This window comes from Petromyzon marinus, chromosome 33 (genome assembly GCF_048934315.1).
Source record: "Petromyzon marinus isolate PM22_M1 ecotype Great Lakes invasive population chromosome 33, UKy_Petmar_22M1.pri1.0, whole genome shotgun sequence".
Classification (NCBI taxonomy): Eukaryota; Metazoa; Chordata; class Hyperoartia; order Petromyzontiformes; family Petromyzontidae; genus Petromyzon; species Petromyzon marinus.
In genome coordinates, this window is record NC_133699.1 from 7,946,318 (window position 1) to 8,018,406 (window position 72,089).

Sequence of the window (72,089 nt, forward strand, 5' to 3'; positions counted from 1 at the left end):
GCCTCCAATGGGCCGTGGCTCTTGACCATATTTGTGTCACATGGACCATGAGAAAAGCCACCCAAGCGGGAGGTAAACACGCTACTCACAAAGCTCCGTGTACATGATTCAAATCCTTTTTCTGCACACTGCCCTCTGCTGGTAGCTCACCTGAAGTGACACAACTTGGACTTTAAAAACGTAAAAATACACCACATTTAATGGCCACGTGACAAATAATGCTAATTACGCAGGAAAGTCACATTCAGTCTCGAGATTACTTGTCAGGAGGGTTCTGGTGCGTTGGGACGTTTTGCAAATCGCATGAAGTTTGGCTTCACGTGAAAGGAATACTGGGAGAAAACAACGCGTAACACGAGGATAACGTGTGGGTTTTTTCTGTATCTGCACAGGCATCTCCTTGCATCCTCGGGAGTCGAGCCGATTTAGGACTGGAAAAATCGGCGTGATCCACCAACCCCTTTCCCTAAAAAAAAATCAAAGCGTATGATCGCGTGTGTGTGTGTGCCATGATGATAATCGGCGGCGATTCCGCGTCCGCTCCACGTTGCAGAGGATTTACGTTTCGATTCCTGCGGACGTCCCGATAATTATACACCTCTGGAGTATCAACTACAATAGATTAGAATGCATTTTTAAACACGCAGTCTGCTTCGCATCCAAGATCCCCGTGGCGTCATTCGCAAGCATTAAGCCATTGTGCGTGCCGACGTTTTTCTCCAAATTTGTGACGTAAAAAAAGTACCCGCGATTGGAATCATGGCAATCATCACCCCCACAGACTGCAAAAACGTGGTAGGACTGGCCTGAAAAAAATTGATTATTGGGTAAACAAGCGTTATGGAAAAACATAATTTCGAGGATGAGTATGATGAACTGTTAGGGATGACCTATTGATGGCGAGGTTCAATCGTCAATGCAGCTGATGAAGAATACGAGTCCAATCCCATCAGATCAGGGAGCTAAGCAGGGTTCAATCTGGATAGGGCTTGTATGGGCGACCACTACTACGCACAAACAGGTGCTATAGGCTGCTGCGGGGCTACGTAAACAATCGTTCTGTACTTCAATGCATCCACGTATATGCTGCCCACCTTTTACTGGTAGGAACGAAGTTGTAACTGAGTGTACCAGCCTGCAATAGATTAATGCGTCCGTCCGTTCCCTTTCATAAGAAGTGAAATCTCGTGCTGTTGGGTGTCACAATACTTCAACGAAGTCAAATCTCGTGCTGTTGGGTGTCAAATCAGCAAAAGACAGCGCAGAGACTTGATATGTCTTATTGCACCCAACATTTGGAAGTCACATTATCTCACTTGCGAACTTCGCTTTTGGGGCTGTGGCAAATTCACTGACGCCTTTCTCAGTCCCGAATTCCACAGTGCAAGCCCTTCCCACATTCATCCTGCCAGCAGCTTGCGGAACACCCGTCATCCGCGCTGACAGGGCGAAATATTCCTACAAGAGTCCGTGAGAGCTTGAAGAGACCCGAGCTGTCATCTATTAAATGTGACGGGTTCATTATTTTGTATTGTGTGCACAAATCCAGATATTATTATCAAACAAAATAATATCAAACCCAAATGTTAAGGGGTATTAATTTCAAGGGCAAATTTGAGCCTCTTCATGCCATTGTATCTTAATTTATTTCAATTAAAATGTATTTCAATAAAAAAAAATTACGTCTATAGCAAACGCAATTCAATTGATGTCAAAAGTACGCTCAATTCAATTCAGTGCATTTTAGTGAATAAAATAGGATAAAATAGACGACTCCTTTGTTCATTTCATTCCAAAAGGCATACGAAGTACAGACTACCAGAAATAGCTCACGATTTGGCTATTCTATTCTTATTGACTCATGATGTATTTTCACAAACCATAAAACCTCAAACTGGAGAATTTACCCTAAGTCAAACAGTGTTGTCTGACAGTGTTGTACGCACTCTTACTCGGCCCACAATTATATTTTGAAGGTGGTTACCACGTGAGTTATCAGCCATTTTCGGTGCAATTCATTTCTCTAGGTAGTTTCAATGACAGGCAGTTTTCTGTGGTGTCCTGTTGGCCAGTGGAATAATTGTGGTGGTGATGATGTGTGCTATGTGTAGGTCACCAGAGTAGAATGCTATCCCAGTGGACATCGAGTACTCTCAATCTTCAAACTGGGTGGCATCAAGGACACAAAGAGAGCTCCCAAGTGCTCGGACTACACAAAGAAGGACACTCAAGGAAGAAAGAAGACGAGCCGGAGACACACTGCATACACACACACGCGCACCTTAGCAGACACATTGGAGACTTAGAGATTTAGACTGATATCAGATGCTCCCTCCTTACAGGCAATCCCCGGGTTACGGAAGCGTTAGGTTCCCGAGGAAAATCCGCAACCTGAATTTTCCGTATGTCGGAAACTCAACAATTTCCCCCAAATCTAGGTAAAATCCCATAGCCGGAAATAGTTGTGCCTCCCGTACTGTTTTCTTTAATTACTATAGTTTCATTCCTATAATCCCGGGACTGCCTGTAGTTAGTTTTCAATCCTAACCCGCCTAGTGAGCGATAATGGTCTAGGTTTCTCAGAAGGAAATTAATAAACATCTGATATGATGGGATAACTTTCACAAACATTTGTTTAGATTATTGATTATTTTGCTGTAATAAATTTCTATAAGATAAACCAGTTTATTAAGCTATTATTTGTTGCCAGGTTGCTTCTGAATGAGAGGCTCATAGCTCAGTAGGCTTTACCTGGTAGGATAAAAAATAGTTTAGTATTAATTGTATATATTTGCTATACTTTTCACTGTATTCTGCCCGGCGGAAGAAATAAAAACAAAAATACATAGATTCCGACGCGTTGGATGCACAACCAACACCGGTAAATCAAACCAAAACCACACAACCACCCCATAGATGGCAGGGTCTCACACCGCCCTGTTACCGTTCCACCCCACAGGTGGCAATAGGGCGAAGACCGAAAGTCTAACACCCACCTACAAACACCACTTAACATTCCGGACGTCTCCCTACGTCCCAGGTCAAGAAGTCGCACTTCAGGGTCGACCCATGTACTGGCTCAAGGAAGTCACTCTTCAAGGTCGAGCCAGTATGCTGCACCCAAAGGTACAACCGTTGGATGTTGTACAACATCCCGGGTCAAGGAAGTCATGCTTCCAGGTTGACCCATGTACTGGGCAAAGAAGTCGCACTTCAGCGTTGCCTCAGTATCTACATTTTTTGCAAAAAATGTTAAATCGACGTGACAAAAAAAATGCCTGCTCTTGCCCAGAAATGGTTCACACAAATACCCATGCACGTACAAAATGGCGGCCGCATGCACGAGCCGCATCCCCTGCGGTTTACCACGCTCACAAAATGGCGGCACCACGCTCACAAAATGGCGGCCCCACGCGCGTTTTCCGCGCTCGCACAACTCAGAAGCCCTCCCTTGAAGGCCAACCCAGACATCTCATGCCACTCGGTAGCACCCCCCGCCTTTCCGACGCGCACCTGTCGGCCGTATCGGGGGAATTATAACCCAGTCTCTCTCCAAGACTCGCATCGCAGCATGTAGCTGTTCCGACCGAGCTGAGAAGACACAAGAACACCTCTCTCCAGGACTCGCATTGCAGCAATCAGCTGTCCCAACCGGGTTGAGAGGACACACCAACCCCTCTCTCCAAGCCTCGCATTGCAGCATTTAGCTGTACCAACCGAGCTGAGAGAGCAACTCACCACCAGCTCCCTGAGCCTCTGGCTCACTGTCTCAGACGCGCCTCGGAGTGTCTCGCTCTCCGGGCCGCCAGGTCAAGCCATCAGCCACACCATGACGGGACCACACTCGTGTGTCAACACGCAACAATGACAGGGGCATTCTGGTCAGGATCTTTGGCCCAGATTAGCCACAGCCAGCAGCACAATCCAAATCACTGGCACCATATGTCATCATCACAATTTAACGATCCGTACCAAGGATCACAACAATGTACGTCACAACCCGTATCAGTGCAGAGAGACAGTCTATGCAGTACATACAGTCCACACATCGCGATCTCGAGAAAAATCCCATAAATCAACACTTCGTTAACAAATGTGGCACAAGCTATATATTAACAATCACGAACAAAGCTCCATACAAAGCATACATTGTTAACACTCACAAGCAAAGTTTCGCAGTCACACATTGACGACATTCACGAGCGAAGCTCCATACTGTATACCCAAAAACAATCGCGACTCCGCAAATGCAATCAAATAAAGTGTCAACAAATAATTAACCCGGCAATTCACTGGATCTTAACGGAGCCCGAGACCCCCCACATAGCAGAATTAATCATTAACCGGCTCCTTAAGATAACAATCCCGACGCCGTACTTAACGCTGTTACAAAGCAGACACACGCACGGGCGCCGCGTCAATCTGACACGCACCCAACCCAACTAACACGCTTCGCAACCCAGCGAGTAAAAAAAAACCACATAATCGCAACCCGGCGCACGCAAGATGGGTGAAGTGTGTTTTTAGGGCCGGGTGCATTGTGTCACGACTCGCCTGAGAGGCCGTGAGGAACGGAGGCTGCACTGTGGAACTTGAAGACTCTTGGATGGTGAGCACAGGATGCCACCAAGACGGCCCAAGATCTCCCTCCACAGGCGTTGAGAATGGCGGGAGCGGCGTTTTGGCGGGAACCGCGTCCCGACCGCCCGCCAAGATGGCGGCCGCGCGTGCACTATGCGCGCGCGAATTTCCCGCCCAGGCACCCGCAGCAGCAGCAGCGGCGGCGGCGGCGTCCTCTCTCCTCCAGCTCCGTCGCTCTCTCTCTCGATGGCGGCGAAGCAGCGACGTGATGTGCGTGCTGCTGCCCCGCCTGCAGCGCCATCTCCCTCCTTCACCGAGGCTGCAGAACCCCGGGGCTGCCCCGAAGATGATCGTCTCGCCTCCTCGTCGTGTGAAAGCGAGCAGGTAAGTTGTAGTAATCGTGCACATATTATACCGACTAGGATAATTAGGTGCACACACGACTCCTTGGGAGGCAACGCTGATTTATTAGAACGGTAAGTAATATAACACTGCACATAAGGTGGTGACCACCAACCTACTCTAGCTAACACATACTTCTCAAATACTCTAGCGTGACCCAGCGAGGTGGGCTACTGCCAGGTCCGCTGACTGGAGGCTTGACTCTTCTTGGCGTCTTCACGATGCATCTTCGTTCTTGATACGGGCAGCCTCGAACCTCGTGAGGAGGCTGGTTATATAGGCCTCGGCGTGCCCGGGCCCCGCCCCGGCCACACCTCCCTTCGAGAACCCTCTCGAAGCCCCCCTGCTGTCCACGTGCCCTCCAAGGTGCCCCCTAGGCCCCCGGCCCACAATGGGGTCCAGTCACGTGTCCAGCCGGGGTCACAGAGTGCCACGGCCTCACACCACCATCGTGGCCTCCCGAGGCCAGCACTGGTCCTGACGTCATTCCCGCCTCCAGCCGGGATGACGTCATGCGTGTGTGTAGACCCGCGTGGTCATGACGCTCCCCCGCATAGTGACGTCACGCTTGTGCGTGTGTACACAGTAGTGATGCTACCATCACTACATATTCGTAATAACCATTGTCTAAAACTATAAACTCGACAGGCCAAGCAGGATCATGCGTCTCTTGTAAAACATAAAAAATGTAAAGGCTGAGTAGCAAGGACTGTGCATTTTCCTGTTACTGTTAACATTTAACATTTGTGGTTTTGCAGAGAGAAAATGAAGTTTAAAGAGAGGGAAGAAGCCTGGTACAAGATATAAATTCTCGCCAAATCGAATCCTCAGGTATAATTTGTTGGAAGAGTTAAAGTGTTTATTTATTTATACATTGAGTTTCATTTGGCTTTTTACTAGGCCTGATTACCGAAGGAAACCTCATGGAGTCTCATGACTTGTTTTCAGGAGGGTCTAACCAACTTTTCCCCGCTAGGAAGTGAAGATTGCTACGTATAATCCCAGTGAGAAATCTTTTGGTAAATGTAATCATTTGACCCCTTTGAATGCCGGCACACATTCTTGCGAATAATGTCAAGGATTCTTTTTACATCCACTCTGAAGTCGATGGCACTTATTTTTATGGTTGATGCACACCGCAGTAATAACGAGGGCGGCCGACGGATTCGAACCGTGAACCTCTGTAACGAGTGGCGAATGTGCTTCCCGCTGGGTCATGTGTTACGATTTCCTGGTTTTATGATTCTGTCTCTGCGAAGCATTGTTGCTACCTTGTTCAATCATCCACAGACACGATGTATCCACTGCTGAATTAAGGCCTTTCCAAGCCATGGCTATATCTCATTGTCTTGCAAAGCAGCAAACCATGGTATAACTGTAGACACCATCAAAGAAGCGGGACCAGATATTGGAGCAAAATTATAAAACCTATGTATATGTTAGATTTTAAATTGAAAATTAATGAATATCATTTACCATTGTGCTTGGCCTTTGTAGACTGAAAGAAGTACTTGACGCAATGAAAATTGATACTCATTTAAGTTCTCGAATCAAGGCCTACATTAAATATAACATGTTTGGAAATAAAAACAATGTACAAAATATTAACAACCTACACTGATATTTTGATGAAGGAAGTAACAAAATTCATAGTGGAAGGTGAGTCAAACAAGGCTATTCACAAATCCACTCACACATTTTCTGAAAATTAGATTTGATAAATTGTAGAAAAAATAGCCATCTCAGATTCCCTAATGACATTGTCATTATAACAACCAAAAGAAAAGTAATACAGGAAATTATTGAAGAAATACCAAAGAAGGCTGCAAAGTGGGGCGAAAGATAAATGAACAAAACAAAAGCCATGAAAAAAGTTCACTGAACAAGAGGAAATAATCATTGAATCAAAGTCGCTGTTTAAACTGGATCAATCTTTTATTTAAACTGGAGAAATATTAGAGGGAGACATCTGGGAAATCTAAGTGTGTATCAAGGGCAATTATTGAAAGTGAAAAGGGATCAAAATAATGAACTAGAGATGAGTGTCTACAAAACAATTATATTCTGTGCATATTGCCTGGCATAACACTTGGATCACAAAGAACATGGAAAAGAATGTGCAAAATCCGTGCACTTTTCTGCGAGATTGGTTTGTGTATGATGACAGTGAAACTGATTTTTTATTCTCAAAGCTGGAATTTAGCCAAATTAAGTGTTACATTAAATGTTATTTGGGTGCGTTCAATGGGTGACTGAGCTGAGACCATCAACTCATTCCACTCCAAAACCCAATTTAAATCTGGGTGGTTGCTTGGATTCAAATCCAGGATTTCGGCAGTTCTGGTTCCATGCTCTCACTTCTCAGCCACCTCGCTCCCCTGAATTTAAATGTGTTATTGTTGGGTGTTTTTTCTGCAATGGTGTTTCTACGGCGTGAGCGAGCGAGTTAATAATTAATTATGCACTTTGGGCAAGCACGAGGGCAGGTGCGGTGGGGGGGGTCCTGCCGAACACAGATGTCAACCTTAGCCCGTTGTGATCCGGCGCAGGACCTGAACGGTGCGGTTGTGTCCATGGAGACTGGTACCCCATCCTCGGAAGACATCATGCTGCTCAAGAAGAGACCGAGGCGGTGCAGGTGCAGGTGTGCAGCGTTCTGGCAAAAAGCCCCCTTATGGGCGCACTGTCCGGCACAGTCGGTCCTAAAGGGCCATGCATGACCAGCCCGCTTCCGCACGCTTTGTAGTCGCGTTTTGTGCTTCCGCAAGCGGTGCAGTGGTTAATGTGTCATTTTTGTACATCTGTGCCTTTGACTCGGGCAGGGAAATGAAAGCCAGCCCCCTCCCCCCTACCTCCCATGTTTATAAACGATTAATTTAACAAATGCTTGTATGTGTGTGTAGTGCCTTGGATTCACTCGGACGACAATCGCCTTTCTTCCACCGTCACTTTTATTTCCATCGTTCCGCACACACACACTATATATCATTACACACACACACTATATATCATTACACACACACTATATATATCATTACACACACTATATATCATTACACACACACACCCACTATATATCATTACACACACACTATATATATCATTACACACACACTATATATATCATTACACACACAATATATCATTACACACACACTATATATATCATTACACACACACTATATATATCATTACACACACACTATATATATCATTACACACACACACTATATATCATTACACACACACACTATATATCATTACACACACACTATATATATCATTACACACACACTATATATCATTACACACACACACTATATATCATTACACACACTATATATATCATTACACACACTATATATATCATTACACACACAAACACACTATATATCATTACACACACACTTTATATCATTACACACACACACTTTACATCATTACACACACACACTTTATATCATTACACACACACACTATATATCATTACACACACACACTTTATATCATTACACACACACTATATATCATTACACACACACACTATATATCATTACACACACACAATATATCATTACACACACACACTATATATCATTACACACACACACTATATATCATCACACACACACTTTATATCATTAGACACACACACACTATATATCATTACACACATACACTATATATCATTACACACACACTTTATATCATTACACACACACTATATATCATTACACACACTATATATCATTACACACACACACTATAATTTCACACACACTATATATAATTTCACACACACACTATATATCATTACACACACACACTATATATCATTGCACACACACACACACTATAAGTTCACACACACTATATATAATTACACACACACACTATAATTTCACACACACACTATAATTTCATACACACACACTATATATCATTACACACACACACTATAATTTCACACACACACACTATATATAATTTCACACACACACACTGTACAATTTCACACACACACACTATATATATCATTACACACACACTATATATATCATTACACACACACACTTTATATCATTACACACACACACTATATATCATTACACACACACACTATATATCATTACACACACACACTATATATAATTACACACACACACTTTATATCATTACACACACACACTATATATCATTACACACACACACTTTATATCATTACACACACACACTTTATATCATTACACACACACACTTTATATCATTAGACACACACACTATATATCATTACACACACACACTATATATCATTACACACATACACTATATATCATTACACACACACACTATATATCATTACACACACACACTATAATTTCACACACACACACACTATATATAATTTCACACACACACTATATATAATTTCACACACACACACTATATATCATTACACACACACACTATATATCATTGCACACACACACACACTATAATTTCACATACACACACACTATATATAATTTCACACACACACACTATATATAATTACACACACACACTATAATTTCACACACACACACTATATATCATTACACACACACACTATAATTTCACACACACACTATACAATTTCACACACACACTATATATAATTTCACACACACACTATATATATCATTACACACACACACTATCATTACACACACACACTATAAATATCATTACACACACACACTATATATAATTTCACACACACACTATATATAATTTCACACACACACTATATATAATTTCACACACACACACTATATATATCATTACACACACTATATATATCATTACACACACACACTATATATCATTACACACACACACTATATATAATTTCACACACACACTATATATATCATTACACACACACACTATATATCATTACACACACACTATATATATCATTACACACAAACACACACTATATAATTACACACACACACACTATATATCATTACACACACACTATATCATTACACACACTATATATATCATTACACACACACACTATATATAATTTCACACACACTATATATAATTTCACACACACACACTATAATTTATCCTCTCCGCGCTCCGCCAACTCGAACACTCGAATTCCCCTCAGCACCGTCCGCTCATACTCCTTGTCTCCCCACACAGTCTCTTCTTCACTCCCCGCACACACAGTGGTTCTCTCTCTATCTCCCTCACACACATTGACTCGTCTATCTCTTCACACGCAGTGACTTATCTATCTCCGTGCGACGAGCCCAGCGCAGCTAGACTCAACCCTCTCCGGAGACGACTCACAGTATCGCCTTTCTACAGCGTTCAGCGCAGCAGAGTGGAAGGAATCGTAAGTAGAGGAGAGGTAAGTTTGGGCTATTGAATAGAGGGTAGAAAACGGAGCTATATGCAGGATAAGCTGAATCTGGACTCCTCGAGGAATAGGTTTGGAGGGCCTGCTGACTCGCACAGACACTAGTAGTTAGCGGGATACTCGCGCGGAATAAAACCACCAATAGGATAAAGCTGTACTCTTTGGTTCTATTGGGTAAAGTCACGTAGGTAAAAAAATAAAACAACAAAAATCACGATGTTTCGGCCACAACACAAGTGGCCTTCATCAGGTGAAGGGGACCGTACTGTCACGAGGACAGCGTTGGAGTGAAGACAGTCCAGCCCAGGTCGCGTCCTTTTAAGCTGTGTGGGAGGAAACCAAACGCTTTGACAAAGGAATTAGCATAAAATGACCGTAAAGCACAAGAGGACCGGCACGGAGGGGGGGAGGGGGTGTGAAGTGGAACGTAGAGGACCGGCACGGGGGGGGGGAGTTTACAAATGTAGGTGTGAAGTGAAATAAGCTTCTGTGAAAGTTTGGTATATCACTATTTGGATAAATACCATTGAAAATTAGTTTATTGTTTGGTATGATTTACAACATCTTTCCAATGTTTCGATTTAAAGCTTTCGTGACTGCAATGATTCATCTTCTTTGGTTCTTTCGGTAAAGTCACGTAGAATGAGAATAAAATAATAAATTGATGAAATAAAATAACGCAATAATATTCTCACAAAGAGAGAGAATATTATTATATTATTGTGTTATTTTATTTTATCAATTTATTATTTTATTCTCATTCTACGTGACTTTACCGAAAGAACCAAAGAAGATCTTTCCAATGGTTGCTTAATTTGAAACCATCTTCTCGGGTGAAATTGTGGGTGTTTTTAAATCTGAATTGCCTCGTGGATAAATCTCTGATGAAAACCCGTGGGTTTACAAAGGACCTTGGCATTGGAGAAAACTATATCGTGATCACCAACAGCATTGTAACAGTGGTTAGCTACGGCAGAATAATTCGTTCTGCCGTATTTCAAATCTGATTTGTGCTCGCGAATTCGGTCAGAGACATGTCGTGTCGTCTCCCCGATATAGCAATCACCACAAGTGCAGCTCAATTTGTAAACCCCGGGGTACTGTAAGTCAGGAATGACATCATTCACGGATGGGATCAGATCACGAAATTTGCGTACTGTATTGAACCGGACCAGGAACTTGTGTTTGTTTAGAATTTTGGAGATCTTTTTAGTAACGCCTGCTATATTCATTCGCTCGCTTGTCTGCTTCCACACATTTGCTTGGCCTGAGAAAAAGCAATTTCGCTGTGATATACGTATAAACAGTATATATATATTTTTTGCACTTGCTATCGCGATGTTGTGTTGTAATATACCGCTCACTTTACAAGGTCGCACATTTCTGGTGGCACTCATTCGGGCTTGTGTGTTCCATGTTATAAACTAACCAAGGATAAGAGTGGCCACTCATGTGTGAAATTGTCGCCAGCGCTGCCGTACTTAAACCAGATGCTGCAGATGCCGTTCACGAAAATAAAACAAATATACTAGTTTGAAACTTCATTGCAGGCCCCAAATCTGCAGTTCATCGTTGTACTGTACATATATTGTACCCTGGTGTGCTTTTAATTGAGTACATGAACGTACGTGACATTATAAGACGCTTTCCGATTTTGTACAGATCGTCATTACATTTACAGAATAAACTTACATAAAAAAAACTCGCGTATTATTGTATACCTACTATGGCCATCTGCTCACGTGGCATTTATAAGGTCTACCTTGCAGTAATGTAATTAAATATCTACCATGTATATTAATGCCACCTGTGACAATCACCCGGAATGTACCCGATCTCGGAAGCCAAGCAGACTTGAGCTGGATAGTGATAAATAGGTGGTCATACCAGCTTGTTAAAGGCTTTGGGGCTACATGCAGCAATATCCACTGTTCTACTGCACTTTTATGATCCCCACGTTTGGTCCCTGCCTTCAAACCACACTGATCGGAATGGTGCAGTATGGTCAGATAATCATACCAGTGTGCAGAAGCCCTGGTAAAAATCGATTATTGAATGCAACCGGTGAGGGTGCCGATGATTGCCTAGAGCAGTGTTCTTCATTGCAAGTCCCGCGGGCCACTGGTGGCCCCTGATGGCCTTTAGTGTGGCCCCTAACGGGCAGCCCCCGACAATACAAATTTGAAAAATGTTCATCGTGCTGGAAAATCACAATAATTTTAAATACGTGGCGACCATCACACTGATGTGTTATTGGCGAAAGTAGCCCCCCCCCCCCCCCCCACCTCTGGAAATTAGAGAAAAACACTGGCCTAGAGCATGAAGATTGGGTCTGGGACGTGACCTCCTTCCTCCACCAGCTCGTGTTCCACGGCCGCCTCGATCTGCTCGCACACCCACTCGGTCCACGGATCATCCACGGGCGCTCCCTGCGGGAAGGTCATTCCACTTTGTAATTGCAGTAATAATATTTAAATTACCGATGATGGAGATCAATTAAGGAGTTACAGCCAAAGAAGAGGAACATGCCAAAAGAGAACTTCCATCGCGCAGATGGAGCGATTACATCGGCTCGTGCGCACGTGGCTCTATGCGTTGTTACATTGAGCATCGCTCGCGGTCCTGCAACGGCTTGGGGAGGCCCTAATCAAGTCGTAAATTGATCATGGCTACTGATGCTCCTGCGTGGATAGCATTCATACAAAATGGTAGATAGGTTGATGGACTCAAGTGTGTGTTTTTTTATTAGTATGGTCGAGAGACGCAAGATGGAATTTTGTCAGTAAGGTTCGCCTCCAATGGGCCGTGGCTCTAGACCATATTTGTGTCACATGGACCATGAGAAAAGCCACCCAAGCGGGAGGTAAAACACGCTACTCACAAAGCTCCGTGTACATGATTCAAATCCTTTTTCTGCACACTGCCCTCTGCTGGTAGCTCACCTGAAGTGACACAACTTGGACTTTAAAAACGTAAAAATACACCACATTTAATGGCCACGTGACGAATAATGCTAATTACGCAGGAAAGTCACATTCAGTCTCGAGATTACTTGTCAGGAGGGTTCTGGTGCGTTGGGACGTTTTGCAAATCGCATGAAGTTTGGCTTCACGTGAAAGGAATACTGGGAGAAAACAACGCGTAACACGAGGATAACGTGTGGGGTTTTTTCTGTATCTGCACAGGCATCTCCTTGCATCCTCGGGAGTCGAGCCGATTTAGGACTGGAAAAATCGGCGTGATCCACCAACCCCTTTCCCTAAAAAAAAATCAAACCGTATGATCGCGCGTGTGTGTGTGCCATGATGATAATCGGCGGCGATTCCGCATCCGCTCCACGTTGCAGAGGATTTACGTTTCGATTCCTGCGGACGTCCCGATAATTATACACCTCTGGAGTATCAACTACAATAGATTAGAATGCATTTTTAAACACGCAGTCTGCTTCGCATCCAAGATCCCCGTGGCATCATTCGCAAGCATGAAGCCATTGTGCGTGCCGACGTTTTTCTCCAAATTTGTGACGTAAAAAAAGTACCCGCGATTGGAATCATGGCAATCATCACCCCCACAGACTGCAAAAACGTGGTAGGACTAGCCTGAAGAAAATTGATTATTGGGTAAACAAGCATTATGGAAAAACATAATTTCGAGGATGAGTATGATGAACTGTTAGGGATGACCTATTGATGGCGAGGTTCAATCGTCAATGCAGCTGATGAAGAATACGAGTCCAATCCCATCAGATCAGGGAGCTAAGCAGGGTTCAATCTGGATAGGGCTTGTATGGGCGACCACTACTACGCACAAACAGGTGCTATAGGCTGCTGCGGGGCTACATAAACAATCGTTCTGTACTTCAATGCATCCACGTATATGCTGCCCACCTTTTACTGGTAGGAACGAAGTTGTAAACTGAGTGTACCAGCCTGCAATAGATTAATGCGTCCGTCCGTCCGTTCCCTTTCATAAAAAGTGAAATCTCGTGCTGTTGGTTGTCACAATACTTCAACGAAGTCAAATCTCGTGCTGTTGGGTGTCAAATCAGCAAAAGACAGCGCAGAGACTTGATATGTCTTATTGCACCCAACATTTGGAAGTCACATTATCTCATTTGCGAACTTCGCTTTTGGGGCTGTGGCAAATTCACTGACGCCTTTCTCAGTCCCGAATTCCACAGTGCATGCCCTTCCCACATTCATCCTGCCAGCAGCTTGCGGAACACCCGTCATCCGCGCTTACAGGGCGAAATATTCCTACAATCGTCCGTGAGAGCTTGAAGAGACCCGAGCTGTCATCTATTAAATGTGACGGGTTCATTATTTTGTATTGTGTGCACAAATGCAGATATTATTATCAAACAAAATAATATCAAACCCAAATGTTAAGGGGTATTAATTTCAAGGGCAAATTTGAGCCTCTTCATGCCATTGTATCTTAAAATTTATTTCAATTAAAATGTATTTAAATTTAAAAAAAATTACGTCTATAGCAAACGCAATTCAATTGATGTCAAAAGTAAGCGCAATTCAATTCAGTGCATTTTAGTGAATAAAATAGGATAAAATGGACGACTCCTTTGTTCATTTCATTCCAAAAGGCATACGAAGTACATACTACCAGAAATAGCTCACGATTTGGCTATTCTATTCTTATTGACTCAAATTTTGTTTATTTTCCTGGTGACAAATAAATCTACATGGAACCGAGCCAAATTTTCTTGGAGTAAATAGACAGCTTTGGTACATTTTCAGCTAATAACATTGAATAAAATGGACGCCCCCTTGAACATTTAGTGAATAAAATTGGATAAAATGGACGACCACTTTGTGCATTTTATTGCAAAAGGCAGAGGAAATATCCCGTGTTGTATATTTTACAAATGGATTTTTTCTGTATACTTAGTTCCTTTCACAACAATGTGCTCACATTTTCTTAGTTTTTTCGGTAAAGTCACGTTGAAGAGAAACAAAATAATAATCGCCGTTTAAAAATAAATTTATGCGAACCAACACACCTGAAGACGACCGTTTGAGTTATGGTCGAAACGTCGTGATAATTTTTTATTGTTTTATATATATTTTATTATTTTGTTGTTTCTCTTCAACGTGACTGTACCGAAAAAACTAAGAATATGAATTACTGCAGTCACGAAAGCTTTAAATCAAAATTTAATGTGCTCACACTTGTGGATTCGGCACTGAGTTTTTTTCGGTACAAGACATGAACACCATGAGCAACAACGACTTCGAAGACACCGACGGATTTTTGGATGCCACCGCTGAAAAGCTGCTTGCTGAAACAGAGGCCGCATTTGTTGCTGGAACCCTTTACAAAATCGGAGACAAAATCGCAGATGCCATCGACCCAAAGCCAATCCCAGCAGGCGCCGCAACTGCGCCAACGCCATCCAACATGCAACCACCACCTCAATCGTAGTTTAGTGATCCAAGATAGTATTTCATAGTGGAATAATGAACTATCGAAGACTCTCGAAGCCTTGTCTCTCAGTTTTGTCATGACATATTCAACACAAATTTACAAGTATAAGGCCATAAGCCGGTCATGTTTTGATTTCGAGCAGAAATGCTAATAATCCGAAGTCTAAAGCCCCATACTACCGTATACCGGGAAACAAATCCTCATTTTTTTTAAATGCAATTGTTGTCATTTTTCGGCCCAGCCTTAACAATTTTATGATACATTGCTCCAAAATGAGCAGATTTCAGTCAATAAGGATTTCACCATTCCATTCCTCTATAGAGGTTAATTTGTCCGAAGAACCCTCAACGATTGAGGGCAAAAAAGTGGGAAGACGCTCTCAATTTGCACAATTTTACGTAACAATGTCATAAAATTGCGCAAAATTCCAATGTTCCTACCAGCCCACCCTGCAAGGACCTGTTAACCCGCACTGACCAGTGCGGTGAAGTATGGTCAAACAACCCCCACGCCCCGCGCGGCGCCGAGAGGCGCTCATCCAGTCGTGTGTGGCGTGTCTATCAAAAGATTCGATTCATTTTCTCACCGCTCCCGGCGATTTCTTGCTCCGCCTCCTCGCCAAGCCTCGGGGTCTCTGCGGAGGAGAGCTCCAATAAACTGCTGCTCTCCCCCGGTTCCTCGCCGCCTGCCGGCCCGACCGACTCGGCGGCGCGAGCTCTTGGGTCACGGGCCCGCGGGCACGGCCTTTGAAATCCCCACGAGAGGCCCCTCTCCCGTGCCCGAGATCCGCCTTCGTCTCCTCCGTCCCCGTTGGTCGTGTTGCGCTGCTGCGCGACGCGATGGTGGAGCCGTGCCCAGAGGTGCACTCGGCCTCGGGTGCTTTGGAGAAGGATCGAGCTGGCGCGTCGGCGGGTGGCGAGTTGCGCGTTTCGACGGAAGAGACGCTGAAGTCGTCGTTGAAAAAAATGTCAGGGTCATTGTTGACGTTGTCGCACTCGCCGGAATGAAGGCTATTGTCGCTGAGCTCGTCATCACCAACACCACCATCATCGTCGTCACGAACTTCACCACTGCGATTTCTTTCAAACTCTGCAACATTCATGATTTTGTCGGCAAAATCAATGTCCTCACCACCACCGTCAGCATCATGACCACGAACATTGACACCATCTTCTTCATCACCACCGCCCACTTCTGCCATCATCATCACCGTCACCATCGCATATTCCTTGGAACTTGACCGGCCGCACGACACGTCTCCCGAATCCGTCTTCTTCCAAAGGGGCCCCCTTGGCTCGTTCCCCCGGCGGAGGAGACTGCAGCGAGCCGCCAAGAGCCAAACTGACACCTCCCTCCACCACGGGAGCCCCTTTCAAGGCGCCCCACTCTGTTGCGTGCCCGTGCACTCGAGTCGCAAAGCTGTGGTCCGCCGTCAAATCCCCTTGTTCCAGGCTCTCAACCACGGGCGACAGAGGCTTTGGAGAGTCCACCCAGAATCGAACCGCCCTGGGAAACGCGCCGTAGCGAGAGTTCTACAAACACCGGGCCATGGCGTTGTTGTTGTTGTTGCTCGCGGAAAGTAATTTAAAAGTTCGTGAATTAAATCACAAAAAAAGACAGGCCTCTTTCGCACGGACTTAAGTCAATGCTTGTGAATCCAAAATGTAATGTAATACGCATGAACGGTCGTGATTAAGCTATACTCCTGAAGTATGGGGCATATAATAGTCTGTGCTAATAACAAGTTTTGTTTTTTATCTTGTTTTTGAATCCCGAAACATTTTTGATCGGAGATTGAATTGGGTTAGCTATGTTGTATATGCCCCCCTTTCCATCTTAATATTAACACGTAATTTTCCAATACATATAGATACATATTTTTATTGTTTCTTTTAATTTTAATAATGAATAAAAACACCAAACCAGGCCTCAGCATGGCATGTGGAGGTCATATTTACCTTGACCCACTAACACGATTTTGACGTTCAGAGCCCTCCCAGGGTCAGAGGGAGCAGATAGAGAGCAGAGCGCAGCGGATTGCAAAGGGGCTGACGTAAACACAAAGCCAGGGTCACTGGGAGGTTGCGTTAGCCTAGATCTAGTTAAGTCAACAAAGCTAATTGGTTCTGCATTACTATTAAAGTAACTTAAAGTCGGAATTTAACGACAGGGTAGGCTAAAGTTATTGATCTTCACACCCACTTCAATTGAACCCTGCCACAAGCTACGTCAATGTAACCATCACCCGTCTATTAATTTAATATGAAATGTATTTACATATTTTAATAATTTCTATGCGACTTGACCCGAAGCCTATAACAATCAGGTTTTCCTAAGTCAACATAAATGCTCTAGACTCCACCCATACGCAAATAATAAGCAGGGTTAAAGTAAGAGTAGAGAGGAAAAGAAATGCAAGCGCACAGCAAAACTGCAACGTAAGCAAACGGCGATGTTAAACCCAGGGTCGGAGAGAAAGGGAAATCCCGGCCGTCTTTGTATCCCTGCAGCGCGGGGTAGGAGTGTGTATACGCTTGGGGAAACACGAGTCAAACACCACAACGAGAAGCTGACTCAGACCTTGGATTAATACAGAATCATAACTATGGAACTCAGATGAAATGAAATGTTAACTTAAAACTTTTTAACCATTTCTTTGTGCGTCGGTGAAAGTCGGAGGGAATATCGCCCCTCCCTCCAGGTTGTGCACCCAGACAGAGAGGCGCCTTCGAGACAATTTATAACATTTGATTGTTTTACTTGTGGGTGTTATGGTAGGAGTATGACAACGGAATATACCGTGGGTGATGCACAAGGACACACACTGACACACGTACAAACACACACACGGACACAGATACATACGGACAAATCCTGACACAGCAAAAATCGAAAGAAACCCCGCCTTGTGGGCAGGATCCGAGTGAAGGGATTTTTGGGCATAAAAAGAGAATCCTGAGCATTGAAACCTCAGTTCGACCCGGGGGGGGGGGGGTCGGCTCACCAGAGTTCGACCAGTGGGTCGACTCTCGGGAGACAGTTCGACTCGGAGGAGCAACTCACCAGAGTTCGACCGGGGGGGGGGGGGGGGGGTCGACTCTCGGGAGACAGTTCGACTCGGAGGAGCAACTCGGAAGAGTTCGACCAGGGGGGTCGGAACTCGGGAAGTTCGACTCTGAGGTCGGAACGCGGGGAGTTCGACCAGTGGGTCGGCTCAGGAGCAGTTCCAATCGGGAACGAGAGCAACAGGTCGCCAGCCGGCGAGCTGCAGAGCAGGGGGCGGCGAGCAGAAGCCAAAGTGGCCCCGTCGCTACCCACTGACGTTGGCAAGACTCGCAGGGTAGTGAGGCGTCACCTAGTGTGATTTCCAAGAGCTGAAAGACAGAGTATTGCTGATTCTACATTGAGTCCAGCTGCAGAGCGACCGACGCACCAAGCAAAAGCTTCTGCAAACCAGAGCAAGAGCACGTGCGACTTGAGTCATCCAGCAGTGGAGAAAAACCTGTTTTCAGCAAACCAGCAACGAGCACGTTCGAGTTCTCCACCCAGAGAGAGGGAGCGTGCCGATGCAGCTCATCCAACAGCGGAGAGAAACTGCTTCAGCGAACCAGCACGAGCGTGATCGCGCAGCTCATCCAGCAGTGGACAGAGGTGTCCACTGAGCGGAACTGAGAGCGATCAAGCAACTCTCCCCCGTGGACAGAGGCTGGCTGCTGTGTGGAGGAGGGCGGCGATTCGTATGATGCACTCCTACACACCTCACCGCTCTAAAGGGAGCGAGGCTACTTCTCCTACAAGCGATGCCAACTTCAGCGTATGGCAACGCAAAGAATTAATTCCAAACACTGACTATTCAAAACAATTCATATCACTCAAACATACACAGGTCCTTAACCAGAAGCGAACACTCAAGTCCGTGAACCATCTGGCTGTGGAAGCATCGTTCGTGTGATAACAGTCCGTCATTTATAAGTATATTCATAATTTCCCTCTTCAATATTTTGTTTTGGACTGTACTTCTAATCGCATAAGTTACCAACCGATCCATCAATACGAATTAGCCTTGGCACCTTCGCCACGGAGCTACGCTCCCGGGGAGGAATCGTGCTAAACCGATTTTCTGATCATACAATCTTATTCACGAATTAATTAATTAATCTCCCGTGAGATAACACGTTCCGCCGCATACCCTCACACTAAGCCATTTCGGTAATCTTATATTCTGTCCGGTGGATCTGTTGTTACATTTATGCCTTTGGAAATAATAACTGTTTGATTGTCTTTTTATATGAATACCGTTGCATGTTAATCAATCGCCTGTGATAATGTGCTGACCATTTCAAGCATAATGATCGTTCATATTATAATGTATAAGCTTTTGTGTAGCATAGCATTTGCATGTTCTGACTCTCTCACTAACAGCAATCGCTTTATGCGGGGTCCATGTGTTATCAAAGTGAAATCGTACAGTCGTTGATGATACTGTCTTGATACCGTGTGGATACCGTGTTGAAGTTCCGAGATTGAGAGTCACATACATATTATAGTTAAGGTTTAATTAGAAAATAAATTGATTAATACAGAAGTGGTCGTGTGATTCTTTCCTGAAGTTTTTGCATAAGATCTGTATCCTGCGACGAGATATGAACTCGGGAACCTAAACTATAAACACACCAATCCACACTCATTAAACTAAAGCAAACGATGTGAACATGGGACCTAAAATATGAACACTCGGGGAGTGTTAAAGCGAGAATCATTGTATTATGCTGATCAATAATACGAAGTTAGACAACGAGGCCGAATTGACACTAGGGTAACTGCACACGATTGATTGCGTTATCCTGATTGATAACCCCACCTCGTCAACGAGGCGGGGACCTGATTATCATGAAGGCTATCATTAACACAACCACTCGTATAAATTAATACGATCACCTCTCTAATTAGCATAGTTATACGCATAATTACACGAATTAACATAATTTTGGATTAATTATGCAAATTTCGAATTTCATTTAATTTTAATTATTTGTCATCAATTTTCACACACCCACATATACAACAGCTACATTTCAGCAGGGTCAACCTGAAGCGCTGCATTAATTTAAACCCCGTGCTGAATACTTGAAAAAATTACATTGTGCGACTGAAGCCGACGTGAAGCAGGCCAAGCCCTCATATATGTAGATTTGATTAACATTCGTGATTGTACCGTCTCAGATTCCCAAACCCCACCCATTGATCTTCTCCAGTCAAAATTGTACTTTATTGGTAACAGAGCACTTTAATTCACATTGATATCACTGCACATGAATCAAGTGTTGTGACTCGTATCTGCAACAATTGGACAAAAATCGAGACAGGTGAGCTCATTAAACCTCAATGAGTAATTAAATACGTTATTGAATATTAGAAAATACACTAATTAGAGCAAAGTTGACAAGCACTGATGCCCAACACACACCTGTTATCCCAGAGCTTGAGCAGGTGTGTTGCCAATCAGACAGCGTTAGTTGCTTAGCATGTCACAAGTGCAGAACAATTTGATTTGGGAGCAAATTAATAAAAGTGGAATTTTGGGAAACCTGTAATGTACCGCAAGGTGTCCTCCATGCCAGGATGGAATTCTTGCTAGAGTGGATTCTGGTGTTTAATGCTAAGTGAAACCTAACGCATACAGTGGGCTGTGTGTGATGTTACGCTTCTAATGCAGGCAAGCAATAGCTCTGTTAATTAGCACCAAGGAAAGCTATTTGAGCAACAAATGCAGTTAAATTTTGATTTAAAGCTTTCGTGACTATGCAGGGATTCATATTCTTGGTTCTTTCGGTAAAGTCACGTAGAAGGGAAACAATAAAATAATAAAAATATATAGCAATAAAATTCTCACGACGTTTCGACTGCAACACAAGTAATCAACATTAGGTGTGAAAAGCACAACAAGAAAATGCAGTTAAATTTTGATTTAAAGCTTTCGTGGCTGCAGGGATTCATATTCTTGGTTCTTTCGGTAAAGTCACGTAGAAGGGAAACAATAAATTAATAAAATAATAAATATATATAAAACAATAAAATTCTCACGACGTTTCGACTGCAACACAAGCAATCATCATCAAATTTTCTTGTTGTGGTTTTCACACCTGATGATGATTGCTTGTGTTGCAGTGGAAACGTCGTGAGAATTTTATTGTTTTATGTTTTTATTATTTTATTGTTTCCCTTCTACGTGACTTTACCGAAAGAACTAAGATTAAAAATGCAGTTGTGTGGCGTCGGTGTAGTCGGGAGTCTGTGACGTCATGTGACACTTGTCATAAGGTGTCTTATTGAAACGTCACTGCAGTCCGGCGCGTGACGTCAAGTGACACTCCTCATAAGGTGTCGTATTGTAACGTCACTGCAGTCCGGCGTGTGACGTCACATCCTACAGGCTCTTCGGATTTCTTGGGAAGCAGAGGTGTCTTCACTTGCCCTCTGGCGTTCTCGTGATAAAAAATTTTGGAAAGTTTCGGTGCTCTGGCACATTGGTGGCATGGCCACCATGAAGAAAGGTGTAAAGAAATTATTCAGAAAGTTTTTCAAAAAGCTATGCTGCTGTTGCCGAAGCAGTTCTGATGATGAGGACACCTATGCTGGGACCTCGCTGGGCAGTCCTGCTACGGTTCGCAAGGGCAGCCCTCTTTCGAGTCTGGTGAGCAGCCGTTCCAGTGAGAGCGTTTTTCAGAGCTGCAACACCAGTTTAACGTCAACGAGTCAGGAGGCATCAATCGTTGGACACAAGGAAAATGATCTGACTAAGGTAAGGGCAGTAAGATCTGCTGCAGAGAGGGAGATGACTCACAGCGGGTGACTGGGCACATCTAACAGAGTCTGTGCTAATAACTAGAAACATTCAATAATTCGTTTTTATTTGGAGAACGAAACATTGCAGTTAAGAGGTTCATTTGGTTTACCTATATATGGACAGGGTACGCCTGAAGCACTACAACAGAGTGTGACGCTAAAGCCGACATAAAGCAGGCTCACGTTGTTGAAAGCCTCAACAACAGTTTGAGACTGAAAGTGAGGAGACATCATCATCATCTGATGGACAGAAGTCAGATTCGTTGAATCAGATTAAAAAAGATGCAGTCCTCTTTCGAGTCTTTTGAAAGCTGCAACACCAGTTGAAAGTCGTGATGCATGTTGAACATCTTTCGCACCGTACCTAGGCAAACGTGCTGATCGGAGATGCGGGGAAGGACGGTGAGGAGACATCATCATCTGATGAAAGCAATGCAGATCATCTGACTAAGGTAAGGGAGGCTGTAGGAGCAACAAAGAGGGAGGATAAATCACAGCGGGTGACTGGGTACATCTAACAGAGTCTGCTAATAACTAGAAACATTCAATAACAATTTCTTTGTTATTTGGAGAACGAAAAATATCAATTCAGAGGTTCATTTGGTTTACCTATATATATGGACAGGGTACGCCTGAAGCACTACATTAATTTAAAAGTCGTACTAACTACCTAAAAACTACGCTGAGCCAAGTGATAATCTTCCCACAGAGTATGACGCTAAAGCCGACATAAAGCAGGCTCACGGTCTTAGTTCTTTCGGTAAAGTCACGTTGAAGGGAAACAACAAAATAATAAAATATATAAAGCAATAAAAATTATCACGTTTCGACCATAACACAAACGGTCGTCTTCAGGTGTGTTGGTTTGCATGAATTTATTTAAAAACGGGGAATTTTATCCATTTATTTATTTCTTTAAAAACCCGTTGGCGCCACGCGCAACGATTTGGCAGTTTATCGTTACTGCAGTCACGATAGCTTTAAATCAAAATTTCAGGCTCACGTTGTTGAAAGCTTCAACAACAGTTTGAGTCAGAAAGTGAGGAAAAAAACGGCAGCCCCCTTTCGAGTCTTTTGAAAGCTGCAACACCAGTTTAAAGTCGTGATGCATGTTGAACTTCTTTCGCACCGTACCTAGGCAAACGTGCTGCTCGGAGGTGCGGGGAAGGACGATGAGGAGACATCATCTGATGAAAGCAATGCAGATCATCTGACTAAGGTAAGGGAGGCTGTAGGAGCAGCAAAGAGGGAGGATAAATCACAGTAGGTGATTAGGCAAAATTCAATTATCACGTATGCTTTCGTGACCAAAATCATCCATAATACCGTTTTGTCCTTTCTTTTTTTCTTTTGGGTTAGATTACCGGCGAAACGTCGTACTCGGATTGTAAATGTTGTGGCTTGGCTCTCCAACACACCGGTGTGCTGTACTCGTAACGAATTGGCACGATCTGTTTAAGTGGTAAACCTTACAAATTGGCTGTGTCGGATTGTGGCCGGTTTAACGAAACATGTATATATTTACACGATCTAACAAGAAGAAAACCTGTAGTATAGATCAGTATTGATAAAATTAAGGTAAAAAATTAAAGTTTACGTTGCAAAACTTACAAAGAAGACCAGTCCACACGTAAAGGTGCAGCCTTGAAATTGTTTGATCATACGATTGCTCGCGGTTGGGTTTGCACGAGAGGAAACTCACCTTCTACACCCACCAAACATCTTGGAAAATGTGGGAGCACCCACACCTGACCCCACAACACACATGGCTTGTCCATCGACTACCTGTGGTGTCCCTATTTATACTGCTGGGTGAATAAAGGTGGGAAGGATGTATTTCTACTGACATGCCAGGAAATTGTGGCACCAAATTCCGTACGATAACACCAGATTGCTAACCGTTGCATGAATAGCACATTAAGCCATTTGAGTATTTAAAATATGCATGATTTCCAATTTCACGCACTGCAAGAATGGGGAGGGCGTATGAAGGGATGTATACCCGTATGGGAATGTGTGTCCATATGGGTCTGTATTTGCGCTCAAGTGATATCACATGCATCTTTTTAACGTAACGTCTTCAGAATATCACTAAGGAGAATTTAGACAGAGTATGTTTTTGTCCAACTTCTTTGGAAACAAAGATAGATCCTGGTATCTAAAAGCAGAGTCTCCATTATTAGATTGGCTTGCCATGTTGTTCGAAATAAGAATCCGCACTTAGCAGTTTGAGCAATGCTGCAGTGTAGTGGCGATGCGTGTCTGTGACTTAAGGCTGCTTTTACTGCTGCCGTAGCAGGAGGCCAAGAGTATTCAACAGGCAGAAGCGGACACCATCTCCAGCATCGTCGTCAAGGATGAGGCATCCACATCACCCCCGGCGGTGTCAGCAGCAGATGACAAGGGGCTGGAGATCCAACACAGCACCGTTCCATCCGCCGTGTCTTTCGTGACCGAGTCCAGCACGACTGGGCTGCACAAACCTAATGCGGGAGGTAAGTGTTTGCTGGCGTGACCCTGTCCCTCCGATTAGTATGGATGGCGACGCACGGTGTGAAAGAAGTTCAACGTGCACACATACGTACACTTTGATATCTCGTCACGCTGCTGTGGTTGTCTAGCCATTGCTGTCGATGTAAAACTTACAGGCTGAAGATGCTCTTCAGGCAATTCTGATTACTAGTGCTGAACACTTCAAAAACATTTAATACATTTGCATCTCGCCAGCTGGTGAAGAGGATTGTGTCTACCTAACAGCACCACAAAAAATGCCAGCACGGGTACAGGCTAAGACACCCAATTTGTAAACCATTCCCTTCAGTAGTGCTGTGAGTTATAATAAAAGTGCTGTGAACGTTAATGATGTGTTTCCATCATGTCATGTGTGCAGATGAGGACAGCATTCCATCTTTAGAATTCACAACACCTGCGACAGACAACTTAGTTCTCAAGTGGCAGGAGGATCTACATGAGGGTGCTGGGCTCAACAACCTCGGGAATACGTGTTTCGTGAATGCCAGCCTGCAGGGCCTCACGTACACGGCGCCGCTGGCAAACTTTTTGCTTTACAGCGATCACTCATGGACCTGTGAGTTCTCCCAAGATATTTTGCATTCGAGACGAGCTACAATCGAGTGTTGTGTAGATTACCTGGCTGTGCGCGGCTGGGCAATTTGTGCGATTGGTTTGTATTTTCACTGTGTGTCACCCCTGCCCCTCTTCACAGGCAAACAGACTGAGTTTTGCATGATGTGTCTGTTGGAGAAACACGTCTTCAACACCTTCATGAATCGGGGCATGGCCATCGATCCCATCGACATAGTTCTCAATTTCAAAAGTAAGTTCCAGCACAATTCCCAAGTGTCTTTGACGTTGAAACATCGGTCATCTCAAGATCTCCTGAAAGGGCAGTTTGAATCAGTTTTTGTATACAATATCGAACAGAAAATTACTCGTTTTGGTCAGCACTGATTTTACAACTCCAATGCATCGGATGTTCTTCCGGTCCTGCATTACTCTCTTGATGCTCGTTCTAAACACTGCCAGCCATACCCAGTTCTGTGATTAACCCACAAATCTTCCAATTTAGTTGATGAGGGACTTCATAAGCTATATACTGTGCCAGCAACTGTGTGACCACATCATCTGTGACCTCTGTCCATTTCCACACAGACATCGGCGAGGACCTGTGTTTTGGCAGGCAGGAAGATGCGCATGTCTTTCTGAGTTACGTGATAGATACGCTGCACCAATCCTGCCTCTTCAACCAAAGCCAGTAAGTACTGCATGCCCCAGCAAACTCCATAAATAGTTGCACAATACCAGCACATGGATGCCTGGATTGTTCAGAAAAAAATATGTTCTCAGGATAACCAGGCTACAGTCTACATTATTGACTGCCAATACGCTCACCAAGCTTAAAAACCAGGCTACAGTCTACATTATAGACTGGCAGTACGCTCACTCTGATTAAGAACCAGTCTACATTAGTGGGTTTTTTGTTTTTTTAATTGTATATTTTATTATTCATATTTGTATTCACTTTATTTTAATTATTATTTAACAAATACACTAAATGCATGTTTCTAAATATGGAGGGAAAAATCGGTGGGCTCGTATAAAAAAAAAATACACGCAACCACAGGGAGAGAATGCAAACTGCAAATTTACAGGCGTCAGCATTGGGATCAAACCCATGACCTGTATAGCTGGCGAGGTAGTTAAGACATTGCCACTTCAGCGAGTTAATACTAGTAGGGAAAAACATGTAACTCTCCCGAGTGTTCATCTCGTAAAGACATTGCCTCTGGAGTAGCTGTCTGTGTGTTTCATTGCGTGTTTTTCCAGGCTGAATATTGACATGGAGACCCCAACATTGATCCACCAGATCTTCAGGGGGTACCTGAAATCGAGAGGTAGGTACCTGTGCCCCTTCTGGAAACATTCACCCTTTAAGTAGTGATTTCACCCAATTTCACAATCCATACTGGGCTATGCAAGCTCTCGCATGCAACCTTATATTCTCTGTAGATGTAAAAAAAAAACACGTACACAAGGACATAAGCACACATGCACAAAATATGCATTCCCTTTCCCGTTTCTCTTTCATTGTTTACAAGTTATATCATTCACTCTACTCCCATTCCTGTGGAGTTCTCTAGGTTAAAAGGGGTTGCATCAACTATACGAACATCTTTTGATTTAAAGCTTTCGTGACTGCAGGGATTCAGAGTTTATCAAAGGTTTCTGTACGCCAAATGTAATTTCTCATCAGGCCACGTGGTGTACAGTGCAGTATCCAACTCGTAGCCCACCCTATGTTTCTGGCTTCTGTGCTATGAATAAAGATCACTCCTTAAAATGTCACCAATTGCATATTTTTCCTTGTACGGCAGTGCTATTGACGAATGTGTTGAGTACCTGTGATTTATGTTAGGGCACCACTGCCAACACAGTATCAACAATAAATGTATTTAGTAGCCATTGCTGCTTTCACCAAATATGTTTTTAAATAACAATTATAGTCGCATCTGGGTTGGTGGTATTTGAACATTTTCATGATATTAGGCAGTTAACGTGTGAATACTTTTGATGATTATGCAATGTGCAGCAGTAATATTGTATGTTTTCATATTATGTGTTTTCACAGTTGAGTGCACGCAGTGCTTCAGCATCTCAGACACGTTGGACTCTTGCCTTGACATCTCTCTTAATATCAACGTAAGAATTGGGAAGGCTGCAGCCTGATGTCGATTTTTTTGTCATTCATTATATTTATGTACCACAACCAGTTGACTGCAGAGAGCCACTTAGCTCATTATTTTCTGAATTTCTATTCAAAGTAATAATTTTCCATGATTGTGCTTTCTTGGCTTTTGACAGAAATCCCTGGATCTGGTGAAGGCTTTTTATGAATTCACAAAGACCGAGAATCTTTCAGAATACAGATGTGGAATGTGAGTATGCAATCTTCCATCGTGCACCTTTAAACGTTCGTGTATATCCCCATTTATACAGTGTGTGATGAAACACGCACCTCGTCCGTAAACTAACGTTGCTATTGTCTGGCGAACAGGTGCTCACGCGTGGGGAAATCAACAAAGAGAGTGAGCCTGCACGTGGTGCCCAATGTGCTTATCGTCACCATTAAGCGATACGATGAGTTTGGGCACAAAATCGACAGGGTGAATTTTACTTCCTGCACAGAATGCAAACTGATATTCAGATATATTTTGTATTCAACGTTTTTTGTCATTTGGACGTATTGGCGGTACACCGGTGCAGCATGACACACCGGTCCTCATAAAACAGTAGAACATCAAAATGTGAACCGACACTCATCTTCCGACTGCTTTGAGATCACGATAAATTATTTTGACGCAGCCCCACAAAATTTCCTGAAATGGGTTGGGAATAGCTGGAAAATATATCACCGTGAAAAATGTGATTTTAGTTTTTTATATATACGGTGCACCAGTGTACCGCCAATACGTTAATTTGCTCCCTTCTTCTGCCCCTGCTTAGCCAGCTCCCTATTTTCCTCTCTTTTAATGCTTGGCCCATCACTGTCTCCTCCCTCATCCCTTGTAGGAGTTCCTCTTCCCTGAAAAACTCGACATACGGCCGTTCATGTCTAGTCAGGTTGTGCAAGAGTCGCAACTTTATTCACTCTACTCGGTGATTGTGCACCACGGGACCACCACCAATAGCGGCCACTACTACTCGTACAACAAGGTGATGTTCTGCATGATAAACAAAAAAACAAATATCCCCCATATAGCCTTACCCGACTGTTGGGGCAAGTGCTGTTCATGAGCACCTGTCAAAGCCAGAATGACACACGCGGGGGTGGGTGGCCAGCACTACACCCGGCCGCCTTTGTCCCCTGAGTGGTAATTTTTACATATTGCACCATGTGTTCATTTGAGGCTGAGTGGACCGAGGGAACGAGGCCCACGACCAGTTGAGATAATCGTCACTGGTGTTACGTCGTAAGCGGGAATTGACCTCTGGTTGCCGGGTTCGTAGTGCAATGTGCTAACCGCTACGCTACTGTTTCCCTCTATGATAATACATACACACACACACACGAAGCATATGAGTACACGTGTTAACTTCCATATAATATTCCACTTTCATGATCTGTCACTATGGCTGGCTTTTAAATGAGTCAGGTGCAATTGGGTAATGATCGTAATTAAGTGTACATGTATTTTTTCCTTCAGGTCAGCAATGGCAGCTGGTTCAGAATGGACGATGCTGACGTGGAGCCAGTCGCCAAGTCAGAAGTGCTTCAAGACCAGGCCTACATCCTCTTCTATATGCGGTAAGTTGTACTCATGATGTATTTTCACAAACCATAAAACCTCAAACTGGAGAATTTACCCTAAGTCAAACAGTGTTGTCTGACAGTGTTGTACGCACTCTTACTCGGCCCACAATTATATTTTGAAGGTGGTTACCACGTGAGTTATCAGCCATTTTCGGTGCAATTCATTTCTCTAGGTAGTTTCAATGACAGGCAGTTTTCTGTGGTGTCCTGTTGGCCAGTGGAATAATTGTGATGGTGATGATGTGTGCTATGTGTAGGTCACCAGAGTAGAATGCCATCCCAGTGGACATCGAGGACTCTCAGTCTTCAAACTGGGTGGCATCAAGAACACACAGAGAGCTCCGAAGTGCTCGGACTACACAAAGGACACTCAAGGAAGAAAGAAGACGAGCCGGAGACACACTGCATACACACACACGCGCACCTTAGCAGACACATTGGAGACTTAGAGATTTAGACTGATATCAGATGCTCCCTCCTTACAGGCAATCCCCGGGTTACGGAAGCATTAGGTTCCCGAGGAAGATCCGCAACCTGAATTTTCCGTATGTCGGAAACTCAACAATTTCCCCCAAATCTAGATAAAATCCCATAGCCGGAAATAGTTGTGCCTCCCGTACCGTTTTCTTTAATTACTGTAGTTTCATCCCTATAATCCGGGGACTGCCTGTAGCTAGTTTTCAATCCTAACCCACCTAGTGAGCGATAATGGTCTAGGTTTCTCAAAAGGAAGGACATTAATAAACATCTGATATGATGGGATAACTTTCACAAACATTTGTTTAGATTTTCTTTGGTTCTTTCGGTAAAGTCACGTAGAAGGAGAATAAAAGAATAAATTGATAAAATAAAATAACACAATAATATTCTCACGACGTTTCGGCCACAACACAAGCGGCCTTCATCAGGTGAAAGGAGCGAGACTGTCTGGTAGAACAGCGCTGGAGTGAGAGAGCCACGTTCAGATCACGGCTTTTAAGCTGTGTGAGAGGAACAAAGAGCCTTGACGAAGGAATTAGCATAAAATTTAGCATTGAAAAGGCTGAATGATTAGCTTGTGACTGGTCACAGAAATAGCTATGTTAAAAGTTAAAGCATACACATCCGCAGAGGCACCCATTGTTAAAAGGAATTAGCATAGAATTTAGCATTGAAATAGCTAAATTAAGGCATTCGCTTGTAACTGCTACAGAAATAGTTACGTTGAAGTCAGAGCATACACATTCACCGAGGCACTTAGTACAAATCAAAACAGGAGAATTTAGCATTGAAATAACTAGGCGAATTTAGCATTGAAATAACTGGGTGATTTGCTGGTGACTGGTCACAGAAATGACTACACATCTGAGCTATTCACAGTACTATATAGTGAACCAATAAAAATTAAAATATAAATTACCTTCATGTTATCAATAAACTCTATATTCTCCAATCAGCTAAGCTACCAACCATAAGTCGTTATATATCACAATGCTTTATGGCGAAAAAATGGGTGGATTCTTACCCTCAAATTTCCGTACCACGGATAGCTACGGGCCCCGTTCAGACGGACGAGTTCGTCCATGGTCGGAACAGAGGAGGGGGAGAGAGACAGCTGCGAAGCCCTAGTATACTCCATGTTGTAAACCATACCATTAACCGTGGTGTGAGAGGTATTAAGAGGCAATGCTGGCGAAAGAGCTGCGGTCTGAAGGTCATCGTAAAATTACAATTAATTAAGAACAGAAATGATTTAACACATCTTTCCAGTGGTTACTAAGCCTGAATCCATCTTCTCGGTTGAAATTGTCTCTGTGCTTGTATATGTGAATGGCCTCATGAACGAATCTCTCATGGTAGCCAGTTGGTTTGCAAAGAACCTCCGTCTTGGAGAAGTCAATGTCATGTGAGCCCACTGAATTGTAACAGTGATCTGCCACGGCCGAGGAGTTCGTCTTACCGTGTTTCAAGTCTGCTTTATGTTCGCGGATGCGGTCCGAGATATGTCTTTTGGTTTCTCCAATGTAGCTACTACCACAGAGGCACTTTAGTTTGTAAACGCCCGGGTACTGTATGTCTGGAAGAGCATCTTTTACAGATGGAACTAAATCACGGATTTTGTGTACTGTGTTGAATCGGACCTGGATCTTGTGTTTATTCAGGATTTTGGAGATCTTTTTAGTGACCCCTGCAATGTAGGGTAAGGTGATGGTTTTGAGTGGCTCCACAAGAGGATCCTTCTTCATGACTGGAGTGATGGCTTTGCGGATTGTGTAGTCGGAGTAGCCATTAGCCCTGAGAGCCTGGTGTACGTGCTTGAGTTCACTGGTAATGTGTTCCTGGTCGGAAATGCATTGGGCTCTATGGTATAGAGTCTTGATGAGGCAGTTCTTCTGGGATGGATGGTGGTGGGAATCCGGTTTCAAGTAAGCATCTGTATGGGTAGCTTTCCTGTAGACAGAGTGGCTCATTGAACCATCATGTCTCCTTTTAATTAAGACATCCAGAAAGGGTAGTTTGCCATCTTTTTCGACCTCCATGGTAAATCTGATGGCTGGGTGTATGGAATTGATGTGGTCGCGGAATTGGTCTAGAGCAGGCTGGCCATGTGGCCAGATGACAAAGGTGTCATCAACGTACCTCTTCCATAAGGTCGGGCGTAGAGTGGCAGTCTGGATGGCGTCAGTTTCAAATTTTTCCATGAATACGTTGGCTACAACCGGAGATAGGGGGGAGCCCATTGGGGTGCCCTCAGTTTGTTTGTAGAAAGTTCCATTCCAGGTGAAGTATGTGTTGGTTAAGCAATGTCTCACCAGGGGGGGTACATCAGTATGCAGTCCTTGATGAACCAGGTCTTCAATGATAGCGATGGTGTCAGGTACCGGGACTTTGGTGAACAAGGACACCACATCAAAACTGACAAGCAGGTCGTTTGGGGACAGGGAAATGTCTTTGATTGTCGATACCAGGTGAGTAGAATTTAGTACCGCAGAGGTGGTTTTTCCAGTGAAAGGTCGCAGTATATCAGCCAGAAAACGTGCCAGTTTGTAGGTGGGGGAGCTGATAGTAGAGACGATGGGACGAAGGGGTGTATCTTCTTTGTGTATCTTTGGAAGGCCATATAATCTTGGTGGTCTGGCAGCAGAGGGTTTCAACAAGAACTGTTTGTTCTCATCAATTAATGCTGTTGAATCGGCCGTGGCAGATCACTGTTACAATTCAGTGGGCTCACATGACATTGACTTCTCCAAGACGGAGGTTCTTTGCAAACCAACTGGCTACCATGAGAGATTCGTTCATGAGGCCATTCACATATACAAGCACAGAGACAATTTCAACCGAGAAGATGGATTCAGGCTTAGTAACCACTGGAAAGATGTGTTAAATCATTTCTGTTCTTAATTAATTGTAATTTTACGATGACCTTCAGACCGCAGCTCTTTCGCCAGCATTGCCTCTTAATACCTCTCACACCACGGTTAATGGTATGGTTTACAACATGGAGTATACTAGGGCTTCGCAGCTGTCTCTCTCCCCCTCCTCTGTTCCGACCATGGACGAACTCGTCCGTCTGAACGGGGCCCGTAGCTATCCGTGGTACGGAAATTTGAGGGTAAGAATCCACCCATTTTTTCGCCATATAGCATTGTGATATATAACGACTTATGGTTGGTAGCTTAGCTGATTGGAGAATATAGAGTTTATTGATAACATGAAGGTAATTTATATTTTATTTTTTATTGGTTCACTATATAGTACTGTGAATAGCTCAGATGTGTAGTCATTTCTGTGACCAGTCACCAGCAAATCACCCAGTTATTTCAATGCTAAATTCGCCTAGTTATTTCAATGCTAAATTCTCCTGTTTTGATTTGTACTAAGTGCCTCGGTGAATGTGTATGCTCTGACTTCAACGTAACTATTTCTGTAGCAGTTACAAGCTAATGCCTTAATTTAGCTATTTCAATGCTAAATTCTATGCTAATTCCTTTTAACAATGGGTGCCTCTGCGGATGTGTATGCTTTAACTTTTAACATAGCTATTTCTGTGACCAGTCACAAGCTAATCATTCAGCCTTTTCAATGCTAAATTTTATGCTAATTCCTTCGTCAAGGCTCTTTGTTCCTCTCACACAGCTTAAAAGCCGTGATCTGAACGTGGCTCTCTCACTCCAGCGCTGTTCTACCAGACAGTCTCGCTCCCTTCACCTGATGAAGGCCGCTTGTGTTGTGGCCGAAACGTCGTGAGAATATTATTGTGTTATTTTATTTTATCAATTTATTCTTTTATTCTCATTCTACGTGACTTTACCGAAAGAACCAAAGAAGATGAATCATTGCAGTCACGAAAGCTTTAAATCGAAATTTGTTTAGATTATTGATTATTTTGCTGTAATAAATTTCTATAAGATAAACCAGTTTATTAAGCTATCATTTGTTGCCAGGTTGCTTCTGAATGAGAGGCTCATAGCTCAGTATGCTTTACCTGGTAGGATAAAACATAGTTTAGTATTATTTGTATATATTTGCTATACTTTTCACTGTCAAGTTTTTGTGTTGTGTTGTATTATTCTCACCTGCCCCGACTGGACATCTGTGAAAAAGAGGTTTATAGCTCATCGGATTCCTGCTGTATAAATAAATATTCTGATGAGCGTTAACGGAAAAGTTTTGTTTGTCCCAACATAGTCTACCATGTGGCTGTCATGAGTAACCATCTGTTTTTTGTTGCACCGAAATTATCTGAAGCTACATGTTGTGTAGACTCGGTGTTTGTGTAGATGTGATAGTTTTAAAGATGGTATGCTAGGATTTTAAGTCTTGCCGGTATGTTGTCTATGTATTGGTGCCATGTCATTGCGCTTGAGCGTTTCCAACAGCACTGCCTCCATCAAATCCAGGGGATCAAGTGCAAGTGTCCTCCATGCTGACACCACCAGCATTGAAGCAATACTTCTAAAAAAACAACTCTGATGGACTGGCCACTGCTTCCGCGTACCTGAGAACTGCCTTCCCCACCAGATCCTTTTCTCCCAGCTCTCTAATGGGCAGCGGACGAGGGGAGGACAAAGTAAGCAGTTCAAGGACACCCTAAAGTCCTCCCTGAAGTACAGAAACATCAGGCTTCGAGATTCGACGGAGTAGGCTGCCGCCCACCTTGGGTGGCGCTGCTGCATCCACCAGGCGACGGCCCACTGAGACCCAACGTCTTGATGCCGAATCGCTGCCAAATAACAACAGCAAAGGAAGCTAACCCAGCATTGTGGCTCCCACTTCTATCTGGGACCACGTGACCCCAAAGCTCAAAGATCTGCAGATCGTGAATTGGACTCCTCAGCCACCTCAAGATCTGATGGGTGTCATCCTCGAACCCCAAGGGGCTGCCGCCGATGAAGACGAAGTCCACACCATCTCCGCATGCACCCATTGTCCACCAAACATGCGGGCAGGCCATCTCTTATATAACCTCTAACCAAATATTACAGATAACCAAATATTATAAGCAACATTGATGGAAATGTGCACAATTAGAACAGCTCACTTGATCAAAGTTCAACCAATGATCGTCTCGACAATATTTGCTTAATTTGCAACTTTGCTCATGGAATTAAAATGCAAGATAAATTACATCCATAAGAGGTATTTTGGGTTAGTTCGCTTAAATATATAAATGTGTCGTTAAAACCCGCCACCACCCGACACAGCCAACTAGTAAGGGTTGTCACGTAAACAGAACATGTAAATTGGTCACGAGTACAGCACATCGGTGTGATGGAGAGCGAAGCCACAACATTGACAATCTGAGTACGATGTTTCGCCAGTAATTACAACCAGCTTCATCAGGCGACAACCAAATTTGTGAAGTCCACCTGTTTCCTTATAGAGGCGTAGATGTGGTAACCACACTTCTACGCTCTTGCGCAAAGTGGGGGTGTGGGGATTAATGAGGCAACGTACACTCTGCATGTGGATTATGAGAGCCCTTTGATCTTGTCCTTCCTGTCCATTGTGTGTATTAAAATAGCCCTACCAACGGTAATCACTATTGAAGTATGGTGGCCTGTATAGGCGTGGATTTAAACAATTTATTATTTGATGATTCACAGTAAATATAACAGGTCACAGTGATATGTAGTCATGTTTTTTTTCATCTCTGTGATGGGGTGATTTTAAAATATTTTTACAGTATTGTTTGTTAGTGTTGGCTCTTTCCAGGCTGCTGTTGTGGGCAGCAGAGGGCAGTGCAGCAAAATCAATTGTACTTTCTTTGCACTCATCTATGCAACGCCACCTTGACTAGCGTGGTGAAGTATGGTCAATAACCTCACGGCCCGCAGTGTGGAGACCCTCATCCAGCAGTGGATTGACACGTGACTTTAAATACAGTACTACCTTATATATTTGTAGTGGGTTCGAATTAGGTGCACACACGACTCCTTGGGAGGCAACGCTGATTTATTAGAACGGTAAGTAATATAACACTGCACATAAGGTGGTGACCACCGACCTACTCTAGCTAACACATACTTCTCAAATACTCTAGCGTGACCCAGCCAGGTGGGCTACTGCCAGGTCCACTGACTGGATGCTTGACTCTTCTTGGCATCTTCACGATGCATCTTCGTTCTTGATACGGGAAGCCTCGAACCTCGTGAGGCGGCTGCTTATATGGGCCTCGGCGTGCCCGGGCCCCGCCCCGGCCACACCTCCCTTCGAGAACCCTCTCGAAGCCCCCCTGCTGTCCACGTGCCCTCCAAGGTGCCCCCTAGGCCCCCGGCCCCCACTGGGGTCCAGTCACGTGTCCAGCCGGGGTCACAGAGTGCCATGGCCTCACACCACCATCGTGGCCTCCCGAGCCCAGCACCGGCCCTGACGTCATTCCCGCCTCCAGCCGGGATGACGTCATGCGTGTGTGTAGACCCGCGTGGTCATGACGCTCCCCCGCATAGTGACGTCACGCTTGTGCGTGTGTACACAGTAGTGATGCTACCATCACTACATATTCGTAATAACCATTGTCTAAAACTATAAACTCGACAGGCCAAGCAGGATCATGCGTCTCTTGTAAAACATAAAAAATGTAAAGGCTGAGTAGCAAGGACTGTGCATTTTCCTGTTACTGTTAACATTTAACATTTGTGGTTTTGCAGAGAGAAAATGAAGTTTAAAGAGAGGGAAGAAGCCTGGTACAAGATATAAATTCTCGCCAAATCGAATCCTCAGGTATAATTTGTTGGAAGAGTTAAAGTGTTTATTTATTTATACATTGAGTTTCATTTGGCTTTTTACTAGGCCTGATTACCGAAGGAAACCTCATGGAGTCTCATGACTTGTTTTCAGGAGGGTCTAACCAACTTTTCCCCGCTAGGAAGTGAAGATTGCTACGTATAATCCCAGTGAGAAATCTTTTGGTAAATGTAATAATTTGACCCCTTTGAATGCCGGCACACATTCTTGCGAATAATGTCAAGGATTCTTTTTACGTCCACTCTGAAGTCGATGGCACTTATTTTTATGGTTGATGCACACCGCAGTAATAACGAGGGCGGCCGACGGATTCGAACCGTGAACCTCTGTAACGAGTGGCGAATGTGCTTCCCGCTGGGTCATGTGTTACGATTTCCTGGTTTTATGATTCTGTCTCTGCGAAGCATTGTTGCTACCTTGTTCAATCATCCACAGACACGATCTATCCACTGCTGAATTAAGGCCTTTCCAAGCCATGGCTATATCTCATGGTCTTGCAAAGCAGCAAACCATGGTATAACTGTAGACACCATCAAAGAAGCGGGACCAGATATTGGAGCAAAATTATAAAACCTATGTATATGTTAGATTTTAAATTGAAAATTAATGAATATCATTTACCATTGTGCTTGGCCTTTGTAGACTGAAAGAAGTACTTGACGCAATGAAAATTGATACTCATTTAAGTTCTCGAATCAAGGCCTACATTAAATATAACAAATGTTTGGAAATAAAAACAATGTACAAAATATTAACAACCTACACTGATATTTTGATGAAGGAAGTAACAAAATTCATAGTGGAAGGTGAGTCAAACAAGGCTATTCACAAATCCACTCACACATTTTCTGAAAATTAGATTTGATAAATTGTAGAAAAAATAGCCATCTCAGATTCCCTAATGACATCGTCATTATAACAACCAAAAGTAAAGTAATACAGGAAATTATTGAAGAAATACCAAAGAAGGCTGCAAAGTGGGGCGAAAGATAAATGAGCAAAACAAAAGCCATGAAAAAAGTTCACTGAACAAGAGGAAATAATCATTGAATCAAAGTCGCTGTTTAAACTGGATCAATCTTTTATTTAAACTGGAGAAATATTAGAGGGAGACATCTGGGAAATCTAAGTGTGTATCAAGGGCAATTATTGAAGGTGAAAAGGGATCAAAATAATGAACTAGAGATGAGTGTCTACAAAACAATTATATTCTGTGCATATTGCCTGGCATAACACTTGGATCACAAAGAACATGGAAAAGAATGTGCAAAATCCGTGCACTTTTCTGCGAGATTGGTTTGTGTATGATGACAGTGAAACTGATTTTTTATTCTCAAAGCTGGAATTTAGCCAAATTAAGTGTTACATTAAATGTTATTTGGGTGCGTTCAATGGGTGACTGAGCTGAGACCATCAACTCATTCCACTCCAAAACCCAATTTAAATCTGGGTGGTTGCTTGGATTCAAATCCAGGATTTCGGCAGTTCTGGTTCCATGCTCTCACTTCTCAGCCACCTCGCTCCCCTGAATTGAAATGTGTTATTGTTGGGTGTTTTTTCTGCAATGGTGTTTCTACGGCGTGAGCGAGCGAGTTAATAATTAATTATGCACTTTGGGCAAGCACGAGGGCAGGTGCGGTGGGGGGGGGTCCTGCCGAACACAGATGTCAACCTTAGCCCGTTGTGATCCGGCGCAGGACCTGAACGGTGCGGTTGTGTCCATGGAGACTGGTACCCCGTCCTCGGAAGACATCATGCTGCTCGAGAAGAGACCGAGGCGGTGCAGGTGCAGGTGTGCAGCGTTCTGGCAAAAAGCCCCCTTATGGGCGCACTGTCCGGCACCGTCGGTCCTAAAGGGCCATGCATGACCAGCCCGCTTCCGCACGCTTTGTAGTCGCGTTTTGTGCTTCCGCAAGCAGTGCAGTGGTTAATGCGTCATTTTTGTACATCTGTGCCTTTGACTCGGGCAGGGAAATGAAAGCCAGCCCCCTCCCCCCTACCTCCCATGTTTATAAACGATTAATTTAACAAATGCTTGTATGTGTGTGTAGTGCCTTGGATTCACTCGGACGACAACCGCCTTTCTTCCACCGTCACTTTTATTTCCATCGTTCCACACACACTATATATATAAAATTCCACAGACACACACTATATATATCATTCCACACACACACACTATATATATCATTCCACACACACACACACTATATATATCATTCCACACACACACACACTATATATATCATTCCACACACACACACTATATATCATTCCACACACACACACTATATATCATTACACACACACACTATATATATCATTACACACACACACTATATATATCATTACACACACACACTATATATATCATTACACACACACACTATATATATCATTCCACACACACACACTATATATCATTCCACACACACACTATATATATCATTCCACACACACACACTATATATATCATTCCACACACACACACTATATATATCATTCCACACACACACACTATATATATCATTCCACACACACACACTATATATATCATTCCACACACACACACTATATATATCATTCCACACACACACACTATATATATATCATTCCACACACACACACTATATATATATCATTCCACACACACACACTATATATATCATTCCACACACACACACTATATATATCATTCCACACACACACACTATATATATCATTCCACACACACTATATATATATCATTCCACACACACTATATATATATCATTCCACACACACTATATATATCATTCCACACACACACACTATATATATATCATTCCACACACACACACACACTATATATATATCATTCCACACACACACACACTATATATATATCATTCCACACACACACACACTATATATATCATTCCACACACACACACACTATATATCATTCCACACACACACACTATATATATCATTCCACACACACACACACTATATATATCATTCCACACACACACTATATATATCATTCCACACACACACTATATATATCATTCCACACACACACACTATATATATCATTCCACACACACACACTATATATATCATCACACACACACTATATATATCATTCCACACACACACACACTATATATCATTCCACACACACACACTATATATATCATTCCACACACACACACACACTATATATATCATTCCACACACACACACTATATATATCATTACACACACACACTATATATCATTCCACACACACACACTATATATATCATTCCACACACACACACACAATATATATCATTCCACACACACACTATATATCATTCTACACACACACACACAATATATATATCATTCCACACACACACACACTATATATATATCATTCCACACACACACACACAATATATATCATTACACACACTATATATATCATTACACACACACACTCACACTATATATATCATTACACACACACACTCACACTATATATATCATTACACACACACACTCACACTATATATATCATTACACACACACACTCACACTATATATATATCATTACACACACACACACTCACACTATATATATATCATTACACACACACACACTCACACTATATATATCATTACACACACACACACTCACACTATATATATATCATTACACACACACACACTCACACTATATATATATCATTACACACACACACACTCACACTATATATATATCACTACACACACACACACTATATATATTTCATTACACACACACACTATATATATTTCATTACACACACACTATATATATCATTACACACATACACTATATATATATCATTACACACACACACTATATATATATCATTACACACACACACTATATATATATCATTACACACACACACACTATATATATCATTACACACACACACACACTATATATATCATTACACACACACACAATATATATATCATTACACACACACACACACAATATATATCATTACACACACACACACACAATATATATCATTACACACACACACACAATATATATATCATTACACACACACACACAATATATATATATCATTACACACACACACACAATATATATATCATTCCACACACACACACAATATATATATCATTCCACACACACACACAATATATATATCATTCCACACACACACACAATATATATATCATTCCACACACACACACAATATATATATCATTCCACACACACACACAATATATATCATTCCACACACACACACAATATATATATCATTCCACACACACACACAATATATATATCATTCCACACACACACACAATATATATATCATTACACACACACACTATATATATCATTACACACACACACACACAATATATATCATTACACACACACACACACAATATATATCATTACACACACACACACACTATATATATCATTACACACACACACACTATATATATCATTACACACACACACTATATATATCATTACACACACACACTATATATCATTACACACACACACTATATATCATTACACACACACACTATATATCATTACACACACACACACACTATATATATCATTACACACACACACTATATATATCATTACACACACACACACACACTATATATATCATTACACACACACACTATATATATCATTACACACACACACTATATATATCATTACACACACACACACACTATATATATCATTACACACACACACACACTATATATATCATTACACACACACACACACTATATATATCATTACACACACACACTATATATATCATTACACACACACACTATATATATCATTACACACACACACACAATATATCATTACACACACACACACAATATATATATCATTCTACACACACACACAATATATATATCATTCCACACACACACACAATATATATATCATTCCACACACACACACAATATATATATCATTCCACACACACACACAATATATATATCATTCCACACACACACACAATATATATCATTCCACACACACACACAATATATATCATTCCACACACACACACAATATATATCATTACACACACACACAATATATATCATTACACACACACTATATATATCATTACACACACACACAATATATATCATTACACACACACACACACACAATATATATCATTACACACACACACTATATATATCATTACACACACACACTATATATCATTACACACACACACTATATATCATTACACACACACACTATATCCATCACACTGATGTGTTATTGGCGAAAGTAGCCCCCCCCCCACCTCTGAAAATTAGAGAAAAACACTGGCCTAGAGCATGAAGATTGGGTCTGGGACGTGACCTCCTTCCTCCACCAGCTCGTGTTCCACAGCCGACTCGATCTGCACGCACACCCACTCAGTCCACGGATCATCCACGGGCGCTCCCTGCGGGAAGGTCATTCCACTTTGTAATTGCAGTAATAATATTTGAATTACCGATGGTCGAGATCAATTAAGGAGTTACAGCCAAAGAAGAGGAACATCTCAAAAGAGAACTTCAATCGCGCAGATGGAGCGATTACATCGGCTCGTGCGCACGTGGCTCTATGCGTTGTTACATTGAACATCGCTCGCGGACCTGTAATGGCTTGGGGAGGCCTTCATCAAGTCGTAAATTGATCATGGCTGCTGATGCTCCTGCGTGGATAGCATTCATCCAAAAAGGTAGATAGGTTGATGGACTCAAGTGTGCTTTTTTATTAGTATGGTCGAGAGACGCAAGATGGAATTTTGTCAGTAAGGTTCGCCTCCAATGGGCCGTGGCTCTTGACCATATTTGTGTCACATGGACCCATGAGAAAAGCCACCCAAGCGGGAGGTAAACACGCTACTCACAAAGCTCCGTGTACATGATTCAAATCCTTTTTCTGCACACTGCCCTCTGCTGGTAGCTCACCTGAAGTGACACAACTTGGACTTTAAAAACGTAAAAATACACCACATTTAATGGCCACGTGACAAATAATGCTAATTACGCAGGAAAGTCACATTCAGTCTCGAGATTACTTGTCAGGAGGGTTCTGGTGCGTTGGGACGTTTTGCAAATCGCATGAAGTTTGGCTTCACGTGAAAGGAATACTGGGAGAAAACAACGCGTAACACGAGGATAACGTGTGGGTTTTTTCTGTATCTGCACAGGCATCTCCTTGCATCCTCGGGAGTCGAGCCGATTTAGGACTGGAAAAATCGGCGTGATCCACCAACCCCTTTCCCTAAAAAAAAATCAAAGCGTATGATCGCGTGTGTGTGTGTGCCATGATGATAATCGGCGGCGATTCCGCGTCCGCTCCACGTTGCAGAGGATTTACGTTTCGATTCCTGCGGACGTTCCGATAATTATACACCTCTGGAGTATCAACTACAATAGATTAGAATGCATTTTTAAACACGCAGTCTGCTTCGCATCCAAGATCCCCGTGGCGTCATTCGCAAGCATGAAGCCATTGTGCGTGCCGACGTTTTTCTCCAAATTTGTGACGTAAAAAAAGTACCCGCGATTGGAATCATGGCAATCATCACCCCCACAGACTGCAAAAACGTGGTAGGACTGGCCTGAAAAAAATTGATTATTGGGTAAACAAGCGTTATGGAAAAACATAATTTCGAGGATGAGTATGATGAACTGTTAGGGATGACCTATTGATGGCGAGGTTCAATCGTCAATGCAGCTGATGAAGAATACGAGTCCAATCCCATCAGATCAGGGAGCTAAGCAGGGTTCAATCTGGATAGGGCTTGTATGGGCGACCACTACTACGCACAAACAGGTGCTATAGGCTGCTGCGGGGCTACGTAAACAATCGTTCTGTACTTCAATGCATCCACGTCTATGCTGCCCACCTTTTACTGGTAGGAACGAAGTTGTAACTGAGTGTACCAGCCTGCAATAGATTAATGCGTCCGTCCGTCCGTTCCCTTTCATAAGTGAAATCTCGTGCTGTTGGGTGTCACAATACTTCAACGAAGTCAAATCTCGTGCTGTTGGGTGTCAAATCAGCAAAAGACAGCGCAGAGACTTGATATGTCTTATTGCACCCAACATTTGGAAGTCACATTATCTCACTTGCGAACTTCGCTTTTGGGGCTGTGGCAAATTCACTGACGCCTTTCTCAGTCCCGAATTCCACAGTGCAAGCCCTTCCCACATTCATCCTGCCAGCAGCTTGCGGAACACCCTTCATCCGCGCTGACAGGGCGAAATATTCCTACAAGAGTCCGTGAGAGCTTGAAGAGACCCGAGCTGTCATCTATTAAATGTGACGGGTTCATTATTTTGTATTGTGTGCACAAATCCAGATATTATTATCAAACAAAATAATATCAAACCCAAATGTTAAGGGGTATTAATTTCAAGGGCAAATTTGAGCCTCTTCATGCCATTGTATCTTAAAATTTATTTCAATTAAAATGTATTTCAATAAAAAAAAATTACGTCTATAGCAAACGCAATTCAATTGATGTCAAAAGTAAGCTCAATTCAATTCAGTGCATTTTAGTGAATAAAATAGGATAAAATAGACGACTCCTTTGTTCATTTCATTCCAAAAGGCATACGAAGTACAGACTACCAGAAATAGCTCACGATTTGGCTATTCTATTCTTATTGACTCAAATTTTGTTTATTTTCCTGGTGACAAATAAATCTACATGGAACCGAGCCAAATATTCTTCGAGTAAATAGACAGCTTTGGTACATTTTCGGCTAATAACATTGAATAAAATGGACGCCCCCTTGAACATTTAGTGAATAAAATTGGATAAAATGGACGACCACTTTGTGCATTTTATTGCAAAAGGCAGAGGAAATATCCCGTGTTGTATATTTTACAAATGGATTTTTTCTGTATACTTAGTTCCTTTCACAACAATGTGCTCACACTTGTGGATTCGGCACTTTGAGTTTTTCTCGGTACAAGACATGAACACCATGAGCAACAACGACTTCGAAGACACCGACGGATTTTTGGATGCCACCGTTGAAAAGCTGCTTGCTGAAACAGAGGCCGCATTTGTTGCTGGAACCCTTTACAAAATCGGAGACAAAATCGCAGAGGCCATCGACCCAAAGCCAATCCCAGCAGGCGCCGCAACTGCGCCAACCCCATCCAACATGCAACCACCACCTCAATCGTAGTTTAGTGATCCAAGATAGTATTTCATAGTGGAATAATGAACTATCGAAGACTCTCGAAGCCTTGTCTCTCAGTTTTGTCATGACATATTCAACACAAATTTACAGGTATAAGGCCATAAGCCGGTCATGTTTCGATTTCGAGCAGAAATGCTAATAATCCGGAGCCTAAAGCCCCATACTACCGTATACCGGGAAACAAATCCTCATTTTTTTTAAATGCAATTGTTGTCATTTTTCGGCCCAGCGCTTAACAATTTTATGATGCTCCAAAATGAGATTTCAGTCAATAAGGATTTCACCATTCCATTCCTCTACAGAGGTTAATTTGTCCGAAGAACCCTCAACGATTTTGAGGGCAAAAAAGTGGGAAGACGCTCTCAATTTGCACAATTTTACGTAACAATGTCATAAAATTGCGCAAAATTCCAATGTTCCTACCAGCCCACCCTGCAAGAACCTGTTACCCCGCACTGACCAGTGCGGTGAAGTATGTTCAAACAACCCCCACGCCCCGCGCGGCGCTGAGAGGCGCTCATACAGTCGTGTGTGGCGTGTCTATCAAAATATTCGATTCATTTTCTCACCGCTCCCGGCGATTTCTTGCTCCGCCTCCTCGCAAAGCCTCGGGGTCTCTGCGGAGGAGAGCTCCAATAAACTGCTGCTCTCCCCCGGTTCCTCGCCGCCTGCCGGCCCGACCGACTCGGCGGCGCGAGATCTTGGGTCACGGGCCCGCGGGCACGGCCTTTGAAATCCCCACGAGAGGCCCCTCTCCCGTGCCCGAGATCCGCCTTCGTCTCCTCCATCCCCGTTGGTCGTGTTGCGCTGCTGCGCGACGCGATGGTGGAGCCGTGCCCAGAGGTGCACTCGGCCTCGGGTGCTTTGGAGAAGGATCGAGCTGGCGCGTCGGCGGGTGGCGAGTTGCGCGTTTCGACGGAAGAGACGCTGAAGTCGTCGTTGAAAAAAATGTCAGGGTCATTGTTGACGTTGTTGCACTCGCCGGAATGAAGGCTATTGTCGCTGAGCTCGTCATCACCAACACTACCATCATCGTCGTCACGAACTTCACCACTGCGATTTCTTTCAAACTCTGCAACATTCATGATTTTGTCGGCAAAATCAATGTCCTCACCACCACCGTCAGCATCATGACCACGAACATTGACACCATCTTCTTCATCACCACCGCCCACTTCTGCCATCATCATCATCACCGCCACCATCGCATATTCCTTGGAACTTGACCGGCCGCACGGCACGTCTCCCGAATCCGTCTTCTTCCAAAGGGGCCCCCTTGGCTCGTTCCCCCGGCGGAGGAGACTGCAGCGAGCCGCCAAGAGCCAAACTGACACCTCCCTCCACCACGGGAGCCCCTTTCAAGGCGCCCCACTCTGTTGCGTGCCCGTGCACTCGAGTCGCAAAGCTGTGGTCCGCCGTCAAATCCCCTTGCTCCAGGCTCTCAACCACGGGCGACAGAGGCTTTGGAGAGTCCACCCAGAATCGAACCGCCCTGGGAAACGCGCCGTAGCGAGAGTTCTACAAACACCGGGCCATGGCGTTGTTGTTGTTGTTGCTGCTTGCGGAAAGTAATTTAAAAGTTCGTGAATTAAATCACAAAAAAGACAGGCCTCTTTCGCACGGACTTAAGTCAATGCTTGTGAATCCAAAATGTAATACGCATGAACGGTCGTGATTAAGCTATACTCCTGAAGTATGGGGCATATAATAGTCTGTGCTAATAACAAGTTTTGTTTTTTATCTTGTTTTTGAATCCCGAAACATTTTTGATCGGAGATTGAATTGGGTTAGCTATGTTGTATATGGCCCCCTTTCCATCTTAATATTAACACGTAATTTTCCAATACATATAGATACATATTTCTATTGTTTCTTTTAATTTTAATAATGAATAAAAACACCAAACCAGGCCTCAGCATGGCATGTGGAGGTCATATTTACCTTGACCCACTAACACGATTTTGACGTTCAGAGCCCTCCCAGGGTCAGAGGGAGCAGAGAGAGAGCAGAGCGCAGCGGATTGCAAAGGGGCTGACGTAAACACAAAGCCAGGGTCACTGGGAGGTTGCGTTAGCCTAGATCTAGTTAAGTCAAAAAAGCTAATTGGTTCTGCATTACTATTAAAGTAACTTAAAGTCGGAATTTAACGACAGGGTAGGCTAAAGTTATTGATCTTCACACCCACTTCAATTGAACCCTGCCACAAGCTACGTCAATGTAACCATCACCCGTCTATTAATTTAATATGAAATGTATTCACATATTTTAATAATTTCTATACGACTTGACCCGAAGCCTATAACAATCAGGTTTTCCTAAGTCAACATAAATGCTCTAGCCTCCACCCATACGCAAATAATAAGCAGGGTTAAAGTAAGAGTAGAGAGGAAAAGAAATGCAAGCGCACAGCAAAACTGCAACATAAGCAAAGGGCGATGTTAAACCCAGGGTCGGAGAGAAAGGGAATTCCCGGCCGTCTTTGTATCCCTGCAGCGCGGGGTAGGAGTGTGTATACGCTTGGGGAAACACGAGTCAAACACCGCAACGAGAAGCTGACTCAGACCTTGGATTAATACAGAATCATAACTATGGAACTCAGATGAAATGAAATGTTAACTTAAAACTTTTTAACCATTTCTTTGTGCGTCGGTGAAAGTCGGAGGGAATATCGCCCCTCCCTCCAGGTTGTGCACCCAGACAGAGAGGCGCCTTCGAGACAATTTATAACATTTGATTGTTTTACTTGTGGGTTTTATGGTAGGAGTATGACAACGGAATATACCGTGGGTGATGCACAAGGACACACACTGACACACGTACAGACACACACACGGACACAGATACATACGGACAAATCCTGACACAGCAAAAATCGAAAGAAACCCCGCCTTGTGGGCAGGATCCGAGTGAAGGGATTTTTGGGCATAAAAAGAGAATCCTGAGCATTGAAACCTCAGTTCGACCCGGGGGGGGGGGTCGGCTCACCAGAGTTCGACCAGTGGGTCGACTCTCGGGAGACAGTTCGACTCGGAGGAGCAACTCACCAGAGTTCGACCGGGGGGGGGGGGTCGACTCTCGGGAGACAGTTCGACTCGGAGGAGCAACTCGGAAGAGTTCGACCAGGGGGGTCGGAACTCGGGGAGTTCGACTCGGAGGAGGTCGGAACGCGGGGAGTTCGACCAGTGGGTCGGCTCAGGAGCAGTTCCAATCGGGAACGAGAGCAACAGGTCGCCAGCCGGCGAGCTGCAGAGCAGGGGCGGCGGGCAGAAGCCAAAGTGGCCCCGTCGCTACCCACTGACGTTGGCAAGACTCGCAGGGTAGTGAGGCGTCACCTAGTGTGATTTCCAAGAGCTGAAAGACAGAGTATTGCTGATTCTACATTGAGTCCAGCTGCAGAGCGACCGACGCACCAAGCAAGAGCTTCTGCAAACCAGAGCAAGAGCACGTGCGACTTGAGTCATCCAGCAGTGGAGAAAAACCTGTTTTCAGCAAACCAGCAACGAGCACGTTCGAGTTCTCCACCCAGAGAGAGGGAGCGTGCCGATGCAGCTCATCCAACAGCGGAAAGAAACTGCTTCAGCAAACCAGCACGAGCGTGATCGCGCAGCTCATCCAGCAGTGGACAGAGGTGTCCACTGAGCGGAACTGAGAGCGATCAAGCAACTCTCCCCCGTGGACAGAGGCTGGCTGCTGTGTGGAGGAGGGCGGCGATTCGTATGATGCACTCCTACACACCTCACCGCTCTAAAGGGAGCGAGGCTACTTCTCCTACAAGCGATGCCAACTTCAGCGTATGGCAACGCAAAGAATTAATTCCAAACACTGACTATTCAAAACAATTCATATCACTCAAACATACACAGGTCCTTAACCAGAAGCGAACACTCAAGTCCGTGAACCATCTGGCTGTGGAAGCATCGTTCGTGTGATAACAGTCCGTCATTTATAAGTATATTCATAATTTCCCTCTTCAATATTTTGTTTTGGACTGTACTTCTAATCGCATAAGTTACCAACCGATCCATCAATACGAATTAGCCTTGGCACCTTCGCCACGGAGCTACGCTCCCGGGGAGGAATCGTGCTAAACCGATTTTCTGATCATACAATCTTATTCACGAATTAATTAATTAATCTCCCGTGAGATAACACGTTCCGCCGCATACCCTCACACTAAGCCATTTCGGTAATCTTATATTCTGTCCGGTGGATCTGTTGTTACATTTATGCCTTTGGAAATAATAACTGTTTGATTGTCTTTTTATATGAATACCGTTGCATGTTAATCAATCGCCTGTGATAATGTGCTGACCATTTCAAGCATAATGATCGTTCATATTATAATGTATAAGCTTTTGTGTAGCATAGCATTTGCATGTTCTGACTCTCTCTCACTAACAGCAATCGCTTTATGCGGGGTCCATGTGTTATCAAAGTGAAATCGTACAGTCGTTGATGATACTGTCTTGATACCGTGTGGATACCATGTTGAAGTTCCGAGATTGAGAGTCACATACATATTATAGTTAAGGTTTAATTAGAAAATAAATTGATTAATACAGAAGTGGTCGTGTGATTCTTTCCTGAAGTTTTTGCATAAGATCTGTATCCTGCGACGAGATATGAACTCGGGAACCTAAACTATAAACACACCAATCCACACTCATTAAACTAAAGCGAACGATGTGAACATGGGACCTAAAATATGAACACTCGGGGAGTGTTAAAGCGAGAATCATTGTATTATGCTGATCAATAATACGAAGTTAGACAACGAGGCCGAATTGACACTAGGGTAACTGCACACGATTGATTGCGTTATCCTGATTGATAACCCCACCTCGTCAACGAGGCGGGGACCTGATTATCATGAAGGCTATCATTAACACAACCACACCCACTCGTGTAAATTAATACGATCACCTCTCTAATTAGCATAGTTATACGCATAATTACACGAATTAACATAATTTTGGATTAATTATGCAAATTTCGAATTTCATTTAATTTTAATTATTTGTCATCAATTTTCACACACCCACATATACAACAGCTACATTTCAGCAGGGTCAACCTGAAGCGCTGCATTAATTTAAACCCCGTGCTGAATACTTGAAAAAATTACATTGTGCGACTGAAGCCGACGTGAAGCAGGCCAAGCCCTCATATATGTAGATTTGATTAACATTCGTGATTGTACCGTCTCAGATTCCCAAACCCCACCCATTGATCTTCTCCAGTCAAAATTGTACTTTATTGGTAACAGAGCACTTTAATTCACATTGATATCACTGCACATGAATCAAGTGTTGTGACTCGTATCTGCAACAATTGGACAAAAATCGAGACAGGTGAGCTCATTAAACCTCAATGAGTAATTAAATACGTTATTGAATATTAGAAAATACACTAATTAGAGCAAAGTTGACAAGCACTGATGCCCAACACACACCTGTTATCCCAGAGCTTGAGCAGGTGTGTTGCCAATCAGACAGCGTTAGTTGCTTAGCATGTCACAAGTGCAGAACAATTTGAATTGGGAGTAAATTAATAAAAGTGGAATTTTGGGAAACCTGTAATGTAACGCAAGGTGTCCTCCATGCCAGGATGGAATTCTTGCTAGAGTGGATTCTGGTGTTTAATGCTAAGTGAAACCTAACGCATACAGTGGGCTGTGTGTGATGTTACGCTTCTAATGCAGGCAAGCAATAGCTCTGTTAATTAGCACCAAGGAAAGCTATTTGAGCAACAAATGCAGTTAAATTTTGATTGAAAGCTTTCGTGACTATGCAGGGATTCATATTCTTGGTTCTTTCGGTAAAGTCACGTAGAAGGGAAACAATAAAATAATAAAAATATATAGCAATAAAATTCTCACGACGTTTCGACTGCAACACAAGTAATCAACATTAGGTGTGAAAAGCACAACAAGAAAATGCAGTAAAATTTTGATTTAAAGCTTTCGTGGCTGCAGGGATTAATATTCTTGGTTCTTTCGGTAAAGTCACGTAGAAGGGAAACAATAAAATAATAAATATATATAAAACAATAAAATTCTCACGACGTTTCGACTGCAACACAAGCAATCATCATCAAATTTTCTTGTTGTGGTTTTCACACTTGATGATGATTGCTTGTGTTGCAGTGGAAACGTCGTGAGAATTTTATTGTTTTATGTTTTTATTATTTTATTGTTTCCCTTCTACGTGACTTTACCGAAAGAACTAAGATTAAAAATGCAGTTGTGTGGCGTCGGTGTAGTCGGGAGTCTGTGACGTCATGTGACACTTGTCATAAGGTGTCTTATTGAAACGTCACTGCAGTCCGGCGCGTGACGTCAAGTGACACTCCTCATAAGGTGTCGTATTGTAACGTCACTGCAGTCCGGCGTGTGACGTCACATCCTACAGGCTCTTCGGATTTCTTGGGAAGCAGAGGTGTCTTCACTTGCCCTCTGGCGTTCTCGTGATAAAATTTTTTGGAAAGTTTCGGTGCTCTGGCACATTGGTGGCATGGCCACCATGAAGAAAGGTGTAAAGAAATTATTCAGAAAGTTTTTCAAAAAGCTATGCTGCTGTTGCCGAAGCAGTTCTGATGATGAGGACACCTATGCTGGGACCTCGCTGGGCAGTCCTGCTACGGTTCGCAAGGGCAGCCCTCTTTCGAGTCTGGTGAGCAGCCGTTCCAGTGAGAGCGTTTTTCAGAGCTGCAACACCAGTTTAACGTCAACGAGTCAGGAGGCATCAATCGTTGGACACAAGGAAAATGATCTGACTAAGGTAAGGGCAGTAAGATCTGCTGCAGAGAGGGAGATGACTCACAGCGGGTGACTGGGCACATCTAACAGTCTGTGCTAATAACTAGAAACATTCAATAATTCGTTTTTATTTGGAGAACGAAACATTGCAGTTAAGAGGTTCATTTGGTTTACCTATATATGGACAGGGTACGCCTGAAGCACTACAACAGAGTGTGACGCTAAAGCCGACATAAAGCAGGCTCACGTTGTTGAAAGCCTCAACAACAGTTTGAGACTGAAAGTGAGGAGACATCATCATCATCTGATGGACAGAAGTCAGATTCGTTGAATCAGATTAAAAAAGATGCAGTCCTCTTTCGAGTCTTTTGAAAGCTGCAACACCAGTTTAAAGTCGTGATGCATGTTGAACATCTTTCGCACCGTACCTAGGCAAACGTGCTGATCGGAGATGCGGGAAAGGACGGTGAGGAGACATCATCATCTGATGAAAGCAATGCAGATCATCTGACTAAGGTAAGGGAGGCTGTAGGAGCAACAAAGAGGGAGGATAAATCACAGCGGGTGACTGGGTACATCTAACAGAGTCTGCTAATAACTAGAAACATTCAATAACAATTTCTTTGTTATTTGGAGAACGAAAAATATCAATTCAGAGGTTCATTTGGTTTACCTATATATATGGACAGGGTACGCCTGAAGCACTACATTAATTTAAAAGTCGTACTAACTACCTAAAAACTACGCTGAGCCAAGTGATAATCTTCCCACAGAGTATGACGCTAAAGCCGACATAAAGCAGGCTCACGGTCTTAGTTCTTTCGGTAAAGTCACGTTGAAGGGAAACAACAAAATAATAAAATATATAAAGCAATAAAAATTATCACGACGTTTCGACCATAACACAAACGGTCGTCTTCAGGTGTGTTGGTTTGCATGAATTTATTTAAAAACGGTGAATTTTATCCATTTATTTATTTATTTAAAAACCCGTTGGCGCCACGCGCAACGATTTGGCAGTTTATCGTTACTGCAGTCACGATAGCTTTAAATCAAAATTTCAGGCTCACGTTGTTGAAAGCTTCAACAACAGTTTGAGTCAGAAAGTGAGGAAAAAAACGGCAGCCCCCTTTCGAGTCTTTTGAAAGCTGCAACACCAGTTTAAAGTCGTGATGCATGTTGAACTTCTTTCGCACCGTACCTAGGCAAACGTGCTGCTCGGAGGTGCGGGGAAGGACGATGAGGAGACATCATCTGATGAAAGCAATGCAGATCATCTGACTAAGGTAAGGGAGGCTGTAGGAGCAGCAAAGAGGGAGGATAAATCACAGTAGGTGATTAGGCAAAATTCAATTATCACGTATGCTTTCGTGACCAAAATCATCCATAATACCGTTTTGTCCTTTCTTTTTTTCTTTTGGGTTAGATTACCGGCGAAACGTCGTACTCGGATTGTAAATGTTGTGGCTTGGCTCTCCAACACACCGGTGTGCTGTACTCGTAACGAATTGGCACGATCTGTTTAAGTGGTAAACCTTACAAATTGGCTGTGTCAAATTGTGGCCGGTTTAACGAAACATTTATATATTTACACGATCTAACAAGAAGAAAACCTGTAGTATAGATCAGTATTGATAAAATTAAGGTAAAAAATTAAAGTTTACGTTGCAAAACTTACAAAGAAGACCAGTCCACACGTAAAGGTGCAGCCTTGAAATTGTTTGATCATACGATTGCTCGCGGTTGGGTTTGCACGAGAGGAAACTCACCTTCTACACCCACCAAACATCTTGGAAAATGTGGGAGCACCCACACCTGACCCCACAACACACATGGCTTGTCCATCGACTACCTGTGGTGTCCCTATTTATACTGCTGGGTGAATAAAGGTGGGAAGGATGTATTTCTACTGACATGCCAGGAAATTGTGGCACCAAATTCCGTACGATAACACCAGATTGCTAACCGTTGCATGAATAGCACATTAAGCCATTTGAGTATTTAAAATATGCATGATTTCCAATTTCACGCACTGCAAGAATGGGGAGGGCGTATGAAGGGATGTATACCCGTATGGGAATGTGTGTCCATATGGGTCTGTATTTGCGCTCAAGTGATATCACATGCATCTTTTTAACGTAACGTCTTCAGAATATCACTAAGGAGAATTTAGACATAGAGTATGTTTTTGTCCAACTTCTTTGGAAACAAAGATAGATCCTGGTATCTAAAAGCAGAGTCTCCATTATTAGATTGGCTTGCCATGTTGTTCGAAATAAGAATCCGCACTTAGCAGTTTGAGCAATGCTGCAGTGTAGTGGCGATGCGTGTCTGTGACTTAAGGCTGCTTTTACTGCTGCCGTAGCAGGAGGCCAAGAGTATTCAACAGGCAGAAGCGGACACCATCTCCAGCATCGTCGTCAAGGATGAGGCATCCACATCACCCCCGGCGGTGTCAGCAGCAGATGACAAGGGGCTGGAGATCCAACACAGCACCGTTCCATCCGCCGTGTCTTTCGTGACCGAGTCCAGCACGACTGGGCTGCACAAACCTAATGCGGGAGGTAAGTGTTTGCTGGCGTGACCCTGTCCCTCCGATTAGTATGAATGGCGACGCACGGTGTGAAAGAAGTTCAACGTGCACACATACGTACACTTTGATATCTCGTCACGCTGCTGTGGTTGTCTAGCCATTGCTGTCGATGTAAAACTTACAGGCTGAAGATGCTCTTTAGGCAATTCTGATTACTAGTGCTGAACACTTCAAAAACATTTAATACATTTGCATCTCGCCAGCTGGTGAAGAGGATTGTGTCTACCTAACAGCACCACAAAAAATGCCAGCACGGGTACAGGCTAAGACACCCAATTTGTAAACCATTCCCTTCAGTAGTGCTGTGAGTTATAATAAAAGTGCTGTGAACGTTAATGATGTGTTTCCATCATGTCATGTGTGCAGATGAGGACAGCATTCCATCTTTAGAATTCACAACACCTGCGACAGACAACTTAGTTCTCAAGTGGCAGGAGGATCTACATGAGGGTGCTGGGCTCAACAACCTCGGGAATACGTGTTTCGTGAATGCCAGCCTGCAGGGCCTCACGTACACGGCGCCGCTGGCAAACTTTTTGCTTTACAGCGATCACTCATGGACCTGTGAGTTCTCCCAAGATATTTTGCATTCGAGACGAGCTACAATCGAGTGTTGTGTAGATTACCTGGCTGTGCGCGGCTGGGCAATTTGTGCGATTGGTTTGTATTTTCACTGTGTGTCACCCCTGCCCCTCTTCACAGGCAAACAGACTGAGTTTTGCATGATGTGTCTGTTGGAGAAACACGTCTTCAACACCTTCATGAATCGGGGCATGGCCATCGATCCCATCGACATAGTTCTCAATTTCAAAAGTAAGTTCCAGCACAATTCCCAAGTGTCTTTGACGTTGAAACATCGGTCATCTCAAGATCTCCTGAAAGGGCAGTTTGAATCAGTTTTTGTATACAATATCGAACAGAAAATTACTCGTTTTGGTCAGCACTGATTTTACAACTCCAATGCATCGGATGTTCTTCCGGTCCTGCATTACTCTCTTGATGCTCGTTCTAAACACTGCCAGCCATACCCAGTTCTGTGATTAACCCACAAATCTTCCAATTTAGTTGATGAGGGACTTCATAAGCTATATACTGTGCCAGCAACTGTGTGACCACATCATCTGTGACCTCTGTCCATTTCCACACAGACATCGGCGAGGACCTGTGTTTTGGCAGGCAGGAAGATGCGCATGTCTTTCTGAGTTACGTGATAGATACGCTGCACCAATCCTGCCTCTTCAACCAAAGCCAGTAAGTACTGCATGCCCCAGCAAACTCCATAAATAGTTGCACAATACCAGCACATGGATGCCTGGATTGTTCAGAAAAAAATATGTTCTCAGGATAACCAGGCTACAGTCTACATTATTGACTGCCAATACGCTCACCAAGCTTAAAAACCAGGCTACAGTCTACATTATAGACTGGCAGTACGCTCACTCCGATTAAGAACCAGTCTACATTAGTGGGTTTTTTGTTTTTTAATTGTATATTTTATTATTCATATTTGTATTCACTTTATTTTAATTATTATTTAACAAATACACTAAATGCATGTTTCTAAATATGGAGGGAAAAATCGGTGGGCTCGTATAAAAAAAAAATACACGCAACCACAGGGAGAGAATGCAAACTGCAAATTTACAGGCGTCAGCATTGGGATCAAACCCATGACCTGTATAGCTGGCGAGGTAGTTAAGACATTGCCACTTCAGCGAGTTAATACTAGTAGGGAAAAACATGTAACTCTCCCGAGTGTTCATCTCGTAAAGACATTGCCTCTGGAGTAGCTGTCTGTGTGTTTCATTGCGTGTTTTTCCAGGCTGAATATTGACATGGAGACCCCAACATTGATCCACCAGATCTTCAGGGGGTACCTGAAATCGAGAGGTAGGTACCTGTGCCCCTTCTGGAAACATTCACCCTTTAAGTAGTGATTTCACCCAATTTCACAATCCATACTGGGCTATGCAAGCTCTCGCATGCAACCTTATATTCTCTGTAGATGTAAAAAAAAAACACGTACACAAGGACATAAGCACACATGCACAAAATATGCATTCCCTTTCCCGTTTCTCTTTCATTGTTTACAAGTTATATCATTCACTCTACTCCCATTCCTGTGGAGTTCTCTAGGTTAAAAGGGGTTGCATCAACTATACGAACATCTTTTGATTTAAAGCTTTCGTGACTGCAGGGATTCATATTCTTGGTTCTTTCGGTGAAGTCACCACGTAGAAGGGAAACTATAAAATAATAAAAATATAATACAATATACGAACATCATTAACTGGATTGTGCTAATGCTTATTTCTTTGACCACGCTGCGACGAGGCTACCCAACATGCAATCTGCCAGCAACATTTTAAACTTTAACATTGAATACAAATTAGTTTATGTCATCATTCATGTGACAATTTTAGCAGACCATCCCGATCATCATTGACTACACAAGTGAGAAAAGATGCCGAATACGGAAATAGATTTCACATGCTTATTACGCAAGAGTTTATCAAAGGTTTCTGTACGCCAAATGTAATTTCTCATCAGGCCACGTGGTGTACAGTGCAGTATCCAACTCGTAGCCCACCCTATGTTTCTGGCTTCTGTGCTATGAATAAAGATCACTCCTTAAAATGTCACCAATTGCATATTTTTCCTTGTAAGGCAGTGCTATTGACGAATGTGTTGAGTACCTGTGATTTATGTTAGGGCACCACTGCCAACACAGTATCAACAATAAATGTATTTAGTAGCCATTGCTGCTTTCACCAAATATGTTTTTAAATAACAATTATAGTCGCATCTGGGTTGGTGGTATTTGAACATTTTCATATTAGCCAGTTAACGTGTGAATACTTTTGATGATTATGCAATGTGCAGCAGTAATATTGTATGTTTTCATATTATGTGTTTTCACAGTTGAGTGCACGCAGTGCTTCAGCATCTCAGACACGTTGGACTCTTGCCTTGACATCTCTCTTAATATCAACGTAAGAATTGGGAAGGCTGCAGCCTGATGTCGATTTTTTTGTCATTCATTATATTTATGTACCACAACCAGTTGACTGCAGAGAGCCACTTAGCTCATTATTTTCTGAATTTCTATTCAAAGTAATAATTTTCCATGATTGTGCTTTCTTGGCTTTTGACAGAAATCCCTGGATCTGGTGAAGGCTTTGTATGAATTCACAAAGACCGAGAATCTTTCAGAATACAGATGTGGAATGTGAGTATGCAATCTTCCATCGTGCACCTTTAAACGTTCGTGTATATCCCCATTTATACAGTGTGTGATGAAACACGCACCTCGTCCGTAAACTAACGTTGCTATTGTCTGGCGAACAGGTGCTCACGCGTGGGGAAATCAACAAAGAGAGTGAGCCTGCACGTGGTGCCCAATGTGCTTATCGTCACCATTAAGCGATACGATGAGTTTGGGCACAAAATCGACAGGGTGAATTTTACTTCCTGCACAGAATGCAAACTGATATTCAGATATATTTTGTATTCAACGTCTTTTGTCATTTGGACGTATTGGCGGTACACCGGTGCAGCATGACACACCGGTCCTCATAAAACAGTAGAACATCAAAATGTGAACCGACACTCATCTTCCGACTGCTTTGAGATCACGATAAATTATTTTGACGCAGCCCCACAAAATTTCCTGAAATGGGTTGGGAATAGCTGGAAAATATATCATCGTGAAAAATGTGATTTTAGTTTTTTATATATACGGTGCACCAGTGTACCGCCAATACGTTAATTTGCTCCCTTCTTCTGCCCCTGCTTAGCCAGCTCCCTATTTTCCTCTCTTTTAATGCTTGGCCCATCACTGTCTCCTCCCTCATCCCTTGTAGGAGTTCCTCTTCCCTGAAAAACTCGACATACGGCCGTTCATGTCTAGTCAGGTTGTGCAAGAGTCGCAACTTTATTCACTCTACTCGGTGATTGTGCACCACGGGACCACCACCAATAGCGGCCACTACTACTCGTACAACAAGGTGATGTTCTGCATGATAAACAAAAAAACAAATATCCCCCATATAGCCTTACCCGACTGTTGGGGCAAGTGCTGTTCATGAGCACCTGTCAAAGCCAGAATGACACACGCGGGGGTGGGTGGCCAGCACTACACCCGGCCGCCTTTGTCCCCTGAGTGGTAATTTTTACATATTGCACCATGTGTTCATTTGAGGCTGAGTGGACCGAGGGAACGAGGCCCACGACCAGTTGAGATAATCGTCACTGGTGTTACGTCGTAAGCGGGAATTGACCTCTGGTTGCCGGGTTCGTAGTGCAATGTGCTAACCGCTACGCTACTGTTTCCCTCTATGATAATACATACACACACACACACGAAGCATATGAGTACACGTGTTAACTTCCATATAATATTCCACTTTCATGATCTGTCACTATGGCTGGCTTTTAAATGAGTCAGGTGCAATTGGGTAATGATCGTAATTAAGTGTACATGTATTTTTTCCTTCAGGTCAGCAATGGCAGCTGGTTCAGAATGGACGATGCTGACGTGGAGCCAGTCGCCAAGTCAGAAGTGCTTCAAGACCAGGCCTACATCCTCTTCTATATGCGGTAAGTTGTACTCATGATGTATTTTCACAAACCATAAAACCTCAAACTGGAGAATTTACCCTAAGTCAAACAGTGTTGTCTGACAGTGTTGTACGCACTCTTACTCGGCCCACAATTATATTTTGAAGGTGGTTACCACGTGAGTTATCAGCCATTTTCGGTGCAATTCATTTCTCTAGGTAGTTTCAATGACAGGCAGTTTTCTGTGGTGTCCTGTTGGCCAGTGGAATAATTGTGATGGTGATGATGTGTGCTATGTGTAGGTCACCAGAGTAGAATGCCATCCCAGTGGACATCGAGGACTCTCAGTCTTCAAACTGGGTGGCATCAAGAACACACAGAGAGCTCCGAAGTGCTCGGACTACACAAAGGACACTCAAGGAAGAAAGAAGACGAGCCGGAGACACACTGCATACACACACACGCGCACCTTAGCAGACACATTGGAGACTTAGAGATTTAGACTGATATCAGATGCTCCCTCCTTACAGGCAATCCCCGGGTTACGGAAGCATTAGGTTCCCGAGGAAGATCCGCAACCTGAATTTTCCGTATGTCGGAAACTCAACAATTTCCCCCAAATCTAGATAAAATCCCATACCCGGAAATAGTTGTGCCTCCCGTACCGTTTTCTTTAATTACTGTAGTTTCATCCCTATAATCCGGGGACTGCCTGTAGCTAGTTTTCAATCCTAACCCACCTAGTGAGCGATAATGGTCTAGGTTTCTCAAAAGGAAGGACATTAATAAACATCTGATATGATGGGATAACTTTCACAAACATTTGTTTAGATTTTCTTTGGTTCTTTCGGTAAAGTCACGTAGAATGAGTGGGCTCACATGACATTGACTTCTCCAAGACGGAGGTTCTTTGCAAACCAACTGGCTACCATGAGAGATTCGTTCATGAGGCCATTCACATATACAAGCACAGAGACAATTTCAACCGAGAAGATGGATTCAGGCTTAGTAACCACTGGAAAGATGTGTTAAATCATTTCTGTTCTTAATTAATTGTAATTTTACGATGACCTTCAGACCGCAGCTCTTTCGCCAGCATTGCCTCTTAATACCTCTCACACCACGGTTAATGGTATGGTTTACAACATGGAGTATACTAGGGCTTCGCAGCTGTCTCTCTCCCCCTCCTCTGTTCCGACCATGGACGAACTCGTCCGTCTGAACGGGGCCCGTAGCTATCCGTGGTACGGAAATTTGAGGGTAAGAATCCACCCATTTTTTCGCCATATAGCATTGTGATATATAACGACTTATGGTTGGTAGCTTAGCTGATTGGAGAATATAGAGTTTATTGATAACATGAAGGTAATTTATATTTTAATTTTTATTGGTTCACTATATAGTACTGTGAATAGCTCAGATGTGTAGTCATTTCTGTGACCAGTCACCAGCAAATCACCCAGTTATTTCAATGCTAAATTCGCCTAGTTATTTCAATGCTAAATTCTCCTGTTTTGATTTGTACTAAGTGCCTCGGTGAATGTGTATGCTCTGACTTCAACGTAACTATTTCTGTAGCAGTTACAAGCGAATGCCTTAATTTAGCTATTTCAATGCTAAATTCTATGCTAATTCCTTTTAACAATGGGTGCCTCTGCGGATGTGTATGCTTTAACTTTTGACATAGCTATTTCTGTGACCAGTCACAAGCTAATCATTCAGCCTTTTCAATGCTAAATTTTATGCTAATTCCTTCGTCAAGGCTCTTTGTTCCTCTCACACAGCTTAAAAGCCGTGATCTGAACGTGGCTCTCTCACTCCAGCGCTGTTCTACCAGACAGTCTCGCTCCCTTCACCTGATGAAGGCCGCTTGTGTTGTGGCCGAAACGTCGTGAGAATATTATTGTGTTATTTTATTTTATCAATTTATTCTTTTATTCTCATTCTACGTGACTTTACCGAAAGAACCAAAGAAGATGAATCATTGCAGTCACGAAAGCTTTAAATCGAAATTTGTTTAGATTATTGATTATTTTGCTGTAATAAATTTCTATAAGATAAACCAGTTTATTAAGCTATCATTTGTTGCCAGGTTGCTTCTGAATGAGAGGCTCATAGCTCAGTATGCTTTACCTGGTAGGATAAAACATAGTTTAGTATTATTTGTATATATTTGCTATACTTTTCACTGTCAAGTTTTTGTGTTGTGTTGTATTATTCTCACCTGCCCCGACTGGACATCTGTGAAAAAGAGGTTTATAGCTCATCGGATTCCTGCTGTATAAATAAATATTCTGATGAGCGTTAACGGAAAGGTTTTGTTTGTCCCAACATAGTCTACCATGTGGCTGTCATGAGTAACCATCTGTTTTTTGTTGCACCGAAATTATCTGAAGCTACATGTTGTGTAGACTCGGTGTTTGTGTAGATGTGATAGTTTTAAAGATGGTATGCTAGGATTTTAAGTCTTGCCGGTATGTTGTCTATGTATTGGTGCCATGTCATTGCGCTTGAGCGTTTCCAACAGCACTGCCTCCATCAAATCCAGGGGATCAAGTGCAAGTGTCCTCCATGCTGACACCACCAGCATTGAAGCAATACTTCTAAAAAAACAACTCTGATGGACTGGCCACTGCTTCCGCGTACCTGAGAACTGCCTTCCCCACCAGATCCTTTTCTCCCAGCTCTCTAATGGGCAGCGGACGAGGGGAGGACAAAGTAAGCAGTTCAAGGACACCCTAAAGTCCTCCCTGAAGTACAGAAACATCAGGCTTCGAGATTCGACGGAGTAGGCTGCCGCCCACCTTGGGTGGCGCTGCTGCATCCACCAGGCGACGGCCCACTGAGACCCAACGTCTTGATGCCGAATCGCTGCCAAATAACAACAGAAAAGGAAGCTAACCCAGCATTGTGGCTCCCACTTCTATCTGGGACCACGTGACCCCAAAGCTCAAAGATCTGCAGATCGTGAATTGGACTCCTCAGCCACCTCAAGATCTGATGGGTGTCATCCTCGAACCCCAAGGGGCTGCCGCCGATGAAGACGAAGTCCACACCATCTCCGCATGCACCCATTGTCCACCAAACATGCGGGCAGGCCATCTCTTATATAACCTCTAACCAAATATTACAGATAACCAAATATTATAAGCAACATTGATGGAAATGTGCACAATTAGAACAGCTCACTTGATCAAAGTTCAACCAATGATCGTCTCGACAATATTTGCTTAATTTGCAACTTTGCTCATGGAATTAAAATGCAAGATAAATTACATCCATAATAGAGGTATTTTGGGTTAGTTCGCTTAAATATATAAATGTGTCGTTAAAACCCGCCACCACCCGACACAGCCAACTAGTAAGGGTTGTCACGTAAACAGAACATGTAAATTGGTCACTAGTACAGCACATCGGTGTGATGGAGAGCGAAGCCACAACATTGACAATCTGAGTACGATGTTTCGCCAGTAATTACAACCAGCTTCATCAGGCGACAACCAAATTTGTGAAGTCCACCTGTTTCCTTATAGAGGCGTAGATGTGGTAACCACACTTCTACGCTCTTGCGCAAAGTGGGGGTGTGGGGATTAATGAGGCAACGTACACTCTGCATGTGGATTATGAGAGCCCTTTGATCTTGTCCTTCCTGTCCATTGTGTGTATTAAAATAGCCCTACCAACGGTAATCACTATTGAAGTATGGTGGCCTGTATAGGCGTGGATTTAAACAATTTATTATTTGATGATTCACAGTAAATATAACAGGTCACAGTGATATGTAGTCATGTTTTTTTTTCATCTCTGTGATGGGGTGATTTTAAAATATTTTTACAGTATTATGTTTGTTAGTGTTGGCTCTTTCCAGGCTGCTGTTGTGGGCAGCAGAGGGCAGTGCAGCAAAATCAATTGTACTTTCTTTGCACTCATCTATGCAACGCCACCTTGACTAGCGTGGTGAAGTATGGTCAATAACCTCACGGCCCGCAGTGTGGAGACCCTCATCCAGCAGTGGATTGACACGTGACTTTAAATACAGTACTACCTTATATATTTGTAGTGGGTTCGAATTAGGTGCACACACGACTCCTTGGGAGGCAACGCTGATTTATTAGAACGGTAAGTAATATAACACTGCACATAAGGTGGTGACCACCGACCTACTCTAGCTAACACATACACTTCTCAAATACTCTAGCGTGACCCAGCCAGGTGGGCTACTGCCAGGTCCACTGACTGGATGCTTGACTCTTCTTGGCATCTTCACGATGCATCTTCGTTCTTGATACGGGCAGCCTCGAACCTCGTGAGGCGGCTGCTTATATGGGCCTCGGCGTGCCCGGGCCCCGCCCCGGCCACACCTCCCTTCGAGAACCCTCTCGAAGCCCCCCTGCTGTCCACGTGCCCTCCAAGGTGCCCCCTAGGCCCCCGGCCCCCACTGGGGTCCAGTCACGTGTCCAGCCGGGGTCACAGAGTGCCATGGCCTCACACCACCATCGTGGCCTCCCGAGCCCAGCACCGGCCCTGACGTCATTCCCGCCTCCTGTGTGTGTGTGTGGAGGCCTCCAGCCTCCACACACACACACACTATATATATCATTCCACACACACACACACTATATATATCATTCCACACACACACACACTATATATATCATTCCACACACACACACACACTATATATATCATTCCACACACACACACAATATATATCATTACACACACACACACACTATATATATCATTCCACACACACACTATATGTATCATTACACACACACACTATATATATCATTACACACACACTATATATATATCATTACACACACACACACTATATATATATCATTACACACACACACACTATATATATCATTACACACACACACTATATATATCATTACACACACACACACTATATATATCATTACACACACACACAATATATATATATCATTACACACACACACACTATATATATATCATTACACACACACACACACTATATATATATATCATTACACACACACACTATATATATATCATTACACACACACACACACTATATATATATCATTACACACACACACACTATATATATATCATTACACACACACACTATATATATATCATTACACACACACACACACTATATATATCATTACACACACACTATATATATCATTACACACACACACACTATATATATCATTACACACACACACACTATATATATCATTACACACACACACAATATATATATCATTACACACACACACAATATATATATCATTACACACACACACAATATATATCATCACACACACACACTATATATATCATTACACACACACAATATATATATCATTACACACACACACACAATATATATCATTACACACACACACACAATATATATATCATTACACACACACACACAATATATATATCATTACACACACACACAATATATATCATTACACACACACACAATATATATATCATTACACACACACACACACAATATATATATCATTACACACACACACACTATATATATCATTACACACACACTATATATATCATTACACACACACTATATATATCATTACACACACACTATATATATATCATTACACACACACTATATATATATCATTACACACACACACACTATATATATATATCATTACACACACACACTATATATATATCATTACACACACACACACTATATATATCATTACACACACACACACACACTATATATATCATTACACACACACACTATATATATATCATTACACACACACACACTATATATCATTACACACACACACTATATATCATTACACACACACAATATATATCATTACACACACACACTATATATATCATTACACACACACACTCACTATATATATCATTACACACACACACTATATATATCATTACACACACACACACTATATATCATTACACACACACAATATATATCATTACACACACACTATATATATATCTTTACACACACACACACTATATATATATCATTACACACACACACACACTATATATATCTATCATTACACACACACACACTATATATATCTATCATTACACACACACACACTATATATATCTATCATTACACACACACACACTATATATATCTATCATTACACACACACACATATATATATCTATCATTACACACACACACTATATATATCTATCATTACACACACACACACTATATATATATCTATCATTACACACACACACACATATATATATATATCATTACACACACACACACTATATATATCTATCATTACACACACACACCACTATATATATATCAAACACACACACACTATATATATATCATCATTACACACACACACACACATATATATATCTATCATTACCACACACACACTATAAATATATCTATCATTACACACATATATATCTATCATTACACACACACACACACTATATATATCTATCATTACACACACACACACTATATATCTTCATACACACACACACACTATATATATCTATCATTACACACACACACTATATATCTATCATTACACACACACACACTATATATATCATTACACACACTATATATATCATTACACACACTATATATATCATTACACACACTATATATATCATTTCACACACACACACTATATATATATATCATTACACACACACACACTATATATATATATCATTACACACACACACACTATATATATATCATTACACACACTATATATATATATCATTACACACACACTATATATATATCATTACACACACACACACTATATATATATCATTACACACACACACACTATATATATATCATTACACACACACACTATATATATCATTACACACACACACTATATATATCATTACACACACACACTATATATATCATTACAAACACACACAATATATATCATTACACACACACACACACAATATATATATCATTACACACACACACACACTATATATATCATTACACACACACACACAATATATATATCATTACACACACACACACAATATATATATCATTACACACACACACAATATATATCATTACACACACACACAATATATATCTCATTACACACACACACACTATATATATATTTCATTACACACACACAGACTATATATATATTTCATTACACACACACTATATATATATTTCAATACACACACACACTATATATATTTCATTACACACACACACACACTATATATATTTCATTACACACACACACTATATATATTTCATTACACACACACACACTATATATATATTTCATTACACACACACACTATATATATATTTCATTACACACACACACACTATATATATATTTCATTACACACACACACTATATATATTTCATTACACACACACACACACTATATATATTTCATTACACACACACACTATATATATATTTCATTACACACACACACACTATATATATATTTCATTACACACACACACTATATATATATTTCATTACACACACACACTATATATATATTTCATTACACACACACACTATATATATATTTCATTACACACACACACTATATATATATTTCATTACACACACACTATATATATTTCATTACACACACACACTATATATATTTCATTACACACACACACACACACTATATATATATATTTCATTACACACACACACACACTATATATATATTTCATTACACACACACACACACTATATATATATATATTTCATTACACACACACACACTATATATATTTCATTACACACACACACACACACTATATATATTTCATTACACACACACACACACTATATATATTTCATTACACACACACACACACTATATATATATATATTTCATTACACACACACTATATATATATTTCATTACACACACACTATATATATTTCATTACACACACACACTATATATATTTCATTACACACACACACACTATATATTTCATTACACACACACACACACACTATATATATATTTCATTACACACACACACACACTATATATATATTTCATTACACACACACACACTATATATATATTTCATTACACACACACACTATATATATTTCATTACACACACACACACACTATATATATTTCATTACACACACACACTATATATTTCATTACACACACACACACACTATATATATTTCATTACACACACACTATATATATCATTACACACACACACTATATATATCATTACACACACACACTATATATATCTCATTACACACACACACACTATATATATCTCATTACACACACACACTATATATCTCATTTCACACACACACTATATATAATTTCACACACACACACTATAATTTCTCCTCTCCGCGCTCCGCCAACTCGAACACTCGAATTCCCCTCAGCACCGTCCGCTCATACTCCTTGTCTCCCCACACAGTCTCTTCTTCACTCCCCGCACACACAGTGGTTCTCTCTCTATCTCCCTCACACACATTGACTCGTCTATCTCTTCACACGCAGTGACTTATCTATCTCCGTGCGACGAGCCCAGCGCAGCTAGACTCAACCCTCTCCGGAGACGACTCACAGTATCGCCTTTCTACAGCGTTCAGCGCAGCAGAGTGGAAGGAATCGTAAGTAGAGGAGAGGTAAGTTTGGGCTATTGAATAGAGGGTAGAAAACGGAGCTATATGCAGGATAAGCTGAATCTGGACTCCTCGAGGAATAGGTTTGGAGGGCCTGCTGACTCGCACAGACACTAGTAGTTAGCGGGATACTCGCGCGGAATAAAACCACCAATAGGATAAAGCTGTACTCTTTGGTTCTATTGGGTAAAGTCACGTAGGTAAAAAAATAAAATAACAAAAATCACGATGTTTCGGCCACAACACAAGTGGCCTTCATCAGGTGAAGGGGACCGTACTGTCACGAGGACAGCGTTGGAGTGAAGACAGTCCAGCCCAGGTCGCGTCCTTTTAAGCTGTGTGGGAGGAAACCAAACGCTTTGACAAAGGAATTAGCATAAAATGACCGTGAAGCACAAGAGGACCGGCACGGAGGGGGGGAGGGGGTGTGAAGTGGAACGTAGAGGACCGGCACGGGGGGGGGGGGGGGGGAGTTTACAAATGTAGGTGTGAAGTGAAATAAGCTTCTGTGAAAGTTTGGTATATCACTATTTGGATAAATACCATTGAAAATTAGTTTAATGTTTGGTATGATTTAGAACATCTTTCCAATGTTTCGATTTAAAGCTTTCGTGACTGCAATGATTCATCTTCTTTGGTTCTTTCGGTAAAGTCACGTAGAATGAGAATAAAATAATAAATTGATGAAATAAAATAACTCAATAATATTCTCACAAAGAGAGAGAATATTATTATATTATTGGGTTATTTTATTTTATCAATTTATTATTTTATTCTCATTCTACGTGACTTTACCGAAAGAACCAAAGAAGATCTTTCCAATGGTTGCTTAATTTGAAACCATCTTCTCGGTTGAAATTGTGTCTGTGTTTGTAAATCTGAATTGCCTCGTGGATAAATCTCTGATGAAAACCCGTGGGTTTACAAAGGACCTTGGTATCGGAGAAAACTATATCGTGATCACCAACAGCATTGTAACAGTGGTCAGCTACGGCAGAATCATTCGTTCTGCCGTGTTTCAAATCTGATTTGTGCTCGCGAATTCGGTCAGAGACATGTCGTGTCGTCTCCCCGATATAGCAATCATCACAAGTGCAGCTCAATTTGTAAACCCCGGGGTACTGTAAGTCAGGAATGACATCGTTCACGGATGGGATCAGATCACGAAATTTGCGTACTGTATTGAACCGGACCAGGAACTTGTGTTTGTTTAGAATTTTGGAGATCTTTTTAGTAACGCCTGCTATATTCATTCGCTCGCTTGTCTGCTTCCACACATTTGCTTGGCCTGAGAAAAAGCAATTCCGCTGTGATATACGTATAAACAGCATGTATTTTTTTTGCACATGCTATCGCGATGTTGTGTTGTAATATACCGCTCACTTTACAAGGTCGCACATTTCTGGTGGCAGTCATTCGGGCTTGTGTGTTCCATGTTATAAACTAACCAAGGATAAGAGTGGCCACTCATGTGTGAAATTGTCGTCAGCGCTGCCGTACTTAAACCAGATGCTGCAGATGCCGTTCACGAAAATAAATAAAAAATACTGGTTAGAAACTTCATTCGATTACAGGCCCCAAATCTGCAGTCCATCGTTGTACTGTACATATATTGTACCCTGGTGTGCTTTTAATTGAGCACATGAACGTACATGACATTATAAGACGCTTTCCGATTTTGTACAGATCGTCATTACGTTTACAGAAAAAAACTTACATAAAAAACCTCGCGTATTATTGTATGCCTACTATGGCCGTCTGCTCATGTGGCATTTATAAGGTCTACCTTGCAGTAATGTAATTAAATATCTACCATGTATATTAATGCCACCTGTGACAATCACCCGGAATGTACCCGATCTCGGAAGCCAAGCAGACTTGAGCTGGATAGTGATAAATAGGTGGTCATACCAGCTTGTTAAAGGCTTTGGGGCTACATGCAGCATATCCACTGTTCTACTGCACTTTTATGATCGCCACGTTTGGTCCATGCCTGCAAACCACACTGATCGGAATGGTGAAGTATGGTCAAATAATCATACCGGTGTGCAGAAGCCCTCGTAATAATCGATTATTGAATGCAACCGGTGAGGGTGCCGATGATTGCCTAGAGCAGTGTTCTTCATTGCAAGTCCCGCGGGCCACTGGTGGCCCCTGATGGCCTTTAGTGTGGCCCCTAACGGGCAGCCCCCGACAATACAAATTTGAAAAATGTTCATCGTGCTGTCAAATCACAATAATTTTAAATACGTGGCGACCATCACACTGATGTGTTATTGGCGAAAGTAGCCCCCCCCCCCCCACCTCTGAAAATTAGAGAAAAACACTGGCCTAGAGCATGAAGATTGGGTCTGGGACGTGACCTCCTTCCTCCACCAGCTCGTGTTCCACGGCCGACTCGATCTGCACGCACACCCACTCGATCCACGGATCATCCACGGGCGCTCCCTGCGGGAAGGTCATTCCACTTTGTAATTGCAGTAATAATATTTGAATTACCGATGGTCGAGATCAATTAAGGAGTTACAGCCAAAGAAGAGGAACATCTCAAAAGAGAACTTCAATCGCGCAGATGGAGCGATTACATCGGCTCGTGCGCACGTGGCTCTATGCGTTGTTACATTGAACATCGCTCGCGGACCTGTAATGGCTTGGGGAGGACTTCATCAAGTCGTAAATTGATCATGGCTGCTGATGCTCCTGCGTGGATAGCATTCATCCAAAAAGGTAGATATGTTGATGGACTCAAGTGTGTTTTTTTATTAGTATGGTCGAGAGACGCAAGATGGAATTTTGTCAGTAAGGTTCGCCTCCAATGGGCCGTGGCTCTTGACCATATTTGTGACACATGGACCATGAGAAAAGCCACCCAAGCAGGAGGTAAACACGCTACTCACAAAGCTCCGTGTACATGATTCAAATCCTTTTTCTGCACACTGCCCTCTGCTGGTAGCTCACCTGAAGTGACACAACTTGGACTTTAAAAACGTAAAATTACACCACATTTAATGGCCACGTGACAAATAATGCTAATTACGCAGGAAAGTCACATTCAGTCTCGAGATTACTTGTCAGGAGGGTTCTGGTGCGTTGGGACGTTTTGCAAATCGCATGAAGTTTGGCTTCACGTGAAAGGAATACTGGGAGAAAACAACGCGTAACACGAGGATAACGTGTGGGTTTTTTCTGTATCTGCACAGGCATCTCCTTGCATCCTCGGGAGTCGAGCCGATTTAGGACTGGAAAAATCGGCGTGATCCACCAACCCCTTTCCCTAAAAAAAAATCAAAGCGTATGATCGCGCGTGTGTGTGTGCCATGATGATAATCGGCGGCGATTTCGCGTCCGCTCCACGTTGCAGAGGATTTACGTTTCAATTCCTGCGGACGTTCCGATAATTATACACCTCTGGAGTATCAACTACAAAAGATTAGAATGCATTTTTAAACACGCAGTCTGCTTCGCATCCAAGATCCCCGTGGCGTCATTCGCAAGCATGAAGCCATTGTGCGTGCCGACGTTTTTCTCCAAATTTGTGACGTAAAAAAAGTACCCGCGATTGGAATCATGGCAATCATCACCCCCACAGACTGCAAAAAGTGGTAGGACTGGCCTGAAAAAAATTGATTATTGGGTAAACAAGCGTTATGAAAAAACATAATTTCGAGGATGAGTATGATGAACTGTTAGGGATGACCTATTGATGGCGAGGTTCAATCGTCAATGCAGCTGATGAAGAATACGAGTCCAATCCCATCAGATCAGGGAGCTAAGCAGGGTTCAATCTGGATAGGGCTTGTATGGGCGACCACTACTACGCACAAACAGGTGCTATAGGCTGCTGCGGGGCTACGTAAACAATCGTTCTGTACTTCAATGCATCCACGTATATGCTGCCCACCTTTTACTGGTAGGAACGAAGTTGTAACTGAGTGTACCAGCCTGCAATAGATTAATGCGTCCGTCCGTCCGTTCCCTTTCATAAGAAGTGAAATCTCGTGCTGTTGGGTGTCACAATACTTCAACGAAGTCAAATCTCGTGCTGTTGGGTGTCAAATCAGCAAAAGACAGCGCAGAGACTTGATATGTCTTATTGCACCCAACATTTGGAAGTCACATTATCTCACTTGCGAACTTCGCTTTTGGGGCTGTGGCAAATTCACTGACGCCTTTCTCAGTCCCGAATTCCACAGTGCAAGCCCTTCCCACATTCATCCTGCCAGCAGCTTGCGGAACACCCGTCATCCGCGCTGACAGGGCGAAATATTCCTACAAGAGTCCGTGAGAGCTTGAAGAGACCCGAGCTGTCATCTATTAAATGTGACGGGTTCATTATTTTGTATTGTGTGCACAAATCCAGATATTATTATCAAACAAAATAATATCAAACCCAAATGTTAAGGGGTATTAATTTCAAGGGCAAATTT

General features: G+C 42.5%; 1 protein-coding gene and 1 long non-coding RNA gene across 2 annotated transcripts; both read left to right on the forward strand.

Annotated features, from left to right (window-relative positions):
* The first annotated feature begins 22,306 nt into the window (after positions 1–22,306).
* Positions 22,307–23,937, forward strand: LOC142929738 (uncharacterized). The gene is made up of 3 exons (XR_012945886.1): positions 22,307–22,646; positions 23,059–23,142; positions 23,829–23,937. It is a non-coding gene; the product is annotated as an uncharacterized LOC142929738 (long non-coding RNA).
* Positions 23,938–24,635: 698 nt separating this feature from the next.
* On the forward strand, positions 24,636–29,792 carry LOC142929685 (ubiquitin carboxyl-terminal hydrolase 36-like). Its single transcript, XM_076071388.1, has 12 exons — positions 24,636–24,674; positions 24,987–25,185; positions 25,581–25,778; positions 25,917–26,027; positions 26,363–26,465; positions 27,038–27,105; positions 27,840–27,910; positions 28,073–28,146; positions 28,266–28,374; positions 28,781–28,924; positions 29,416–29,516; positions 29,780–29,792. The coding sequence occupies exons 1-12, from the start codon at positions 24,636–24,638 to the stop codon at positions 29,790–29,792; spliced, it is 1,230 nt and encodes a 409-aa protein (XP_075927503.1).
* Positions 29,793–72,089: the final 42,297 nt, after the last annotated feature.

Excerpts from the sequence above, each read along its gene's own strand:
- LOC142929685 (XM_076071388.1), top strand. The coding sequence starts at position 24,636 with ATGATTTCCAATTTCACGCACTGCAAGAATGGGGAGGGC. Across the intron at positions 24,675-24,986 it reads ACTGCAAGAATGGGGAGGGC|CAGGAGGCCAAGAGTATTCA; the intron begins GTATGAAGGGAT and ends CTGCTGCCGTAG. Across the intron at positions 27,106-27,839 it reads GGGGTACCTGAAATCGAGAG|TTGAGTGCACGCAGTGCTTC; the intron begins GTAGGTACCTGT and ends GTGTTTTCACAG.